We start from the raw sequence: 70,569 nt of genomic DNA on the forward strand, positions 1-70,569 counted from the left end.
GGCCCAAGGCCCGCCCCGCTCCGCCCCCGCGCCGCAGGTTCCCGACGTCAGGAGGCGGCTCCAGCCCTGCCGGGCCCGGCCCGGGGAGGCGGCGGTGCCGCGGCGGGTCCCGCACCCGGCTCGCCGGCGCTGCCGGGCCACCTGAGCGGAAGGTGCTGGCCTGGCCGTGGGTCGTGTCATCGCCGCGGGGACATGGCACGGCATGGGATGGGCTGGAAGGGGCCGTAAAGGTCATCTGCCTTAAAGGTCATCTGCCTTTACCCACAGCATCCCTGGCACCGTGGGCAGGGATGCCAGCCACCAGGGCAGGTTGCTCAAAGCTGTGTCCGTCCGGACCTTGAACATCGCCAGGGATGGGGCATCCACAGCTTCTCCAGGAAGCCTGTGCCAATGCCATGCCCTGGTTCAGCATCCCTCACTTCAGGCTCTCAGAGGGGCTCAGTGAATGGCAGCAGAGCCTCTGGCACCTCTCTGAGCAGGGCAGCCATCCTTGGCCTGGGAAGGTCCAACATGCAAGCTTGATGCCATGGGGCTGGAGATGCTGCCGCTGCAAGACACTGGGACCAGACCCAACACCAGCCCAAGGGAGGTCCAACACCAGCCTCTTCTCCCACTCAAGTCCCAACACCAGCTGCTTCTCCAGCCCAAGTCCCAGCACAGCCTCTCCAGCCTCAGCACCAGTCTCTCTCATTCTCCACCAAGCTGTGGGTCGGCATGCACATCCACATCCAGTCCTTGTCCTCTTGCAGGGCTGTACCTAAATGCAGTTGGCAGGACTGCGTTAATCTTGAGCATCTAACCATGGAATAGGAGCCCGAAATGGGTGCTGTGAAAGGACATGCCATTTTATGAGTTCTTTTCAGTTGTAGGTAGCTAGAAAATGCTGAAGAACAGTAAGTACAGAGAACAATGACAACTTTTTCTCCCATTGTGAGGAGCATTGAGTATCATGTAAAGCTTTTTCAAGAGGGCCCCAGCTCCTGCAGATGTCAGTGGAGTGCAAAGAGCAGCAGCTGAACACTGGTTCTCTGGCTCCAGCTGACACAGGCTGCTAAAGGAAGACTATAGGAAGACACCAGGTTCATAGTGATGTTTCCCCAGGCTCATATTCCAGCTGGAAAGACAGCTTTGCTTTTATACATTCTACAGTTGGGTTTGAGTATTGTTTCTCAGTCATCTGCAAGAACTTTTCTTGGTCTACTCAGTGTTGTGTACTTTGGAATTTTGGCTCAGGATGTAATCTCAATAAAGTCTGGTGGCATGGAAACCACAGGTCTGGCACACCACTTGCAGGGGGTGGCCCTTTAGCAGCATCACTTCGTGGGCTTACTCCTGATTTATACTTTTGCTGCAAGGCTGAGGAGCCAGGAAGGGCAAAGTGAACTGCAGCAGGACTGTAAGGAAGGAAGGAAAACAGCATTTCTTCCTTTTCCTCCTCTTTCTGAAGAGCAGTAGGACTTTGTTATTATTTAATTACTAGTATTATTGCCTTCTTTAAATCAACATTTGACTTCTTTCTTGGCAGATACGTGATGCCCCAGAGTGATTTCAGGGTATCATTATCTTCAAAGTCTTGGAAGCTGGCTGGGCTGCAGCATCTGTGTTTTATTGAAGTGCTCTTGGTCTCTGCTTGGAGCAGAACACCACACCCTTGCAGCGTGCCATGTCCCTCAGACACCAGGCAGGAGGATGGAGGGAGCAGCTGCCACCTCCACACACTTTGAGGGCTTTTGTACTGAGTGCTGCCATGAAGTAACAGAAATCCTTTACAAATAAAAATGGACTTCTGCCCTATTTTGCCAGCTCATCCTGTCATTGAACGACATTTTATTATGGATTTAACTGACCTATAGCTTGAGTTTTTATATATATTATTCACTTCTTTCTGAAGTACATCTGTTTACTGGCTGCTCTATGTTCAATCTGTAGAGCATGTCTGTACTCCTTGAAGGAAGTAGGATAATTTACTTCTTTATACAAGCCTGCCATCTAGGCAAATCTTTGTTATAAGTTGCTATAAAAAGGTTAGTGTTTGCTTTAGTCTCTCTTTAAGCCCAGTTTCACCATGCATTTTTCCATGTATATTTATTTGAGCAGTCAGTCAGTACTTCAGTGTTTATAGGGAAGAAAAAAAGTCCCTGTTCCCACCACATGTTTTCTGACCTGACTGGAGATGGAGTTTGGGCCAATACCCTGGGCCTGGCTGCATGCTGCATTGCAGACTCTTTATTTTACTCCAGTGATCTAAAAGGAATAAAAAAGATAATAAGTGGTGTCTTTCCTTGTCCTCACTCCTCACCCCCCCAAAAAGAGTGTGTGGGCAGCATATCCTGGTGCTACACTGTCATCTTTAAATCCCACTCAGAGCATGTGCCCATGGGGAAAACAAGCAGTTGCACTGCTGTACTTTGAGTTTTACATTTCTTTTCCTTGGCTGGCAGTGTGGCCCTTGGGCTGCTCAACCCCCCAGGCTAGCAAACACACAACTGTGTTGAAAAATACAACCCCATGAAAGTGACATAAAACCACTTCTTCCGGCTGGGAGGAGGAAAGGCCAGGGAAAGACCTCACAAAGCTGGGTGTAGCAGCAGCACAATGTGGCTCACACTAAATTTGGGGCATATGTTTATCATGCAAATCTCTCTACATTCATTTACAGTGTGGTCACCTTCAGCTACAGGGGGCATGCTCACAGCTGTGCTCACCTGCATGGCCCAGGTGGCAGGAGGTTCACTGCTCTGTACATTGTGCAGATGCAGAGTAATACCAGTCCCTGTCCCAGAGCACTCATATTCCCACTAAACAAGGAGATTGAGGGCAAGGTAAATTGTCCAGGCAGAGGAATAACACAGGGCAATCTGTATCCAGAGCTGTTGAATCAGGTTAGAATGTCCAGACAGAAGAATAACAGGTCACAGGGCAATCTGTATCCAGAGCTGTTGAATCAGGTCATCTGCTCCACTGAAACACTTTGTCTGACATCCTGAACCCACAGCTTGGAGCAGAGCCACTTTAGATCCCTGCTTCAAAACAAAGATCCCACCATCCCCAAAGGAGCTGAGCTAAATCAAGTTCTTGCTGGCAGGCTCTGATGAGAAGGAGATTTCTGACAGAGTTGCCAAACAAGAGCTGCATCTTGCTGCAGAGGAAGCTTCTGTTCCAGAGCGATCACAACCTGATCCAGATGTCCTGTTTGGCCTCCCCTCTGAAGGGCAGTTTTCCCTGTCCATGAGCTGGATATCAGCATGGTGGGTAGCTTAGAAATGAAGGTGTGCAGGACTGCTAAGTGAACATGGCCTGATTAACTCTTTGCAGGCTGGCTGAAATCCAGTGTGCACAGCTGTAGGCACACACATTCATGAGTTCGTGTGCAGCTCATGAATTCCTGACTGCTTTGCATCCAAGGGCTGTAGAAGTAGCTGTCAGTCACTGTTCCCCAAGATGATTTCATTTGTTCTTTGTTAACTCACTTTGAGAAGCATCAGGAGAGGTTCACAAATAGGTCACGCAGGGTTTCTTAACCACTTCTTCATTCGAATGGATTCCACTCCTCAGTGATTACTTTCTTTCCCAGGAAACCAAAATTGGACCCGTGCCAGCTCTTTGAGCCCTGCTGCAGGGAGATGTGTGCCTGCAGCATTCTCACTTCAGGCCAGGATTTCTGCCTGGATTTTTACTGTAACCAGGAAAGATCTGTGGTCTTTTGCAAGAGAATGCTGCAGGTCTGGACCTGTGTACTTCACACAGCTAATGGTGCTGTTGTCTGCCAGCAGAAAGGGCAGCACTGAGCCCTTTCCTATGGAGCCTGAAACCAAAGCTTTTCATCATTGTTTCTGGATATCAGCATGAGCTGGATCAGCATAACATGCAAATAATCACCCTTCTGAATATACACCTTCTTATGTTGTTTTGAAAATATTTACCTTGATTTCAGGCTTTTTTTTGTTTGTTCATTTCTTGCTGATTGATGATTTTTAAATGACTAAAAATAATTATTTTTAAATGGCTGTTTATCTTAATTTTAGTTACCTTGGTGTAGGAACCTTGCTGAACTGGGTTTGGACCAACAAAATCAATCTGCCCCTCCTCTCTAAGCACCAATCCTTCACTGTGCCCAGTACCTCGGTTGTGCTGGTTGCCAACATTCTCCTCTCCTGTATAGCCAGGAACAGGCCCCAACCCTGCCCAGCCAACTGGAAAACAATAAGACCATTCATGTGCATGGTTATTCCCTGGCATAAATGTTTGCAGAGATGCAGTCTGACTGATCAGCCTTCTGTCATTTGGATGGCTCTACAAGATGGCTTTTTACAATACTTGTGTTTTTAACCTGTTTATTAACCAGCTATAGGGACAGATTCTTAGCTGGAGTGTAGTAGCATTGCCCAAAACAGCTTTAGTTTGGGAACTTTGTTTTACACCAGCTGGAGAATTTTACTTGTATTTTTTTTTTTACCCACAGCATAGTCCTACATACCAACGTGAAATTTAATTTTACTACTATGGAATTTACTAAAATAAAACCCCATTTGTGTTAACACTTCTTTTCAGAAAGTGCAGTATGGCCTTCTCCAGTGATCCTCTTTTATTCCCCAGCTAACCCACAAAAAGTATCTTATTTTTATTATGGAGAGGAATTTGTACAACTATTTTTAATTTATGACCCTCATAACTTGTGGCAGGGGAGCAGGAAGAATTATCAGTGCAATAAAAGAATGGAGCTGGTTTAGTGTGAACATTGTCAGAATGTCTCATCTAGGATCTGTGTGGTATAAAACTTCACTGAAAGAATTAAAACATACGCTTAAGTGAGCTCGTTTTAGGGGGGTTTAATTAGTAAAAGCTCGGCAATGATGATGTCGTGCTGTCTGATGAGATTAGGTCAGATTATACATAGTTGTATGGTGTGGCATCTTAAATGGGAATCACCTTATGGCAACTCAGAGCCATTTCAATATCACATTTAAAGAAATAGCTTCTCAGGGAAAGTTGATTGGTTTCATAAGAGAAGCAGCAGGGTTTTGAGGCCTCCTGTGTGGGAGAATGGGAACAACAGGCAGCTTGAGATCTTCTCTATTTCAGGGTTTTTTTTCCCTCTTACTCGTTCAATTAATTTTCATATATGTGTGTATTTCTTAAGAGAAAGGTTGCAAGCCTACTTGAACAGAAAAATGATTTCACATGGCCTGGAGAACCCCACACAACACGCATGGCCAGAGGGCTGTACTTTGCCCTCCCAACCATGAACAAATTCTTTCTCCTCTTCCTCTGTGGTTGTTATTATAATGCTAAGGCAGGAATATTTGGTTGAATGCCAGAAATGCAGGATTTCCTTAAGCAGTTTTGCTGCAATAACCCCCTATTTTTCTTTTCCTTCCTCTTCCCTAGTATTCCACTCTTGCCCTTGCACATTTTCAGATCTGGCCCAAGGTTTATTTTGCAAGTTCTTTCATTGCAGGCTCTGTTCTATGCAGGTGATCTTCTGCTACCCTTTCCCAAGGGTCCACTTAGTCAGAAGATTCTTTATAAAATTTCTCCCATTGGTTCAATTTTCTGCATTTTGGAAAAATCCTCTTCATATTTAGTTCAGTGGGGCCATTTGATTAAAATTCATGAGGATTAATAAAAAAATCCTGGTTCAAAATGAAACATCAGTTTACACCAAAGAAAACCAACATTGTCATTCAACAGGATCTCACTGATTTATGAACTATTCAAGGTTGCTCCTTGACTAAGAGACTTGTTAAGACAAGACTTAGAGACTCAGCAATGGGAAAATGAGAACTTCTGGAAAAGAAGTCATTCCTGTATGATTTGAGCAAATTCATGCATTTTACTGGAAATCCAAGACCAATAAACTTATTTTGCTGATGTTATAAAGAAGAACATTTTAGGTAACAGTACAGTTTCATCTCTAAAGCAATCATTATTATTGCCTCTGTAAACAAGTGTTTGCTCGGCTGACTGACACTAGATCATTTGGTTTAATGAAAATGTCAGTTCTGCTTGAAACTCTCTTCTTGGTTTCTTGCATTATCATTTCTGCCTGCAAGATGAAAAGCTTTGATGAAATATTTAATAGGCACATGTAAAAAAAATATAGTTCCCTTTAAATTGAAGAATATGTCTGAAGAATAACCAGTGTAGTGTCAAAGGCCTTACAGGAAGAGAAGGTTCATAATTTGCTGCCCTGCAGGGAATAATTTATTGAATCACTTGGAGATTCACATATTTTCTGCCCTGTGAAGTTAAAACCATACTCCACTGTGTTGATCTTTAGTGATGCTCTTTCTTCACTTGAGAATGGTGGAAGAATGCTATGAATGTGGAAGAAAAGGTCAGCAGTGTCAGAAGGAGCCAGCCCACTTTGATGGGGTCAACTGTAGGGGCAGCTTTAGTAATTTATAGCATACAAGCCATCAGCTGGAGATTTATATGCTTGTCAGTCATTTTATGAGAGCTCATCAGAGTAATATTTATTTATTTGGGGAAAACAGTTGTATTACCAGCATCACTGCAGAATAAAAGCCACAAGCAGGAGACCAACAGAGCAGTATTTTTGAAATGTAGTAGTGGCTTCATTACATGCTGGTTCTTAAAAGCTTCAGGATACTTTAGAATAATCTTCTTTAGTCAGCAGGTGCATGAACTGCCATGTGTTCCACATTCATTAAACTGTCTTAAAACCCTGGAAAAAAATGCACTTTTTCTGACTGCACACACATAGCTCACGGCTGTCCTCACTGCAGAGTTTGTGAGTAGAAGCTCCCTTCATTTCAGGTAACAGAGTGACCATGACTGAAGCAAGCTCTCAGGTAAGCTGGGCACAGACCTCTGTATCATTGCAACACTCCTGGCAAGACTCAGGTTCCCGGGTATTTCCATGCTGGTGAAATTAATTCCCAAAAATTAGTTGTGGGAGGTTGAGATAGTTGATTGAGGAAGGCTAAGTGACATTTGAACAAAAAAGAGAGGTACCACAGTCTTGATTATCTGCCAAGCATGAAGCAATTGTTCACATCCTACACACACAGGCTGCTTTGTTTAAATTGTCCAGAAGAGACTCAGAATGCCTCTCACCTCTAAGTTTCACCATCTTGCACAGTTTTTTTAAGGATTAATAAAATTGTGGGTCCTTTCAATACCTCTACCTATAGGATGGATGCTTTCTGGGAGATAAGGGCACCATACAACTCCCTTTGTTAATAATCACCTTCAGTGTTTGGGGTTGAATTGCATTTTCTGCAGGAAAGGCTTTAGCAGAAACAACTCTGAACTGACTACATCTGGGCACTGCAGCAGAAGGACCATGTTGTAGCTTTCTGACCAGATCTAATATCAGGGGGTGCAGGAGCTCTCAAAGGAAGGCCCAGTCACCAGCTTTGACTGATGCCTCTCCTTTCCTTGTGGCAGAGCAGATTTGTGCAGGTTTCTCCTCTTTCAGAGACCCTGGTAGTGGTTCCAGAGAGAAAAGGAGGTAGATAACACCAGCAAGCAAGTTTTTTCTCTAGGAAAAAACAGTGACTGCCACACCAGTCAATAATGTTGGTCACACCTGCCCACAAGCTGGGTACTTAGGGATGAGAACAGATTATACTACTAAATCTCACTAAAGGATTTTAACCACTTTTTTTTTTTTTTTTTTCCTGTCCTGGGACGCAAAGAATAGGTTCTGCATCACATCAGTGGGCACAGCACAGCACATCCCCATCTCAGTCACACCTACTCTCATCCTGCCTTTGCCACTAGCTGATACAGGTCAAATTTCTGCTCTTGGGATCTTGAAGAAACATCCCAGAGCTTTTCCCCCCACACACCATGAGTTAACTTTGAATGCAGAAACATTCATTAGCACTGTGTTTTATCTTAATGTCTCATTCATTCCCATGGGTTATTTTCCCCACTCTGTGAGAGACATTTCTCAGTGCCTGGGCCTGCATATGCATCAGCTCAAACACATGATGGAGAACAGAGGAGCCAGCATGGCAGAGATGCCATGAAGAGGTTCTCCAAGTGGTGTGGTTGAGACAGAGTGGTCAGCAAAACTCCAGTGCAATAGAAAATGCAAGGAGAACAAGAGAAATCCTGAGGACAGTACACGTAGGTCTTGTATGAGACTGAGGCAGCAACAATGGGTGGAACATAAGAATTGTCCCACTTTACAGCTTTGCCTCTGGTCTTTGGTTCCCAAATAGACTGCAACCCTTTTTAATCAGGGACTGTCTTAAATATTTTTGTACTATGCATTGAGCTTCTCAGCACTCCTCTAATATAAATAATCATTCAACAGAAGCTGCCAGGTGTATACCTGGCAAGGCTGTAAATCAGATCCCTTTAAGACCCAAGGTAAACCAGAGATAATATCTTACAGGAATTTATCTAAGACAATAAGCTGAGGAGGGGAGAGAACTGGTGAAAATAGTTAAGGTTGATGACATGGTCTATAATTTCTTTCTTTGTTGGACTGGTCATAGCTGAGCAGAAAAATGATCACATTTATAGCAAGTCATCTTATTAGTGCAAGGAGAAGATGAAAAGGAAATCCTCCAGTGGGTAGTTTGACTGGTCCTGTGATCTGTTGTTGAGCCATAAGCTGATTGCTGGGGACACGTCTGGGCAAGGAGAGGAGCTGAGGTGAACACACTGCAGAGAGCTCGCCGTGCCCTCTGACAGTGAGCTCAGCAAACCCTATGCAAATGTCTTTTGCAAGTCTTTCAAGGGAGGAAAATAAGCAATACAATACTGTACCGGTGACACAAAAGGACTTTCGAAACTTCCAGTTAACACTTGAAAGCATTTTGAACTCTGCCTAGAGCATTGGCCAATAATTTGCCAGGTCACTTTGTCCCACCCTGCAGGATAATGGATCACGCAGAAGTATGGCTTAGACTTCCTTGCCCCTACAGATCTGCCTTTGCAAACAGAAATGGGCACAACACCTTTCAAAGAGATGCCATTTCCTGATTTAAGTAAAAAAAAAAGCAACCCTCCAAACCAACCAACCATCCAACCAAAAAAACCCCACCAAAATTCCCAAACCCCAACCAACCCTCCCAAATGGCTATCGTTTAAAACATTTTGTATTTCCTTACAGAAAAGGGGGATGCAGTTGGAGCACCAGAGGAACTGTATCAGTCCTAGTGCCCACTGAGCCCTTTGCACAGGGAAGAGCAGGAGAGGTTTTGTGCCGGTGGGGAGCACCCACAGCAGCAGGGAGCTTAAGCCCAGGAGTGCCCAGGAGGAGAGAAGTCTGCCTGATGTAACATAACCCACAGGAAGGTGCTTCAGTCCCTGCACAGCCCTAGTGACAGATTAGGTCACAGACTGTGGATGACAAAGTGGCAGCAGTGATGTCACTGGCCATTGGGCACTTCTTACAGTGCACTTTTGGAGCTCTCTGCCATTTCTGTGCTGTGCTATTGCAGTTAAGCAATTTTCTTCCCTCTCTGATCTACAGCTGGTTAATTTTTTTAACATTAGAAACACTTAGAAAGGATTGCACATAGAGACCAGCTTTTAAAAATATTATATGAAAGATGCTTGCTGTGGAAAATAAATTTAAGAATGCCATTGGCTTAATAAAAGGACCGTGCTGCCTTTCAGACTAATTTAAAACTTGAATTGTAGCCATTTTTAGCTTTAACAAAATCAATAAGGCCAATTGGTATGCTGTGTCAGTCATTGCCTATTTTAATCTTTTAAGTAATTTTGGCAGCCAATAGCATCTGGGGGGTTGAGTTCACCCCTGAAGATCCTCTAGGATTTTAGTGGGATTTTCATATTGCTGCAGTCTTGAACAATCAAGTCCTAAATCGGTCACGAGTGCATTAAATAGAGCAGGGCAATAAGCTGGCATTTGGCTCTGGTTTACATTTAAGATGATGCTCACTTCAAAAACACTTGAATCACGTGGTAGAAATGGTAAAATTGTTGATGATGATGTGAAAAGGACGGAGGTGTTCAATAAATATTTTTGTTCTGAATTTGGAAACAAGAAGAATCATGCACAAATGTCATGAGGACAATGCACTTTCCGTCCCATTAGTAACCAAGGAAGCTATTAAACAGCATTACTAGAGATAAACATTATTACCTTAACAGGTCCAGACAACTGTCATCTTCAGAACTTAAATTAATTAGCTCAAGATCCTTGACCCATTCCCACTTAGTCTTGGAGGACTGCAATGTTTTAGAGGACTGGTGGAATGCTGCATTTTGGGTAAATTATTAAAAAAATCACTAGGGCAATGTAAGTAATTCTAAGCTATCCAGCCAGCCATTCTGGCCAAAGTAATGAAATATTAGTATAGAAGTCAGCAATAAAGAATGTCAGTGGATATAGTAGGGGTCAACACAATTTACAGGAAAAAAGGTCTTGATTTCATCTTTTCTGTAAATTATTTGCCTGGTTGATAACAGCTTCTAAACTGATGTAAGATAGTTGCCTTTTGCAGACTGCTTTATTGTTTGCAATAATTATCACAATAAGTAATAGCATTAAGGTAGGTGAATTAAGTGACAAATTGGCAAGTCTTAAGTGAAATACAGGCCTCAATAAAGACTTGGCAAGAAACAGAATGAACCAGGTTTGGATACTGCAGCCAGCATCAATCTGCTGCTTCTTCTAAGGTGTGTGGTTTGTGTAAAACTGACTCCTGCTAAAAACATGGGGATGTCTTGGTTTGTAGGGCGCCAGCTTAAGCCAGTTTTGTACCACTGCCTTCCCTGCTACTGGCTATTAGAAAATATCATTGTAGAACTTGTCTGCAGCTGGTCCCTCGGGGTTTAGGAAATCCAGAGGGGTGCAGGACAGGAGCTCAGCCCTGGGGCCTCTCTCTGGGCTGTGGCAGAAGGGATGAGAGCTGGTCAGACAGAGAAGCAAGTTGATCTGAACTGCTCCACTCTTGCCCCCATGCAGAGCCCCTAGATCCCTCCAACCCTCTCAGCTCAGGAGATCCCTCTCTGGCTGGATTTGGGTCATGTCCTCCTGTGCATTGCTCCTGGAAACTTCCCAGCCCCCTGTCCCACCATCCATCTTCATGGACCCAATGGAGTGCAAGAGGCTCAGCAATTCTGGTTTTCAGTCACCAAAGCAGTCGTGCTGGGAGTATTTAGCACATCTGAGTGTTTCATCTGTGCCCTGAATGCTTTTCTTAGACAGCGTAAAATTAAAAAGATGAGAAGTAAACCTGAAGATGCTGACAGCCTGACACAGCACAATTTCACATCCTTGAGAACACACACTCCAAATTCCTCTTCTGAGGAGGAGGAAGGGCAGGAAAATCTTTGAACATCCTCATCTAGTAGGAACAGATCCCTCGAAATCTCTTTACGTTAGCTGAGGCTGTGACCATGTTCATTTATTCAGCTCTGTGTAATTATTGCTCTTGACTTTTGGTGATTATTTTACTATCCATGAAGAATTATAAAGCCATTAACCTGGAAGAGAAAAAGACAAAAGCCTGGGCATGTGAGAAAGACTTTGAACAACAAATTAATTCACCAGCTAGAAAGAAAAGTGTGTGTTCAGAAAGTTAATTAACAAAAAGTCTGTCTCAAGGCAACTTCTGCTTACTACTAATGGATACCATGAAAATTCATAAACTCACTGCTCCCAATGGGAGGATTTGCTGACTGGAGACTGCTGTGTGGGACCAGATCTCTCTGTTCCTTTGTAATGGGAAGGTGGGGGTGGCCAGTAAAGCCCCTCATCCATGTGAAGGGGTAAATTCCTGATGAGTTCAGCAAGGAAAGCTTTCACATGCTGCGTTCTTGTCTGTCAGGAACACGCATCACCCTGTGCTCAGGGAAAGGTTTAAACTGCAGCCTTTGTTATTTGAAGAAAAACTGAAAGTTCTTGACCCAGAATTAGCACTGCCAGCTGCATTTCAGGCACCACTTTCGCTTTGCTCCAGATGTGAAGCAGGAAGGTCCAGACTACAAAAGCCTGGGGACCTGTTCCCACTGAGGGCAGCCATGGGCAGGCAGAGCCTGTGTGTGGTGAGACCCAGGAGCTCACAGGTGCTCTGGAAAGTGATGGCTTTCCTTTTAATGGCTGCATCCTGTGCCTCCCTGGCCACAGCCAAAGTAAATTCCTGGAGGAAAATGCAAAAATACTTACTTGCCCTGGGTGCAGCCTGGCTGCCAGAGCCTTCCTGAGTGTGAATGGTTTCCCTCTTCTAAACAGCCTTTTGTGAATCTGCCCATCCTCTTCTTAAACTCACAATTGTTTTTATCATTTGCAATATCAATTGCACCAAAGGGACATAAGGCACATGGGGTCATGTCCTGCCTTCCTTCACCAGGGCACAGCAGGCTCCCTGATGCTGGCAGAGGCAGAGGGGGTTTAGGACATTGTATTGGAAGGGCTCAGTGCATTTGGAAGATGTTGTAGATCAGCTTGCACAGAGTTTTTCTCCAGGCCCCTCTGCAATTACTGTGATTTCTTGGCACTGAGCTTTAGTGATTCACCTGAGTGGAGTCATGCACAAGGCAGTGTGGCTCTGGAGGGCTTCACACCACAACTGGTGTGCTCAGCAAGTCCATCAGCTGAATACAAGGGACCTTGCAACTGCTAAGCCTTCCAGGGTAGGGGGGAGACTTAAGAGAGTTTAAGTAATTGCCTGCACTAATCAGAACCATAGACTTTGCAAATCAATCTTGGCTCAGTTGCTGGAGAAAAGCAGCTTCTGGTCTTGAAGGGAGATGGCATAGCTAGAAGGCTGGTTTTGGGAGACAGGTCTGGGTGTTGGGAGAGTAGGATAGATTTCCTAAAAATGACAGAAGCCAAAGAGCCAAAAAGCAACACAGAATTGACTCCAGAACCTCTCTTCCTGCAGCAGGCATGGGGCAAATAGTATAGGCTGGGTGGATGAGTAAAAACCTGTCTAGAAAGACAGAAGAGAAGGCAGAGAGATACCCTAAGGCACCAGGGGCAGCATCACTGGGGGTCTAGGGAGGAACCTGGCAGTCAGTGCTGCAGGTGGCATTGCCAGTCAAAACAGAGAGTGTAAGGATTCACAGCATTCCTCAGCACCCAATCCAATGCTCATTCCAATCAGGAGCTAAGCTGCTGCTCTTTTCAGCATGGCAAGTAGAACGGGGAAGGGGGGGTGCAAGGCTCTGCATAATTTCAGCAACACCTCCCCTCACCACTGCTATGCAGCAGTTCTACTATCCAGAGCATTATTAAGAGGTTTTTTATTGACCAAATGACACATCATTTGGCCCCCACCTGTGTCTATTCATGCTGTCTGTTGCAGTTCTTTTGCTGTCCGTACCATCCCTCTGAAGCCACTGCCAGCACAAACTGGATGTTGCTGGTGTGCTGGGATTGCAGCAGGTTACTCAGAGGACACAGGAGCAAGGCAGGGCAGGAAGTGAGCAATCAACCCTGCAAGTCCATGGGCAGATGTCCACACAGACATTCCAAACGCACAGAACCACCCCAGCTGCAGAAGGGAGGGCATCAGTCAACAAAACTTGTCAACCTGCAATCCAGCACCTTAAACAGGCAAAATCCTTGGTGGCATTAACATTTCTGGTTTGATTTTCAAGATCTGTGTTGCTTGAACTTGTTTGTCTTGTGTTTAGCTCTATGATCTGATTAAATCACAAGGCAGCAAAAGAAGTAAGCTCAAAATTTTGGGGTATGCCTAGCAGTTCTCTTTAAGGTGTCAGAATAGAATAGGATAGTTCCAGTTGGAAGGAATCTGCAAAGATTTCCTCCCTTTCTCCTACTTTTTCCATCTGTGCTCTACAGGGACACCCCATCTCCCCTGTACTGGCAATGATTTTCCAGTCTTCTTGTGGAATGTTTCCAGCAGCTTCCCCCAAGGCTTTCCTTGCTACTCACATTGCCCTGGCCAGTTTTTTACCTCACCACAACATTTCTACCACTTCCCATCTGAGAGCATAATTTCCCAAGTGGGACTTTATCAATTGCTCTGAGAGACCAGGCAAGTAGTTTATGGATGCAGTAGATCTTATCTGGAAGATCAGTTCTCTTATCAAAGGAAGCTAACAGGTTAGGCTGGCATGGTGGGCTTTGGGTAAGCTCTGTTGGATCTTATCTCATTTTCTGTTTGCTCCCATGTTGGATAAGTACTTATCCCTTCAAAGCTTCTTTCAAAGCCTTTCATCCCACTGAGGTGAGATTACTCCAACCTGTGTCTGTCCTGATCTCACCCTTCCTCTCTACTTCTTCCAAATTTGTGCACAGATGGAGTGTGCTACTTGCCCTAATATGTGAGCTTCTCCAGGTCAGAGCATGTGTGCTGCCTTCCTTCCTGCAGAAGGTTTCACTACAAGCTTTTAGCAAAGAGCAAAAACCAGAAACAGCCCAACCACCCCGTAACAGGATGGCTCCAGCACTTCAAGGAGAGGAAAGATGAGGGATCAGGGAGTGTAGGGACACAACAAGGGCTAGCAGTTTTAAACTGAAGGAAAGGTACATTTAGATTAGATATCAGGAAGAAATCCTTTAGTGTGAGGGTGCTGAGGCCCTGGCACAGGCTGCTCAGGAAGGTTGTGAATGCCCCATTCCTGGGAGTGTTCAGAGCCAGGCTCAGCCAGGCTGAGGTCTGGAGGAAGGTGTCCCTTGGCAAGGGGTTTGGAACTGGATGACCTTTAAGGTCCCTTCCAAGCCAAACCAGTCTGTGATTCTGTGATTCCAAGGTGTAGTGAGGAAGGCAAGCGTGGCCTCATTTCTCCTGTTCAGGCTTTGGAAGTAACACTATGTCCTTAGCCATGTGTCCACCCACCTGCAATAATTATACAGCTCCCCATCATCTTTTAGATGCACACTCAGAATAATTAGTTTATCCCCTCCTGAGGCAGTGAAATTAAACTTGTTTTTTCCATTTTACAGAACAAAAAATAAGACACCAGGGGACTAGATTGGTGTCATATAATACCATAATAGCATAAATACACTTAATAGCCATGTAATGACTATTTAAATTCTTTAGTCGCTCTCTTCATTATTTATCCAGCCCTCTATCTACTGGAGATGCATCCCCTTACACCCTAGGAGTGGACCATGGCAGCTTCTGGATCTCAGTCCTCCTGCTCTCAATGGAGGCACACTTTTTACAGTGCAGTGAAAATCAAAATGTGGTTTTGCTTGCTCTGTGCACAAAAATTGCTTGCTGTTACCAAAAAATTAAAGTAGGTTTTCACAGAAAAAGAAAGAAAAAAAAAAAAAAAAAAAAAAAAAAAAACCACAGCCTCAAATGTGGTTTCACTTACCTTTTTTTAGCAAAATACATTTATACTCAAAACACGCCCTTACAGAAACCACTGTAAACTATAAGTGAATAATACACATTTTAAATTATTTTAAGGTGTTTGCCAAGTCTTCCAGTTTTTATATACATTTAACATTACGGCTGGCACTTAGTTTCAGTCAGGATTACTAGATGGGAGCTGCCCAATCACCTCGGGGGCTCAGCCCATGGGGGATTCGGTGCTGGGGCCGAGCACCCACTGCCTGTGTTTGCGTTCCCTCCCTCGTGCTGCCTTTTGCCACGAACTCGGAGCTGCGTTTCTGCTGCTTTGCTCGGCCGGTGCGGTGTTTGGAGGCGAGGTGTGATATTCCCTCCCATCCACACTAGAGGATGCTCTTGGGTCGGCAGTGAGAGGCGATGCGCCTCTCTCCCTTCTCAATCCGCGCGGCTTCGGGGCTCACAAAGGCTTAGCCAAGGCTTAGGCGGTGTTTCAGGGCTTAAAAAGATAAGAAGAAAACGTTCACACGTACAAAAGTGTAATGCAAGTGACAAAGTAGTGACAAAAACTACGTACCCTGCTTTTGCAGCGCTGTACTATTTGCAATGCAATGCTAAACTTTTGCAATGCTATTCTGTACTATTGCTGCTCAATATACATTAAAACCAGCATGGAGGCAGGCAGGGACTTTGATAAGATAAATATTTGTTTGCTGGGTTTTTTTTTTTTTTTCCAGTCATCTATTTGTGATACATTATGTGGGACTTAAGGCTCCAGGGAGACCCCCAGTACCTAAAGGAGAATACAGGGGAGTTGGAGAGGGGCTTTTCACATGGGCAAGTAGTGATTGGACAAGGGGAATGGCTTTAGACTGAAAGAGGGCAGGTGTAGATGAGATATTAGGAAGAAAATTGTCACTGTGGGAGTGCTGAGGCCCTGGCCCAGGGTGCCCAGAGCAGCTGTGGCTGCCCCATCCCTGGGAGTGCTCAAGGCCAGGCTGGATGGGGCTTTAAGCAACCTGGGATAGCGGAAAGTGTCCCTGCCCATGGAGAGGATTTGGAACTGGATGATCTTTAAGGTCCCTTCCAACCCAAAACATTCTGTGATTCTGTGATTTTTACAGAAAATAAGGGGCAAATTAAAGGACACTTATAAATCCTTATGTCCCTTTATCATAGACAATAAGGAAGGAAATGAGGAAATCTGGGGGGTTGTTATGCATTTCTCTCGTGCAGATGCACCCACCACACCACAGCACCCATCTCCCAACAGGCAGGAGTTCCCAAGGCTCAGTGAATATTCTGAATTTCAGCCCCTCCCACTGGAACAAGGGAATTTCTGCAGATGTTTGCATTTGTACCAAACACTTGTTTATAATGGCAGTAGTCTCTTGCTTTGCCATGGTTTTATTATTCTGGTTTGATAGACTTCCTCTAAAATCCCCCTTTTCTGCAAACTGCCTCATTTTGCAGGATGAAACTCATTGTGGCACATGGGAACAAATCCAGTCTAACAAAACACCTGGATGCAAGTTGAGACTGTCCAGTGAGATCCGAACTAATAATAATAAAAATGGATTTTAAATGAAGGGCTTGATATTTCAGGGGAAGTTGGAAAACCCAGGGGGGATTTTCTTGATTTTTAAAAATGGTCCTGGCATTCTCAAAACAAAAGTGAAAGAAAACCCAACCATTAAAAAACACATTAATTTCAGCACGCTGTGACTACAGGAGGCTGTGTCCATCAAAACTGTACTAAAACTCCAGCTCAGGTGGCTCTTCAGGGGCCCAGCACCTGCAAAGCCACAGCCAGGAGAAGCTTTTCCCAGGAAGAAGGCTTCCTCCAGCCTTCAGCCTTGCCATTCCATCCAGCAGAGTTTATTTCATACACAAAACTTCCTGTGGTTTGCTCTTGTCTGAAGGGAAGGCACATCCTGACCTCTCCCACAGCACAAAGTCACCCATCAGCTGGAGTGATGAGGAAAGCCACTAATGCCTTTGCTGCCCACATATGAAATCATCCAGCCCCGTGCATCACCCCAAGGAGGAAGGTAACACACTGTACCACTGCTGAAACTGCTCTGGTGGAGAGGTTTGTGCTGCTGGGTGAACTGGTGGTGGGAGAAACAATTACGAAAGCAAGTTATTAGCGTAACTGGTAGTTGTGATGCTCACTTGGGACCGACTGCAGGTTGCAATTCAAGACATTCCTGCAGTCCAGAGAACATCTTAATCACTCAAACTGAAGCTAAAACTCCTGCTCTGAACTTCAGACCCCTCATTCAAATTTGAACCTTTTTCCTTGGAAAATCTGCTTTCCATATAAATCCCCAGACACCCTTTCCTCCCCCCAAAGACATGCGAAATGTTTGGCCTAAGCAGCTCCATGTGGTAACAAATCCCAAAGGCTAATTGTGTGGAAAAGCATTTCCTTTCATCAGATTTAAATTTTCTGCCTTTTAGCATCGACTGCACCCTTTTTCTTGCATCATGGGAAAGCAATGTTTAATGCACAGAGCTGGAAAGAGCCCAAGACCACCGAGCCGGTGCGTGAAGGCCAGTGGGCTGCCAGCAGCTTTGAACAACTGTTGATCATCACCTCCACCACCAAATTCCAAACAGATTACCCCAAAAGGCCAAGGCCAAATCCCTATTTCTAGGCTAGAAAAACAGATTCTTCCAACTGTTGTTATGGTGAGGAATTCAGCTCATTTGCAGATGACAGGCAGAGTGGAGCTGTCAGTCAAGGGCAGGGGGAGAGCACCCAGGGCTTGGGAAGTTGTACCTTTCTCCTGTTTTGCCTGAGTAGTTGCTACTATTGCAAGCAGTTTTTCAGAAGAAAATGCCAAATCAATCCTCTATTATTTTGAAACAAAGCAGTGGTTATTCTGACTTGCCTGAGCAGCATCTCTGGGGAGGGAGATGTTAGGTTCAGAGTAAGTTTTATGAAGAGCTGCTGAGAGAGCTGGGGGTGTTTAGCCTGGACAAAAAGACACTCAGGGGAGAACTTATCACTCTCTACAACTTTCTGAAAGGACTCAGGTGAGGGTCAGCCTTTTCTCCCAGGCAGCCAGTGACAGGATGAGGAGAATTGGCCTGAGGCTGTGCCAAGGGAGGTTCAGGTTGGACGTCAGGAAGAAGCTTTTCACTGAAAGTGTGATTAAGCATTGCAACGGGCTGCCCAGGGAGGTGGGGACCCACCATCCCTGAAACGCCTGGATGTGGCACTCAGTGCCTTGGTTTGGCTGACAAGGTGTTGGTGTTGGGTCAAAGGCTGGGCTCAATGACCCTGGAGGTCTTTTCCAACCTTGATGATTCTTTGGGATGTCTTTGTGACATCAAGAGGTTTCCTCTTTCATTCCCAACTTCACTTTGTCCTCTCCAGCATCTGCAGGGCTCCTGGAAAGTTCCCTGCCTTTGCATGAGGGGTTCTCTACGTGGGCTCTGCAGAGCTCAGGCAGAGGCACTGAATTTGCCCCTGCTGGGAGAGTGACACAGCTTTGGCTGGACCAGGCTGGACCAGGCTGAGGATGCCCTTGTGCCTGCCTGCAGCCCAGCCACTCCCAAAAGAAGTGGAAAATAACTAGCTGATAATCCTAATGAAATTGCAATTAAAAATTAAGCATTACCACCCAGATCCTTTGCTGTAACAATGTATAGGGCAAGCTTACAGCAGATTACTTGGCAGCTCTCAACTATCCCCTATTCATGTGCATAAACTCCACTTTTAAAAAACAGCTGTTCCTGTAACCTGCATCCTCAGATAAATCAACACTGCTTTGCTCTCTTCTCTGAGAAGAGGTGGTGTGCAGGGGGCAAATGCTCATCAGAGGCAAGAAAGCTCTGGGGTAAATCTCCTTTTATTGTCTTTAGATGTAAACAGAGGGCTGGAAAGAAGTCAGCTAGTAAAATACCTGGCTCAGAAAACACATGAAAAAGTGGTGTTTGGGGACATTATCTGAAGGGCAGCAGCCTGCCTTAATAACTGGTCTGATTTCTTTAAACAAAATTCATCTAGGATAAAAAAAAACCCCACCCTTTACTTTATCCATTCTCACAGTCATCTCTGATTTTAAAAAACTTCCACACTAAGATCAACATGAACATCTCTTCTGTGCACGTCCTACACACAGTTGGATGGGCTGGTTTGTGTGATCATAACCTCAGCAGTTAACATTTTGCTTAAAAACAATTTGTCTAAAGAACTCTGGAACAGCCACGTTTCTTGCCTGCTGTACACAGGCCTCAGAGCAAGGTCTGTTTGCATTTACATGTCATTAAAGGCAATACTGATGAATTAATGAAAGGTACAAGTGGAAAAAGTCTTCCAACACTTAACAATAATGCAGGGACAATTTTACATTGAAATAGAAGTTTCAATTTAAAATTGAAAAAGAGCTGCTCTACTGCAAAGAAGCAGAGAAGGAAGTGGAAGCAGCAGCAAAAGTGCAGACAAATGCTAAGGCAGCCTCTACATGCAGAGGGGGAGATGGGGGAAGAAACTGAGCTACAGGTTCTGTTTGTTGTCAGCTAAAACCAGCAGAAGACAATTTCCCATCCTAGTTTATTTCCCTTTCTTTATGCTTATGATGCACATACTGATAAACACAATTTTAAATAAATCCTGAACTCTTGCATAAATTCAACTTCTACAGATAGTTTGGAGGGAAAAAATAAAGATATGTGTATAAAACCGAAATATTTATACTATTTGTTTCTTTAGGAGGGTGGAGGTGATTTTGTTGTGTTTCTCTCTAACAAAAACCCAGATTTCTATTATTTTTTACCTCAAAGGGCAAAAGCTTTGCTTAACAAAGCTTGAGGCAGGGGTAGAACCCACATTCTGACACTGTTCATCTCTGAGGTACCTTCAAAATAATTTCCTTCTGCTTTTTTCATTGTCTTCCCACTGCCTTTTCCCAACTGCCTTCTACAAAGGGGTCTGTGCTCATGGCATCCCCCATATGGGGGTGGAGGGGCTCACCTGGGCTTGCTAAAAACCCTCTGTCCCTTCTGTGCTGGACTGTGACAGTGGCTTTGATTTAATTCAGTTTTTTGCACAGTTTTGCATGCTCAAATCATGGAAAATTGCACAACAGGCTGAGTTTGATTTTTTTGAAGGGATCGAGAGGTAATATGGAAAACAACACGTCAAGAATCCTCTGTGACCCAGGTTTCCTCTCCCACATCCCACGCTGCAAATGTTTCATATCCTCGATTCGGTTTCTGGGTCGCTCTGGCGCTTCTCCCAGCCCCAGCCACGAGGAGCTCAGCACAGGAACCAGACCCTGCTCCAGCACCCCGCCCTGCTGAGGCACTCCAGCCCCACATGGAGACTGGCTGGGCTGGGAAGTGCTTTCCAGCTGGGAGTGCAGGACCAGGCACCAAGGGCACCCTGCTGCTGGCAACAGCAGAGCTCTCCTCCGTCTCACAGGACCCAAATATCTTTTGCTGTTCTCCATTCTAGGGAGAGAGGGATGTCTGTGGGAGATGGCAGTACTGCAGAAGTGACTCCAGCAATACTGGCTCTACCAGAGCCAAGAGACAAACTCTTTCTGCTCTTTACTTCTCAAACTCTGGATAATATTTACAGTGCTGCCCTCAATGCATTAGTGAAGACATTCCCTCACATCCACTGCTTGCCAAAAAGCAAGTAAATTTAACTCAGTGATTCAATTCAAAGCAGTTTGTATCATCTTCATCCTTGGCTATGGGTGTCCAGACACTGCATCCAGTCACACATGCATTAATAAAGACTTAAAAATAGACCTCTAGAGTAACACGAATGGTCCCAGCTAAGAGAGCCAGCAGGGACAACCTCAGCCAGGGGGTGCAGTGCAGGTGGTTTTCCTAATGCACCTCCAAGTGGTGGTGGCTGGGCCCTGCTGCTCTCCTGGAGCCTCTGGCTGGGGAGGGGGCACTGGAGATGCTCTGGCAGTGCCAGTGCTCCTGCCTTGCCTGGGCTTAGGTGCTGACAAACAGAGGATCAATTATTCATCAACTAAAAGGCAGACTTCTATTACAACAGATGTTTCTCTGAATGTTTGACACTGCCCATTAACTCACCCTTTAATTTTAATTGCTTAACTAATGGCTGTGTTCAAGGTTAAATGAGCTTAAATCTTTATTCTTCTCTTGTGCTGCTTAATATAAAGATACTGTTGGACTAACAGGGAAAAGAGAGGGAGAAGGAACCAAACCAAGTAACACTTTGACCAGACACAAACAGGCAGCCAGTTTATCCTCCACATGCTTGCCTAGGGATAGACACAGCACTTGAACATGGTTTTCTCTGAAGCAGAGAAGCGATGGAAGGATCCCTCAGGCTGAAGGTGTCTGTGGGTTTGCAAAGCCAGGCTGAGCCAGAGTCAGGAAGGAGCTGTCTTGGGGTGAGCATCCTTCCTGAAGCCAACAGAGAGAGGGAGTGCCTGCTCAGGGAACTGAGAAGTGTTTGAACACTCTGTTTAGGTACCCTCCAAACCGAGAATTCAGCTTATAGGAGTAATTTGGGTTTGTAAGTCACGGAAGTGATGGCCTGGCACGGCCAGGCTCCTATTCTTCCTCCTTTAAATATTTATAGCCCATGGGAAGAGTGGAGTTTCCTGGCCATCAGGGCAGGAGCTCTGAGGAAAAGAAGAGGTTCACCTCACTGCCTGGACAACAAGGAGGGATCATCTCTCAGAGAATACAGCCTCAAAGAAGTGCTGGGCTGCAGGGCAGGGGCCATGGTCCTTACCTCACTGTAGCCACAGTCTTGCTGTGTGCCAAGCCAGTGCTTACCATGCATTTTAGCTCTACAGCCCGGATCCCTCTAGGAATGAGCAGTGTAGGCACTGCTAATGCCACGAACAAAGCGTGCCCTGTCCCCCACTGCTTCCCACCACAGGCACAAGGATGTCCCCACAGCAGTACCTCCCTGCCAGGATCAGTGCCTTCAAGCCACGCCAGAAGAAAACAAAAGGATGCGTCCTGGAGAGGTCACACCACCAGGCAGGAGGCTTTTCCTCAGCTCAAGAAGGCTCAAAGACACCTTTGGCATCACATCTGTTGATGTAACTCAAGAATGTGTGGCCCCATTTTTCTAGCAAGGCCCATGGATTTAGTTTGGATAGTTCAGATCTACCCCCAAAAATAAATTACCAGTATCTGTAGGAGCAATGGGAGAGGCGGGACCAGAGCCAGCACTCCTCAGCCCAGTGAGTAGCAGCACCACAGCACCTCCGTCCCAGGAGAGGGATTTGATACACATAGTTGAGAAAAACACTTTATTTAGATATTTTCTGTATCTTACCACACTAAGGACATGAGGGAAAGAAAGTAGAGGCAGACAGACAAGTAAGCTTTTTTTCCCCCAACATAGAGGAGAAAAGGAAGCACATCTCTTTCCTTTCTGGCTTGCTTTCCTTCCTTTTTCCCTCTCTCAAGAGGTGAAGGGGCAGAGATTAATGCATTTCATTTTCCAAGTTGTTCTTGTCCCTCAGGATATGTTGGTCCAGATGATTCTTGTCCATTTTGTGAACAACCTAGGGACTGAAAGGTGAGCTGACCCCACGCCAGGGGTAGGGCCTCATCTCTGCTTTACTGGTGTAAATCTGGCTCAATTCAGCCCTTACAGACAAACCAGGCTCTAACACTGTGTTTTGACTGTGATTTTCTAAAATTCCTTTGGTAACACCTCTCAGTCAGATTCAGGAAACCAAGTTCCCTCTTTTTGTCTGAGGAACATTGAAGGTCATTTGGGATGGGGCTCTGATCAATCTTACCTAGCTGAAGATCAGAGAAAAGGGCACATAGCAATAGGAAAAACAGGAAGTGTGGTTTTAAGCTGACAGAGGACAGGTTTTGATCAGATATTGGGAAGAAATTATTTACTGTGAGGGCAGTGAGGCACTGGCACAGGCTGCCCACAGAAGCTGAGGCTGCCCCATCCCTGGGAGTGTTCAAGGCCAGGTTAGATGGGTTCTGAATAACCTGGTCTGGCAGAAGGTGTCCCTGACCATGGCAGTGGGGATGCTAGATAATCTTTAAGGTCCCTTCCAACCCCAGCTATTCTTGCATTCTATGAAGAACCTCCTGCTCATTACTAGAGGGTTGGATTGAATGATCTTTAAAGTTACCTTCCAACACAAAATATTCTATGATTTCCCAAAGAGGTTATAACCAGTCACTTCACTATCATTGTGCACCACCACAGCTACAATCGTGACCTGGAGCATGCCCAGGGCTGGCTGTCCATGTGGGAAGAGGGAAAACCATTAAAGGACATCAGCCCATCCCCTGTTGCCACCATCAACGTTACACCATGCCTGTAAAGATCATGGTTGGCCATGGTTAAACACTCCTCTGTGCCCTATGGACAGTTTAACATGAGATGCTCCCTCCTTCCTGACAAAGTCTCTTCTGCTACAAATCAGTAGCAAGGAAGACAAAAACCCGTGGCCTTCCAATTCTGCATGCAGGAGGAACACTTCCCAGCTATTGCAAAGTGGAACAAGCCTCTTTAGCTCATTTTCTAAACTGAAAAAAGTTCTTAGTTTAAGTTGCTTTTTTTTTCCTCTCCCCCAAGCAGGCTCACAAGGACATCCACTCATTTGATTTTGGCTCCAGCTCAGCAGCGTTCGGTAGTGACAACCATCAATCCTGCCAGACAGCCGATGGCACAGACTGCTGGGAGTGGGCGATCTCCCTTTCTGTGCAGCTCCGCTGCAATTTGCGTGGCGCTTCGACGCGGGCTGGCGGGCAGCCAGGCGCTCAGCACCCTCCTCCCACCCACAAAGGTGTCTCTGCAGAGCAAGGTGCCGGGGCTGCGCCGCGGCTGCCAAGACCACGGCGTGAACCGTGCCAGTCCTGCAAATAGACACCGGAGCTGCTAATCCTACACGCCGCCGTGTCGCGAAGTTCACCACGCAGAGGAGTCTTCTTTTCTTCTCCTCCTCTCCTCCCCGCCACCAAGTTCAGCCCGAGTAGTGTCAAGCTTAAGTTTATGGATGGTTCGGTGCAGCCCAGTTGCTGGCAGGGAAGGGGAAGGTTACACCAAGCAGTGGCGATGTTGAGGTCTGGTTGCTGGCTGGCCCCTACCCTTCGGTGAATATTGGGTTTCTGAGCGCAGAAGTGAGAGTTTCATTCTTTGTTCTTGAACTCATTCTTACCATCCCAAGGGCCAGTGGAATGTAATCTCTCCAGATGCCAGCACCTCTTAGGAAATTGTAATATAGCAGCTATGCCTTGTAAGTGGCTTATTCATACATGGAGAAAATAATAGTAATATCCTTGGGGGATGGTTTTTAAACAGTGCACAGTGACACAATCCAAGGGACAGACAGCTGAGGTCTGTCCCCAAAACCACTCATTTTCAAGACCAGCAACAGAACTGGCATTTTGTCTTTTACTCCTAGTTTGTTTAAAAGCTTTTCTTTCTGTTTAAAACCATCAGTGCTTCCTTTCTGGGGAGGGAGTCAATGCTTTAGGGTTACTGTAAATAATCAGTCAGCTGAGCAAATTATCCTCTCCACTGACACTAACAGATTCCATGAGCTACCAGGAACTTGATCAGCTTTTTTTCCCTCTCCCTACTGTTATAATAAATAAAAGATTTGCCAAAAGACCCCTCTTTGCAGCAAAGTAAAAGTAATGCCTTGTGGGTAGAGATTCCACAGAGCCTTCTCAGAATTCTCATTGACCAGCTCTGAATTAAGAGGTTTGTCAAAAAGAAAAGGCACACAAGAGAACAAGGGAGCCCGAAGAGCCAACTGACAGATTACCACACGACAAAACTAAAAGGGAACTCCAAACCCTGCCAGTGTGGCTGCCCACAGAGTCTGCCAAGAGCCAGATGCTGCCACAGGGATAATATCCTCCAGGGCTGGGGAGCCAGGCACTTCCCAGCCTTCTGAGCTGAGAACAAGGGGATGGTGGGGCAGCTGTGCACCCCAAGCCCATCATATCTACATGAAAAAGCCTCGAGGGGAATAGGCAGGTCTCTTCAGGAAAAAAAAGAACAAAAAAAAGAAAAAAAAAAAGAAGAAAAACAAAACCCACCAGGGTATCTGCTTCTTGCTCAGAAACTCCATTGGGAAAAAGAAATAAATAAAAGCTGGGGAAAAAAAAAATTGGAGTCCTTCTGGGTAGTGCTTTTCCTCCTTATGCAAAGCAAACTGCCACTGGCAGCAGGGGGAGAGCAAACAGGTCAGGCAGGGGAAGAAATGACACATAGCAAGGGAATAAGCAACACACTTTGCAGAATTAGGAACCAAACACACATATTCAGGAACCCAGCACTCACCCTGCTCCAAGCAGACTTTTATTAGCAACCAATCCCGACGGTCTGCCGAGATTCTGCTGAGAAAAGGGCAAGTTAACACAGACACGTCGGTGTTAACATTACCCTTGAATGGAAGCAGCATAAACACAAAATATTTGTTTCGCTGCTACTGTGCAACATCTGTTGCCAGTGCCTTACTCATTCCGCGTCTCCCTCCCTCGGGGTTTCAAAGTACACAGGGAAGAGGGAGAGGCTCGCAGGTACCGGCTCCGGACCTTGTGCAACCTCCGAGCCCGCTCAGCAGCCTCTCGTGGGCAAAATTCTGCACCACTGAGCTGGAGTTTGCCCCCAGCCGGGGCTGAGCCTCGCAGGGTACAGCCAGCGATGCAGGCACTTTCTGCTCTCTGCAATTCGATACCTGCGCACGTGAGAGGCTGCGGGGATGGCAAACCTGCAGACTTTGAACGGAAAGGCTGCCAATCTAATACTTTCCTTAGCAGATTTAAAAGAGGGGGGAAAAAAAATTAGAAAAAAAAAATAAAAATCAGACTTCAACCCATTTTGATAAACCGACTGAATCAGTCAGCTTTTGCTGCAGCGCCAGAAGCCAGCGATGCAATAAGAGCTCTCACTACATCTATTTTCCTTCCACAGAACCCTTTAACACCACACAGTTGGAAAAGCTAAGGGAGTTTGTGCCAGGTCATGATGTGGAGACAGGCTCTCCCAGGGAAACTCCCAGCACTGACATTTTAGTAACAAGGCTGTTAGATATGTCAACTTGAGAGGAGAATTAAGAGATCCAGATATCATGACTGTGCATGAAATCATCCTGGGGGACAAATTCGGGTTTTGTAGTTACATTCCTGATACCTCCCCACACTCCCCTGTGCTCCATCAGCTGTGCACAGCTACATTGCATACCCTGAAGACCCAGTAAGCAGAGAAAAACACACACAAAAAGGCATGTTTTGAAAAATCATTTCCAAGATAAATCTCCTAAGCTTCCATATTCCAAAAGCAGTTGACATTTTTTGTTGAGTTTGAAAGAAACAAAACAAAAAGCCAGAATTTCTGATTTGAAGGTGAGCACAAAGCATTGCAAGAACTTGCCAGAATGCTACTGGAGGCACAGTGAACACTACAAGGAAGGCACTGTGCTCATACCTAACTTCAGAGCACTGCTCAGTAAGTTTTGTCATCTTTTGATGTTTGAAAATACTGTAGAACAAAGTGTTGTCTGATCTTTTAAATTCTGGTTTTACAAGCAGCAAGGCTAAAAAAACCTGAGCCAAATAAAACGGGTGGCTTTTTTGTTGGAAGTCATGAGTGACTTTTTAGCCTAATATTAGGGGAAAGAAGCATTTCTGTTTCTGCTGATGGTGAGAAGTTAAATGCAGCCTTTGGCAGTATTACAGCTTCTCTGTCCTGCTGGAATTTGGGGCTGCTGAGAGCCAGAGCACCTCAGTCCTGTTACACCAGCAACAAGAAGCAGCAGAACTATCACCATGATTTTAGGGTCAGAGCCCTGTTCTTTGCTCTGAAGATGATCACCTTTTGTGTTCAAGTCTGCAACCTCAGACTGTGACCTCGACCAAAAAAATTGTCCTCATCCAGTGGGTGCAGAGTCTGGCTGTCTTCTCTTTCTCTTTGGACAAGTCTTGCCCTTGCAGGGGGGATCCCTGCTGGGCAAGGGCTGCTACCCCAGGCTTATTGCACTGAATGGCCCTGGCTGTCTTCTCTTTCTCTTTGGAGAAGTCTTGCCCTTGCAGGAGGGGATCCCTGGTGGGCAAGGGCTGCTACCCCAGGCTTATTGCACTGAATGGCATCACTGACTTCATCTCCTTTCCTTCCCCAGCTTCTAAAAGGTCCAGACAAGACCATATCAAGTGCTTCAGGCTGTACCACTTCTGGATACATGAACTGAAGGGAATTCAGTGCTCCACTTTCATGGCACTGAAACTAGGGTTGGATTTCAGCTGAGTGGCTCCACAGAGCTCCCTCAGACCTGCTCCAGACTTAAAGCAAAGCCCCATCCCATGGATAAACTTGAGCTTAAGGAAAATTCTCACACTCCCTGAGAGGCATGGAGCTGAAAGTTTTCCTGCCAGGTGTAGGAGAAGCACCGTGAGCCAAAGTGCTGCCCAGAGCAGGGGATGACTGAGCAGGACTGATTAATCCTGCTGCACCCTTCCATCAGCCCGAGGCAGAGCAGAGACACGGGCACCTGCAGCACCAGGTCTCACGCACCGGGAGTTTCTCTGCACTCCCCCAGCAGCCCCAGATCCTCTTCCCTCCAGCAGTGGCTTTCTCCACCAAACTCTTGCCAGCTGAAGCGTTCAGATCTTACCAGGCCAAAGGCAGAAGGGACCCTCACCTTCACTCCCTCATCTACTTGCCAACACCACCACAGGCTACACAGTCCCACACTGGTGCAGCCCCAGCCCAAGAGGTCTCACAAGGTTAATAACCCCTGGTGTAACCTGGTCCCTGTCCCCCTTTTCCTAGCATGCTCTATCTGAATACCCTCATTTTGAATTAAAGCAAGAAAAATTACTTTCATTAGTAAGAGGCTAATGAGGTTATTTCTGAATCAGAACCATATGATCAGTTTGAAGGCTACAAGAAAGGGAAGGCAATCTCGCTTGGGGTTTCCCCTCTACACCTCTAAAAATTTAAATTGTGTTCATTAAAAAGAGATCAAAATTCTACCTTAAGCAAAAGCCTAAGACACGGCCCAGAAGAACTCAGCCTACTGCTGGCCAAGCAGGGGTCAGTCCCTAAGAGTGTCCTGAAGAACAAATGCAGCCTTAATCTTGCATGTTTTATTGAAGGCACTTGTGCAGGCACTAACCCAACAGCCTGTTTCTCCTGCTGGCCACCTACAGACAGCAGCTTATGCCCTGGGGCCTCCTAGATCTTCCTGGCTGTGAAATAAAACACCCAGGGGGCTTCAGAATAAGCTTCTTCTGCTGTTCAGCTGCTTTGCCCAAGACTGCATCCAGGTCTAGTTTATAAACTGGGTCAGTCCCCCACACAGACCATTTTTACATCTCAGGCATCACACTGACAGTAGAGCCTGCCTCTTTATCCACCTAAAAAGGTAAAACTTCAGAGCATATGACCTGCACTAGGTATTAGGGTGAGAAAAAAGGCTTTCTAAGCTAAGGGAGAGGTGAGCATCATTACAGACTGCCCAAGGAAGTTCCTACAAGCAGGTTAAACACACATTCCTCAGTTAAAACTAATGGCAAGTTGGCACTCACCAGGAGCAGGGCAGACCAGATCCCAGACAAGGTCTTTTCCCCTCTTGTGCCAAGGATTTTGTGCATATCCTTTGACAGCAGCATGCCAAACAGCTTTGGTTACAAAACATTTTCAGAAACAAAACTGTTAGATGTATAAAAACTTCTCTGAGGAAATGATTAAAAGGAAAGCAGCTTCTTCTGACAGCTGATTAGACATCAGAAGGGTTGAAACCCCAGTCAGTGTGACTACTCCTAATCTACTAAAACTAAGATATTTTTATTTAATTTACAGACTGAGAAAGAGAGCAGCTTCTGCTTCTCCAAATGTCACTGGTCCTCCATGAGCTAAAACCACTTTCCAGTACATGAGAAATTTAATGTTCCTGGTCCTCTTTCAGTGCTCATTGCCACAACCTATTGCACAGATGTGATGGATTTTTGAACACAAGATCTATTATGTTTCCTGCCAGAGGCTCAAATGCACACAGGCACTGAAAACACGTTGCCAGGTAGTTACTTTTTATACTGACTCAGTATTTGCTGGCAGTCCCTGCCAAGCATTACTTGACTCTTACCAATAGGTTGGAAAGTCAGCACTGCTAATGAAATTCTTCATGTTATCTAAAAGATCATCTTCCCCCCATCCCAGAGTAAAATCTGAGTGATTCTCACACTCAAAGAGAAGGCAAAAGGCAATGCAAATTACCCCAAAGCAAATTCTTACCCCAAGGAATTTGTGACACCCAAGGCAGAGCTGGCATCACCCTTTCTGCCCCCCTCCTCTCCCGCATTTGTTCTGCAAAAACCTGCTGGACTGGAGCTTTATGTCCCCACAGGGGAATTCATCCCCTTATTGCCCCCACCTTGGAGATCTTTACACTCTGGCGCTTTTCAGCCCAAGCACTCTCAGCACGACCTTGGGAACGAAAATGGCACCGTCTCCTTCCCACCCTGCGCCAGCCAGGAAGTCCAGCGCCTGCCAAGCGCCAGCCAGACACCACAAAGCGCAAGGGAAGTTCTTCCCTCCCAAAGCCAAATCAGCCATTTGATAATTAACCACCCGGGCCGAGGCAGACGAGGCGGGCCGGGAGGGCGAAGCCGGCGGTGCTGTCACCCCGCGGGGAGGCTGCGGCTGACCCCGGCCCCGCTCCCAGACACGGTGGCAGATGTGCCGGGCTTCCCCACGGCCTCCCCCTTGCCTGGCAGATGCCGGCCTCTCTGGGAAAGCGCTAAATGGATTCTGCTGAATCACTGCAGCAGATGGTTCGTAACACCACCTGGATAGCACAGAAGAGAGAGAGAGAGATAAAGAAGGTTGGGGAACGGAGAGTACCTAGTGTGTGGGCTGAGTTATCCCCCGGGATAAGTAACCTGTGGATAAGGTCGGCATTTGAACTTTTGTTTTCCCAAATTCCTGTGTTATTAAGACTGAGAACATCAATTTCCTAGAAATTCTACCCCGACATCTACAATGTACATTGTTTAAAATGTAAACAATGTACATTGTAGATGTACATTAAAGTCCTCAAAACCCACTGGGATGCCAGAGCCCACTCTTTGCCACTGGGAAATGCTGGCAGCACTGCCAGGCCCAGGTTGCTTTGCTGGTGGGAGCATCAGCCTTCATCCATGCCTGAACCAAGCTCCTCTAGCTGGGGTAGGGTACAAAGGAGACTGATGTGTTAGAAGCCAAAGAATATTAAGAAGGATTTAGGAGAAGTTGTTGTGTTTTTGTTGTTTGAGGGGTTTTTTAGAGCCAGGTTGGCAAATACTTCAGTTTTCTGCAACAGATCATTTTGAAAGGGCAGGGGAGCCAGCTGTGCACAGAAGCGAGCAGCTATACAAAAGAGAACAACAAACAGGAAACAGGTAACAATAACCAGTGTGTTTGCTCACTCTCCTCCTGTTAAACAGCAATTTTTTTAAAAAAAAAAATTTATTGGGATGAAAATTGCATGTCAGGAAGAGCAGAGGGCTACAGCACATACACAGAGCATGCCTGCTTGGAAAGCACTTGGCATCCCACCTCTGAAAAGTAAGAACCCGAGATCCCTTGGTCTGATTGTCAGGAGACATGGCTGCACAACCTGCAGCACTTGCAGCTGGGTCTCCCTGGCACAACACACCAAGTCATTGAGATAACGTGCTCTCCATCCAGGCAGTCGGTCGCAGCTCCGCTCATGACGATTCCTCCTCCTCCTCCTCCCAGGACAAGGCGTTTTCACACACCAACTGCACTGTAAGCTTGACTCCATTTCACTTGGGCCCAGCTTTGTCCTACATAGGCTGTTTTTGCTGGGTCACACCTGCCATTGATTCCCTCAGAAAACAGCTGGTGTTCATGTTCTGCTGTTCACCTTGCTCAGCAGAACGGCGCAGAAAGGCTCTCGTGGGCAAGCGAAGCTCAGGGTGGCACGAGCTGACCTCGAGCACAGTAGAAACTGGAAGGTGACAGTACTGCCAGCCAGCTGGGCAATAACACCAAGATCCCTCTACCCCAACTACTTTGTGTGGGGGACCTCCCTCATTAAATTAATGCAAGAATTTAATCAATTTAAGCAATAAATAAGATTTATTGCTCACAGTGCTTCCCCACAATGTAGAATCCAACAGCACCATGGACACTCTTATGGGTCAGCATGAACTCTCCTCATGCTTCAGAGGCACTTGGTCCAAACCCAGACCCCATCACCTAAGCCAGGAAAAAGCTACTTCTCGTGGTCTTCAGCTGCATGGCAGCATTTGGTGACACATGGCTAGGTAGCCACAGCCACCTCTGTGCCTACCAGACCACTTCCAGAAGGCACTCAGTCTAAAAACAAAAGCTAAAAATAAACAAAACCTTTTCCCAACACTCATCCCAAGGAGAACCAGGCTTTGCAAGAGCAGCATGAACCCAAGCTGCTGGCATGGGCACAGCTGACCCCTGCCAACCTAAGGAGCCCACCTGGTGCTGTAATCCTGGAAGATGACAGCCCTTGCAGCATGGGATTAGGACAGCAGATGCTCCTGGGGGGGTCACCCCCTTTCCTATAGGTCGTAGGATCTCTCTCCCAACGTGGCCAAGAGTTGGCAGACAGGGAATCCTGCCTAGAGCAACCCCATGGCTTTTTTGGTACATACAGAGCCTGCACACCCCCCCTTCCCAGTATCTGCTTAGTGGCCTGGTTTCTTCTCAAAGCTTTTTATATTTCACATTCCTAAGATTTAATTATGTTATCAGAACAACAGGCATCGGGATTTGGAGTGCCAGAATTCACATTAGCAATTGCTATCAACAAAGAAAATGGGCACAGCATGCCCATGCCAGAGGAGATGTGGGCTGCTCTCCTCAATCTACTCATGGTTATTTATAGCCTGTTTGCAAGCCATCCACCTCCCAGGTTTAGCTTCAAGCTTGCTTCTTTCTGAGCACCCTCTCTCTCAAAGAAAAGCCTTTTGCCTCCTCCTTGCCCAGCACCACACTCAGATTTGGGCAAATTTATTTAATTTTTTTGGGGGGGAAGGGCAATATAAAACACCTTTGAATCCACAACAGCAGAAAAGACTGGAAACAGAGTGCCACAAATAAGCAGCTGCAGGGACACCTAACTCTCAGCAGTAGAAATTTAAAAAAAAACTAAAAAAAAATATATATTTATAGTTTTTAACACTTCACCACATTGCAGCAGATCACCACGCATCTTCAGCAGCTTTCAGCCAGCAGCTGCAGGGACACCTAACTCTCAGCGGTAGAAATTTAAAAAAAAAAAAACTAAAAAAATATATATATATTTATAGTTTTTAACACTTCACCACATTGCAGCAGATCACCACGCATCTTCAGCAGCTTTCAGCCCTCCCCACAGATGGGGACGCAGGCACAGGATCTCTAAGGAAGGACACATGCTTGAAGGCAAGAAATACCCACCTATTTTGAGATGACTGCGAAGAAACCGCTCCGTGGTAGCAGGAGGGGAGCAGTAGCTGTGCCTCCACACCAGCATTAACTATAACCTGCTCATCCTTTAACCAGCACCAGGTTGAGGCAGTCCCACTCTGCCAGGACCAAATAATTAAGAAACACAAGACACAGTGCTCACGGTGCAGGTGCAAACCTCCCCTGAGCAGCAGCCAGCACAGACAGCTCGTGCCTTCCTCCTCCCAGTCCCAGCTCCTGCTAAACTCAGCCCAAGGACTGAGGCAGGGGTTAGGAGTGGGTCAGAGCTCAGCTCCCCAAGGCTGGGAGAGATTCTGCACTTCAGAGAACGCCCTCATGCCAGTCAGCCAGCACGGTGCTGGGCCAGCCCCAGGGTGCCAGGCTGTCCTCACACATGTCACCCCCGTGCTCTCAGCTTTGTCACCTGGCCAGCACCAGCATCACTCAGGGCAGGGCTGCCCCACAGCTCCCCAGGCTGCGCTGAGCCCCTTCAAACAGCCCCAAAACCCCCGGACAAAATGCGGAAATGGTGCTGGGCTAGCTCCAGCCCAGCTACCAAGGAAATGCTCAGTCAGGCTCTGACTGAGACACGGCAGCTCCTTACACGCCTAAAATTCCAGATGGCCCTGAAAAAGAAAGAAATTATTAGAGTACATTGTAATAAATTTTTTTAAAGCGGCAAATTATAAAATACTTGCAATTAAAGTAATCATTATTAATACATCATAAAAAATGGCAAACACCACACCCCATCTGTTAAAGGGTGGAGAAAGCTCAAGCTTACAATTCTAGCACGTTTTATTTCATGTAAATTTATAAAGACAACAATCCTAGTCACGATTGTCACATTGTACAGCACATACCAATACAGTTGCAAACAGAACTCCACGCAAAACTAAGCGCTAACAGTAGCCTGAATCACTCTTCCTGCGATTGTCGTATCTAGACTAACAGTATTACACTAACACTGAAGGAAAAATAGTTCACTATAAAACAGTGATAGAACATTTTTATAAAATATATTCCATTCCAATAGCTTTTCTACATACTGTATACTATAAAACTCTCCCACAAAAATTAGTGTCTTTAAATATACATATTTAATCTGAACTGCACCAAGATTAAAAACAATTAAAAATATCAATGATTTTTTTTTTTTTTACATTAACTTCACAGTAATTGTTTGTAGTAGAAGACAAATCCAGTGTTTAAAATGCAGAGCAGGACTGTTCCCTATGGAGACAGCAACTGCCCCACAGAGAAATAGTTTATGAAGAGACAAGCGTTAAGTGTGCCATGTTTTAGTACTTCTCCGTAGAGCCATGAACCATTTTGAAAACATGCTCCGAGCTATTGCAACTTAAAAATAAGAGACACACAGAGAAATAGCCAAAAAAAAAAGTCGCCTTAAGAACAAAAATAAGTGCAAACATTTCTTTACTTTAGAAATTCAAGCTAAGAGGAGTGGGAACACAAATACCAGACTATGAGAACAGTGTGTTCATGATGTAGTCAAGGATGAGAAAGTCTTTTTTTTTTTGTTATTAAAAAAAAAACAAAACAAAACAAAAACAACTTTTGCCCCATATTCACTGCAGCACAGAGCATGCTCATAGCATCAGTTTAATTAATTACTTCTATACTAAGATCAGACAAAAACTTGTTTCAACTTTTCCCTGCTCCATACGCTAATGATGTTCTTATGGCACATCCTATTTTATGATCTTCTAAAAAAAAATAAAAACAAACAGTAATTGAAGACTGAAATGCAAACAAAAGTGTCACAAGAATGCAAAATTAAAATTACCAGCTTCAGTAATGCTGACTCTACATTAAACTCTTTACATGTTGCTCAACATGCAAAACCCATTGTTATAAAATTTAAAGTGTAAATTAACTAGTTTTGAAATAGATTAACAGTAATAATTCCACTTCAAAAACAAAACAAAAAAAATCTAATAAATACTATATCAAGTATCTTCAGGAGAAAAAAATAACTTAATTTTAGTAGAAAGAAAAATAACTTAATTTTACTAGATTTTGTTCAGTGCTATTTCCAATCACAGCAAAAATAAAAAAGGGAAAAAAAAAGAAATAACTGATTAAGTAGAATAAGACCACAGTACCAAAGCCACTTATGTTCAAGATACAGTACTCTCCCACAACTTTCATATGTAACAGGTTCAGCAAAAATATTTTACAGTTGAGAAATTAAACTGAAAACAAACCCCAAAACTATAAATAAAAGCAAAATTTCACATTACATGTACATTCATAGTTTAAGAGATGAATAATAAGAGGCTGTAACAAGTATATCCTGATTTTCCTTAAGGAGGAAGTACTTATTTAAAAAAAATAAAACAAAACTCAATCCCATATTATTTATGTAGGTAGTGCTCAGTTTTTGGACCAGAGGGGGAAAGGCATTGGGAAGTTTTTTCTTCATAAGATGCAATACAGTATTTTAAGCACAACTTTTAAAAATAATCTACCTCAGTGCTTCAAATTCATTTCAGAACACACACTTAAGTTTCACCAAACAACTCCAGGAGTGTCAAGAAAGCTGGTGAAGCAATGCTAATGCAGCAGAAGGATATTCACACCCCTCAGATATTATTATTATTATTATATTTCAGTCCCATGTACATGTACCTTGAATGGGTAATTTGACTGGAAGGGAACAAAGTGATATCCACCAACATGCACAGACCAAATGATGATCTAATAGGCAAGAAAGTGAATCATCTGGAGTAAAACTGGCTATAGTTATAGGCAGCCTCAATTTACAAATAAACTAAAAAAAATAAATAAATTACCCCCAACAACTTCCCCTGAAAGGGTGGGACCTGGGGAAGAAGTCAGGCCAGGCTTTCCCTCCAGCGGTTCATCTTCGTGCTGCCTCTTGGGAACACCAGCAATTGCACACAATTTGGCTCAGAGGGAATTGCCAACTTCATAAAAATGAAATAAAATATAATTTCAGGCTGCTGATTTTAGCATGGCAGCAAACTTCTCGGGCAAGACAGCAGGGCACATCTCCTAATGCACAAGGCATGAGGTACCTTGAGCTATGAAACCCCAGAAACCTGGTAACAGGAGGGGTATTTGGCCACTTTGCAGCTGCTGTCCCCTCCAAGGGTGATGGGATCAGCCTCTGGAGGTCGATATGGGAATGAAAATATTCACATATTATACAATTTTTTTGTATGTCCTAGCGTGCATCCTTCAACATTTAGGGAGTGAAAACGCTGCAGACAGAAAGTGTTTTTCCATCCACATTTTATGCTCAAAAGCAGCTTTTCAGCAGGTCAGCCCAGTGAGGAGGATGGGTGGAAGGGGAAAATTTAAGTCAAGTCCCAAGGCAAAAACTTCTCATTTAGATTTTAGGACCAACTAACTGCAGAACAGTATTAATGGAATAAAGAGAATAAAAAATGACCAGTACCAAAGATGCAGCCAGGAATCCTCAACCCCTTTAAAATTTGGGCCAATTCAATGTCTCATCTAGCTCTATAAAACAAAAGTACATTTGCACACTCTGTAATGTGTGGACAGGTTTCTCTACACCAAAATGTATTTAAATCACAGTTCATCTCTTCAGATGTTTGTTTCTCTGCAACACACAGAGGGCATTTGGGGAGCTTAATGGAAGCCAAATTTTTCTCCAGAATGTGCTGAAAATCTTTTTTCAAAAAATAAGGTTAAAAAAAAAAAGGAAAAGAAAACCCAAATGAACATAACCCTGACCACAAAGCAAGTACTTCCAGTGTGAAAACTGATGCTAAATCATTGCAGAATTACTTAAGATCATTTCACATTAATAATGTAACATGGGTGCACAAGAGAAGACCTAAAGGACCACGCTAGGAAGGGAGGGTGGCAGGGGAAGGGGGGAGATGGAGAGGTGGAAGGATTGCATCAAAAGGCCTCTGGAGTGTATACCGCTGCATCTTTTAAAGATCATATACCTGAAGTGAATCATATCACCAAAACAAAATAAAGGAAAGGGAAGAGAAAAACAAAATTAAAAATTCAGATGCTGCCTTTTTTTTTTTTTTCCTGTTTTGTTTTAAAAGGGTTGGGGGCCGGGGGTTGTAGATATTTAAAAAAAACCCAAAACAACAAACGAAACAAAACAAAAGTCACACATCTCAAACAACCAAGGACTTTACAAGGCCACAATGAAATTTGCGGATGTGTCTGTACAGGTCCCCGGACTGCGTGAAGCGTCTCTCGCACCACTTGCACCCGTGGGGCTTCTCCCGGGTGTGCACGACCGCGTGGCGGCTGAGGTTGTGGGAATACTGGAAGCTCTTCCCGCACTGGCCGCAGGTGTAGGGCTTCTCCCCCGAGTGAGTCCTCTCGTGCCTCTTTAGCGTGTACATGCAGGAAAAAGTCTTTCCGCAGAGGGTGCAAGTGGGGACCGACCCGTCGGGGGACAGGCGCGTCCGGGAGCCGTCCTTGTCGCGGAAGTGAGAGCTCAGGTGCAGCTGGAGGATGTGCGGGCTCGGGAACACCTTGCTACAGAGGGGACAAATGCAGATATGCCCAGGAGGCACGAGGACGCCCGAGGAGATGTCCGACGAATCCATGTCGTCCTCGCTCTCGTCTCGCTCTTGATCTATGTCCTCCTCTCGGGCATGAGAGCTGCCATTCCCCGCGAACATGTGTCCTAACCCTGTCACTAGGCTTTTGGCTGAATTCCCAAAATGCTGACTCTCTGGACTCCTGGCTTCGCTGTCCTCCTGATCTGACAGCAAGTCTTGTTCATCTTTAACAAGTGGCTCGGTACCCTGCTGCTGGCTGTCGGAAGCCAGCTGTCCAAAGACATAGGAGGGGTGTAAGGAATCTCTCCCCGGCACGGGCTTGAAAGACAAATCCAGCGCGCAGTCCACATCACTCGAAGCCAGGGGATGGTTAACAGACCTTTGGGACAAAGGTCCTGTGGAACTATTGACATTAGCCTTTGTTTTTCCAGCTGCTGCGGCGCACGGTTCTGCCTCTGTCGGCACAGAGCTGACACTTATATGATCAGAGGACCAGGCGGGGTGACTGCTGACCTTTTCTTTGCCTGCTGCTCTCTCGTATTCTGCAACGCTGAATTTTTGTTTGTTTCCTGGGTCAAACTCGTGGACCAGGGGCACTCCGGCGTCTAGAAAATGCTCCGCTTTCTCCAAACTCGCCGCCTCATCATTAATCTTCTCTTCCGAACATAATTCTTTATCTTTCAACTTGCCCTTGCAGACTTTCACAATGTCATACATGTGAAGGTAGCTCGCCGCAGCCAGCACATCTTCCACTGGGAGACTGTTGAATTCCAGCTTTCCCTCGTACATGAATTCGAGCAGCAGGCTGAAGGCAGGGGCTGTGACAATGTCACTGTTCAGATGCACAATATCCCTTTTGTCTAACTGGTCCCTGTAGAAAAGATGGAAGTACATACTGCAAGAGGCAAGAACGGCTCTGTGAGCTCTGAATTGAGCTTCTCCAACTAAAACAGTACAGTCACACAGGAAGCCCTGGTGACGCTGCTGACTCAGACACTGCAGCAACTGGCGGCTATGGTCTGGAAACTCCATTCTTCCTTCATAACCTGTTCAAAACAGGAAAAACTTGAATGCTACTGTAAACTAAAGCCTCCTAGCAGCTGTAACAAACAGATCGGCTTTTTGGTAACCCAAGCCAAAGAAACAGCCTTGGAGATAACATTTACTGTTAATTGTCTGTAATAGTTTTATTAAGGGGGGGGAGGAAAAAAAAAACCACCAACACAACATGTTTCTCATCCTTTCGCACCTGCTCCGAACAGGAAAAACTTGATTGTAAGTAAACAAAAGCTAGTAAAGCAGCAGCCCCTCCAACCTTTGTTTCTCCCACTAAGCACTTTAATAAAATTATGCAGAGGACAGCGCACACACACACACACCCCCGAAAAGAAAAAAAGCATCAACTCCCAGGCTGTCTTCCCAGCAACGCTAACTTGGGGCATCTTTTAATAAAGCATATTCCCCGCGTCACGCACGCACACACACACACACACGCACATTTAAACTTTATCCTCAGTCGTTATGCACCGAATCACAACAAAACAGCGGCGGCTGGCGCTGGGGGAGCGGCGGCTCTGCGGGGAGGGGGGCGAGAGGCCCCGGCCCCCGCACGCCAAAAGAGCGGGGGGGATAAAGGGGGAAGGAAAAAAAAAAGTTTCCCTTGAAGTTATTAAAAGGCAAGGAGGAAAATAAGCGGCGGGAGGGCAGCTCCGAGGCTGCAGCCGGCTGCGTGCCACGGCCAGGCGCTTACCTTCCGCGGGGCGCGGCGGGGCCGGCCGCGGGCGCGGAGCCGGGCGGGCAGGAGGGAGCGCGGTGCGAGTGCGACCGAGGCGCGGCGGGAGGGAGGGGGAGAGAGAGAGAGAGAGAGAGGCAGGCGGGAGGGAGGAGGAGGGAGGGAAGGAGGAGTGCTCGGTTTGCTAATTACACCGCAAGCTGGAGAGTCAGCTGCTCTGACTTCACTGCGATGGAAATGCTACCTCCAGCTGTGCGCCTTTTAATGCCATATGTTACTCCAAATCTCGCTACCAGCCAACCACAGCTTGCTGCCTTTTAAAGTTCCAGCAGCCCCATTTATAGCCCGCGATTAAATCCCACAAACTTGCCCCGAGCCCGGCCCCCCCCCTCCGACACTCTCGCCACCACCAGCCCCCGGCCCGGACCCCACCTCCCGCCGCAAAGTTGCTCCCCGCAGCCCGCCGCTGTGACCTTCGCCGGCGCCCGGCTCCGCGCAGCGCTGGGGGGGCCGGCCAGGGGAAGCACCGCGGAGCCGCTCCTGGGATCTCCCCCCTTCTCAGCCGCGCTCCCCAACTTTGCGGGGAGGACTTTCCCCCGCCGGGGTGTGGCGTGGCGGCGAGTTCCCCCCGGCGTCCCCCCGCTCCGCGGCTCTCCCCGCGTTACTCACCGGCGGGCGGCGGCGGCGGCGCTCGGCGTCCGCATGTGCGCGGCGGCGGCGCGGGCGCTCCGCGGGCGGCTGCTGCCGCCCTCCCCTCCCGGCCGCTGCATTGGCAGCGCCGCCGTCCCGCTCCCAACTCCGCTGCGCCGCCGCGGACAGGGCGCGCCCGCCCGCCCGCTGCAGCCCGACGTGCCGCGGAGCGCGGGGCCGGGGCAGCGGGGCTGGGGCGAGGGGCGCGGCGCTGCCCCCCCGGCACCCACACACATTATATACACACACATACACACACATATATGCACACACCCCGGGTCTGTCCGTAGTTGCGCGCCAGCTGATAAACACCAAATGCCGACGGATTTTTTTCAAGATGACCTTTCCGAGAGTTGATTTGAATTTTAAATTTTAATTAGCTGTAATCGCATCAGAAGTGAGCGCCCCGCGAGCAGCGGGCGCGGGGTTCCCGCCGGGGCTCCCACCGCGGTCGGACCCGGCAGACGCGGCCGAAACCCGCGGGAGCTGCCCGAGCCCCGGCGCCGCTCCGGCCCCGGGGAGCTGCCCGGGGTGTCGCGGCTCCGGCTCGTCCCGGAGCCTCGGGGCTGCAGCAGCGCCCGGAGGGGAGGCAGGGGGCCGTGGCTGAGGCTCCGGGTCGAGGTGGATGTTGGCGTTTTTGAGGGATGAATGTGAGAGTGCTGGTGGGTACGGGCGGGTGGAGGGGTCGCGGAGCACCGGGGGCACTTCAGAGCTCGCCTGCGAGCGCCGTGCGTGGTGCCAGCTGGAGTCTCCAGACTGTGCTTTAGTCTCCAACAAGTACAGCAGGGAAACTCCTTTCCCTTTCCTTCCTCTAGGTTGCTTTGCCTAGATCGTAATATCTGCAAAATAGCAACTTTTTTTTTTTTTTTAATTAATCCATTTTCCCACATTTTTCTACAATGGTAGCATTAGCACCTTAAAACATCAGGTTTAGTTTGATTTTAATCTAATTTAATTTGGATCGCTGATCTATTAAGGCTCTTTGTCACAGGAGCTGGGCTCTGCATCACCAACACCACTTTTTTTCCACAAACCTCAACTGTTTAACTCCATTGGCAGTGAATGCCAGGATATTTGGGTGGGTTTGAGCATTAATGACTGCGGTGTCACAAAGCCCTTCTCAGAGCAGCAGTGTTTGGTAATACTGTCAGCTGTAAGGTTCAAACAGGAAAACTCCAGCTCAGAATGTGGAGGTGCCCAGCTTCAGTGAAAGAGTTAAAGGTCCTGGGGTTAAATCTGTCACCATTCTGTAAAGCTGAGAGCTTTATCTATTTGTCCACCATGGCAGACAGGACTGGGGAGCTCTGTCCATTTAAAGACAGTGTCAGCCCACAGTCACAGTCTGCACAGGCTCCACCAAAACTGGAGCAATTTCTTCCCCAAAATGCAAGTGCAATCTCCATGAAGTTCCTTGGTGGATTTGCTAACTTGTGGAGTTTTTGTTGTCTTTGTACATTGGAAATGTTAGGCAGATTTTCATACTTGTATGAATTAGGCTTCTTGACAGAAATACCTTGTTTTGTGAAAGTAATAATTCATGGTACCCTCTCACCTTTAATAAATAAATTGAGAAAAAACAAGGTTACAAAAAGAACCCAGGTGTTAATTCCTATTTGGGTGCTGCAAGGTAGGTGTAATTGTCTACAATCTAGCAATGTCTTATTTTTAGGAAGCCAATTACAATTTCACAGTAAGTCTGGGTCATTATCGAGTTTGAAGTGTCAGAAAATACAACAGCATTCCCATTTCCTCTAAGTATCCATTTGGCATGTTGCTGGCTTGCTTTTTCAGGACTCAGACATACTATACTCACCTTCACACCAAGGCAACGCTGGGTACAATACAGGTGTTGTACTGATTTAGCTGTATAAAATACTGGTAGTACAACTTGCTAATGTAAACAAGCACAAAGTCATTACTGGAAGCAAGGCAACAGGAAGAACTGCCCCAGAAACTTTATTGTGAGAGCTCCTGCATTTCTGACAGCCCTCGTGAGAGCACGACAGGGTGAGAAACTGCTTTCCTCTCCCTGGCCCCTGAGCCCTTCTGAGGCTGAGGGCTCCCCTCCCACCAAGCCCAGGGAAGGCTCTGTTTTCAGTCCTTCCTCAGTGGAGCAGAGCCAGGCAGAGCTGCTTGGCCAACACAGAGCTTTGTGACTGCTGCCTGTGCTCGGAGGAGATCACAACCACCGTGCCACCAGACAGCAGGATGGCTGAATGTGGATGGGGACTGATGGAAGGGCTGCTGGGAGGGACTATGTTGGGCATCCTTGTGCATTCCTGGGTCTGGCTACAACTCTCCTGGGCTCCAAGAAGCCTTTTGCTGCCTATGGAGCTTTCCAGAGTTGAGCAGAAAGCCCAGCTTTAGGGCAGAGAGAGTAAAAATCAGTGGTGCTGGCAGGGCTTCCACTTGCCAGGCAAGGCTAGCCCTGCTCCTGGTTGTTTTTGCTGCCTGGACACCAGCCAAAGCCCACAGAAATTAGTAGAAAAACCAACTGGATCAGGTCCATAAAGCCTGAGGACTTGCTTCCATTCTTGCCCCTTTGATCCAACAAGAGTAGGTATTTACTGAGTGGGGCCTCTCTAGCCCTCTTTGTTGGCCAGATGCAGAAGTGGTAGCAACAGGTTTTTCATGTGATTTAATCGTTTTCTCTCTCACCACATTGGGCAGAAGCCTCTTTGTGTTTGTTTCTACATGATTTCAGTGCTTTTATGTTATTTTTTTTTAATAGAACATCTTTGTTATAGTCCAGTTGTATTTCAGAGGGAGACTCAGGGCCTGAGACTGTCTAATACTTGCAGGATTGAAGCTATTTTAAAGTGCATTGGTCATAGTGAGGTTTATTTGCAGAAGTTCTTCCAAACTTTTTCAAAGGCTGTTTTATCCCTTGCAGACAGCAGTGAGCATTAGAAGGACAGAATGCTTCATTCCCTCCTGTGAAACAGGGAGGAATTTAACCCCAAAAGATGCAGAGGTGCTGGTGGTAAGACAAGGAGCTGCCCTTGGCATCCACGGGACTTCCCCAATTAGCAATCTCCTCCAGCACTTACCCTGCAGTCAAATCCAAGGTCAGCATTTGGGGGCTTGCTCAGTTTGCAGTCAAGTCATAAAAGTGGGCACGACTTTCCCAAAGATCTTTTCAAGCATGTCATCCAAGACTCCAGAAAGCATTAACTTGCACTGCTGCCATTCCAGACATTAATCAGAGCATATATTGCAGACAGTCTCCTCAGCAGTGTGCTTATGTGAGTCGTATTTGTTTTATGGCTGTCCTGCTGATTTCTCCCCGATAACGAGACCCTGCAGCGTGTGCTGCAGTATTTGTGAGTATATATTGGAGCAGCCAGGGCCATTGTCAAATCATCCTGCGAGATGGAGAGGCTGGTGGCACTAAGCTGCATGTATAAATTACATATTGCTCTATTTGCCATAACGTGGCTGTCAATAAGGCTGCATCAATCTAGGAACACGCATTAAAATCAAAAAGGACTCTGCAGAGGTACCACTGGCACAGGTCACATTCAACTCTGCAGTGAGAGCTTGCAACATCCCTGTCTGAGCCAGCCAGGCATTTAATATCACACCTGTACCTTGGCTCCCCTCTCAGCATCTGGGAGGCAGCTTTCACTCAGTTATTCATCTTCCATAGTTTCACTTCGCTTCTGCTTGTTTGGGGTTTTTTTACAGTCTGTTGTGGTGCACCAGTTCTTCAAGAGTCTGCTGTGTTCTGTTTTTCTAGAAATGGTAAATGAAGGTACCTTTTCAGCCTTTATAAAGCCATTGCTTTTTTAGTAAAGAGAGCATGCTTCTTGCCTTGCAATGGTGAAGGGAATTTGCATGGCATTGACAAGGCACACTCTTCTTTCAGAGTTTTTTTCCTCTTTCACTCTTGTTCATCACCCTGGCAACTGTATTTTAACATTGCTTGGGTTTTCTTTGCCAAATTAATTTTAAAATTCAAATAAAATTAAGCAGGTTCCTTCCTTTTTAATATTTGTTTTATTTATTTATCAGTGCCCAAGAAGGAATCTGAGAACCCACCTTATGAAATAACAGGTGTATAGAAGTTTGTAGCAGAATATATAGAGAAAGACAGTGAAAGACCATAAATATCAGTGGACAGTAAGAGACAAAATTGGTGTCTGCTTTGGGACCAGATGTAAAATTTATCAGACCCAGACAAAGGTCTTTAAATCAGAAGCTGCTGTACCCTCAATAAGGGTAGTGTAGAGTCCAGTGTAGAGTTACTAATTTCATATTAAAGGAGAGAATTTAATTGGTGTTGCTCTATTTGTAAGCAAATAATGCACCCTGTTAACAATGCACTTTATTTTGGTAACTCCCAGAAGAGACCTTAATACTGCAGAAGTGTTTTGCTAGATTAGGACTGGGAAATCTCAGGATGAAAATACTTGCTAAGCAAAAAATATAACCTAGAATAAAGGGCTTTAATTCTAAAGATGTTCTCATACAACTTTTGCAGAAGTTCCTCAGAAAACACTTCATCCCAGGACAAATAAATATTACCCACAACTACTGTCCTGAGCTTTGTAAGGCAGAGATCTGCCATATTTATCCCATTATCTGCAAAAGGTCTCTCAAGCAGGATCCATTCCTCTCCTGGGACTTGTGGGGTTGGCAGAACGTGTTCTTGGAACAAGAGCTGAGTTCCTCATTAGATAAATCAGCAATCTCAGGGCATAAAACACTCTGTCTTTTCTCACATGTGGGGTATATAATATCAGTCTTCTCTTTTGATTTTCCATGGGGTTTCCAAATCACCTAGCCTGAGTACAAACAAGCAAGTATCCCAGATGCCTGCTGAAATAAGAAAATCCCAAACATCTCGCTTTTCTCCATTGCCCACACTAAAACCTCCCTGTTACACAGTTCACACTGTCCTTGCTGCAATGTGATACCCACTCCTGCCCTCCCAAACACATCCCCGTAGCTGCAGCAATCACCTCTACTACTCCTTTATCCTTTTATCAGGTACTCAATCAAAACCAAGCTGCCTGTTCCCACCTCCAAGACCCTCTGTAACTTGGAGTGCTCACGCTGGTAGAATCTTCTAGCCCTATTCCTTACCCTCCTAGGATGTTTTCCTCTTCTCTCACCCTTGTAACCTTTTTGTGCAGGCTCCTTCAGCAAAGGCAGATCCTGCTCTGCGGTGCCTCAACCTTGCCTTGATGCTGCTCACAATGGAGTCAGAGGAGCTGGGATGAAGATTTTGGTGACACTGGTAGGAAGGATTTTGGGGTGACCCAGGGAGCTCTATGCAGAGGGAAGCTGGGCCCAAAGGACTGTCTCTGCTTGACTCCTTAGGGAGCCTGAATTCCAAACCTGTGCCTCTGAGAGCAGCCCAGCTCCAGGTATGGAGAGAGAAATGGGAGGCTGGGCATGAGGAGAGCAAGACAGACCATTTTTCTAGTCAAAATGAGCTGCTTTTGTCTCAGGGCTGTACAGTAGCCATCACACTGGTTGCTCCACTTCCCTCTGATGTATTCCAGGTGGAGGGGAAGTCCAGAGAATGTCATGTAAGAAATGCAAATAAAAATGTCTTTCTAGACTTCCTTCTCTTACGTACTGTCTGCCAGAGCCCTCGCTCCCCTCTTTTACTGTTTTGCCTATGGATGCATTTTATGCTTTTATGTTGCTCTTCTGGTAAAAGAAGAATTACTTGCTGTGAGTTTACATAACTTGCCTTTTACTTCTCTGGAAATTAATGTGGGACTTCAGTCTTAATTAGACTTTCAGCGTAAGTCCTGCTTTAATGAATCACTGAAAGATGTGAATAACATTAAGCTTCAGAATGTGGCTGCAGAGTTGGTTACCTGAAGCTGATCCCCCCGCTGGGTCTGTGGGAGGATGAGCACTTAGTACCAAGGTGAAGGTGCAGTGAGGGGGAACAGACTCCCTGAAACCTGAGTAAGCTTGAATTTAGATGCAGGTATATCCCTGCCTGTGGAAGAGTTTTAATTTCAGAGCCTGCACTTGTGTATTTAACACTTTGCTCCTGCATCATGGCTTCCCAACAAAGCAACAGACTCCCCTGCATCAGGAAGTTCAGGCTGCAGTCTGAGACCCAGGCTATCACCTACCGAGTTCCTCTTGCAACATCCAGCTCCACCTGCACCCAGGGAGGAGAAGGATTTCAGTAGTTTGCTCTGGGAAATAAAGTGGGATGGTAGAGATGTCAGAAAATGTACAAAGCCTTAGGAAAAAAATACCGGAAAAAAAGACACTCAGCACCACACTTAACCTGGAGGCCAGCCCATAACAGTTAAAAAAAAATAAGTGAAAGGAACAACCTGGAATGGTGATCACCTGCGGGGACCTGCAGGTGTCACTGGTAGGATGGCACCTGGTCACAGCACGGTGGGGTGAAGGGAGCACTGCCCTGGAAATGGTGCTGGTGACCATTTGTAGACAAAAAGGGGTTTTGTGAAGTTGCACAACAATGAAAGGCTCCTTTGCAGCAGACAAAGAAGGGGCCAAACTAAAAGTAAAACTAAATGGACTGGGAGTGTTGCCGAAGTAGCAGAGGGCCAGAACCCTGTGGTTTTTACCTTTTTTGTCTGACCTTCATGACCCAGAATTGATGATGTGCCTAGGGGGTCCATTGGGCTGGGGTCACTGTAGGACCCAAGGGTTTTGTAGCCAGCAGTGTACATGGTGTGATGTGCTGCTGCTCATGGCTGCCTTTAATTCCATAGTCCAAAAGGCTAAGTACTTACTTTCAGCTGAGTGAAGTAGAGATAGCCTCCAGCTCTAGTCCAGAGCAACGTTCAAACTACACCTTTGTAATCAGGATACTCTCAGGCTCTCTGCTGCATCTTAGTGATGAATATGGGAGAGAATTTGTGACTACACGCATTTAAACCAGACTCCTAAGAAGGCAGGGACAGAAAAGGAAAGCAGAGGTCCTTTTAATATCAGTTCTAACAAAAATATAGTTAAACAGGATTTTTTTTTAATTTAGTTATTGAGAGTTACCTGAATTCCCCCAGCTCTTCCAGCACTGCTTTTGATGTGGAGTCAGTACTGAGAAGATCAACTCTGATGGAGAAGCTGGAATCCAAACAATTTCTCTCTCCTAATTTGGAGATCAGATTGCCCATTTGATTCATGTGTACAGGTAAGGTGGGTAAAAGTAGCAAAATTTATATAGAGCAGAGATGAGAAAGAAAGGAATTGCAAGGTAAATGATGTTTGGAATTGTAGGGAACTCTGGGGAAATAAGCAAACACCAAGAAACAGTGAAAGGATAAAAATGGCAAAAAAAAGTACATTTTATTTACTGGAAAAATAAGATGGGTAAAGGCTAAATCCTACAATACTTTACTCATGCAAGGATTCCTGTTGACTTAAATACTTGTGTAAAAGTATTTCTCTGGGTGAAGGACTTGTTGGACTGTGTTCAAAACCAGGTTAAGGTTGATGTTTTCACAGAGGCATCAGTCTTTCGTATGCCACCCTGGGCAGTAAACGACAGCCATGGGACACGTCTTGCAGGACACACCACACAAATGGACAAGCAACAACAAAAAAGCAAGCTCTGCCGAAGTGCCTGGGATGTGCAGGGCAGCAGGGGCTGGCAGGAAGGTGACTCAGTGGCCGGGAGGAAGGGTCGGTGGTGGGGGCTCGGTGCGGCGGCCGCGCGCGGACCCTCGGCCGGAGCTCGCGGCTGCCAGCACAAACTCACACAAGTTGTTCTGGCGCCTGGCCTAGAACAACACGGGGCTGTTTTTTCCCTTTTGTGCTCAACTCTGTTGCACTGGGACAATGTGAGATTTTTAATTTTATACGCAGAAAGAAGAAAGAATTTGACCTTTTCCTTTTTTTTTTTTTATATTTTATTTTATTTTATTTTTCTGTTTCTCCACTGTACTTATCTTTATGTGTGGTGGTGTTACAAGGCCAGGTCAGCAAATACTTTATTCCAGTGACAAGTTTTTGTGCAAAGGTCACAAGGGGTGGCTGTGGGTGATCAGGGCACTTCTAATAGTCACAGACAGATGTGCTGCTCTCACCTTTAATTTTCTGCTTCTTCTGTGGGCTGTCAGGTCCAGCTGTTGCAGAAAAGGGGAGAGAACAACAAGTAGAGCAGCAGAAGGGAGGAGTTGGGGGCTTAAAGCCTGACTGACAAATGAGATAAAAAGTCCTGTCTCCCCTGTGCCCTGCTCTTGGCACCAGTGACTCAGAGAGCCACAATGCAAACCTTGCACTTGTCCAGGTGTGCCTCGATGGAGATGCAGAACTCTGGCCAGCCACAGCTCTTCCCACACCTTCAGCAGAGCCATCAGAGTGAGCCTGCATGGACTGCCCAGCAGCACCAGGAAGGGCTCCACTCTGCCAACGTGAGCCCAGCCTGAGGAAGAGCTGCTCATCACCCTCATCCTCCTCCAGGACTTGGCATTAGGTGCCATGGACATGCACAGCCCCTGTGTCACTGAGGCTTAACTCTAGGCAGGTGCTCCCTGGATCAGGACCTAAATGGTTAATGTTCAAGTGGCTTCTTAGAGCAGATGTTCCCATGTGTATCCCCTCCTTCCTTCTTCTGACACATTTCCTACACAAACAGCAGATTGCATTGCTGCTGTCCTTTTGATCTGCGGGAGGGGGAGGAAAATCCCACACAAATGATATTAGTTCTCTTTTCAGGCAGGCTGGTGATGGTGGGTATGGGCATGTGCCTCCCTCCCACCTCTCCCTGCCCAGATGCTTTTTCTGGGACTTTCCTCTTTTGTCCCTGCCCACTTCTGGAGCTGCTTTTAAGGTTGCTTACCTTAAAGTCTGGAAAGAAAGAGGAGGAAAGGGTGGGCAAATTGTGAAATAAATGTTGTTGCAAAATGCTGCTGTCTGTCTAAACACATCCAGAGGCTGGGGTACTGTCTGCTCCATCTGCTGGCTCTTGTGCATGGCACTTGGGTACCTGCACTCTTTGTGGGCACTGATGAGTTAAGCCACACTGCCTGGGTGAGGCTTAAGTTCTCACCAGTCAGGAGACTCTCTCTGAGCTTGTGTCTAGATCATTCCCAATCCCAAACTTACTGTCCAGCCTAGTGGACGTGGCCATGTAGTCTCAGGCTGGTTGCTGAGGTTCAGCTCTTGCAGCCTCTGTGAGAGGTGATTCAGGGTGGAGTGGCAGGACACTGCAGGGTCAGGTCATTATGGGGAGATCAGGCCTTCCCTCCTTCTTCCAGGATAAGAACGAGGAACAGCAGAAAACCTGGCAAGATTGTGGGTTCAAGATGAAATAAAGGGGGTCACTCTCCATGGGATTGTAGTTTTGGTGTACATCTCCTTGATACAGCACCTCTAGGGTGTCAAGACTGCATGGATTTGGAGGTCCATAAGAAAATTTCATGGTTAATAAATTCATCAAAAGGTGTTAAATGCAATGCACAGGTTTGGGTTTATAAAGCCACACAGTGCTGACAGCCTGAATATTCTTGTGTGGCATCACTGATTGCTTACCCTGTCCTTACATTCATCTGACCACATCACTGCTGTTCTGTTTTGGAGAGAAGACACTAGACTTGATGTACCTCTGCTCTGTCCCAGGATGACTCTTTTACATTATTATCCTGAGACAGAGAAGAAAGCTTCCTGTCACTCTGTTATGGGTGGCAGTTGCAGAAGCCCTCTATATTGCTGTTCTGTTTTGGAGAGAAGACAGTAGACTAGATGTACCTCTGCTCTGTCCCAGGATGACCCTTTTACATTATTATCCTGAGACAGAAGAAAGCTTCCTGTCACTCTGTTATGGGTGGCAGTTGCAGAAGCCCTCTAGATGTGTGATGGAAATTATGGAGGTAAAGTGTCATGGAGCTGATGGAGTCAAGGTGTGGTTGCCACTAATTTTTCTAGCAACACCCACCTCTGACTTGACTGGGGTGAAAAAGACAAACAGTTCTGCCTGAGCTCCTTCCTAGAAAGACCAGGCACCGCTGTTCAGGAAGTTTTTGGGATGTCTGGGAGGCTCAACACTGCCAGTGTCCCTGGCCTTGCCACAGCAGCAGTGTGGGTGCACTGACACGGGGCAGGATGCACATGTGAAGTAGCCTAGCACTGAGCTGCCTGCTGCTGAGGCATCTAAACGTAGCCAGTGGAGTTTCAGAAATCAAATCTTTTTCTTTATTTAATTTTGTCTTTTTTCCCTGCTTTAGCATCATCCTCATTTCTAACCCTTAGCAGTGGGCTTATAGCATCAGTGCTCTCTCCCGTTGCCTTTGGAGGCTTCCCTTACAAACACCTGATTATCTTGAGGTCGATGATTCTTGAGGCAGGGGATGGGAAGGCTCAAACGTGACACTGTGACCAGCCAAAGCAGCGAGGCAGGGAGTGACTGATTGAAATGCTCTAAATAACAAATTCTTTTAAACCAAAACCAATTCCAAAGAGACTCAGCATATTTGCAGATGTTATTCATATAGAAGGAGAATCAAATATCATCAAATAACCCACTAAGCCTGACTTGCTCACTGGCTTAGATGGGATAAGCTAAGCTTTGCATGTTATTTTGCTTGACTTCTTGAGCTTGTAACCAGAACCAGGCAGTTTGCAGCAGTCAGCCCGCACGTTCAATTCAGCTCCTTCTTCTGTTGCTAAATTTATTAAAATTGCCCAAGAGTGTGCACTGGAGCCATCTCCACGTGGCTGTTCACCAGCATTTCTGCAGAGACATCGAGTGCACAGGGATCCTGGGCAGGCTGTGTGTGGGGGAGGGTGTGTGCAGCCACGGGGCTGCCCGGGCACTGCCAGCACCTCTGCTTTCCCAGAACATCTGGGCAGAAGCCAGAACATCTGCCCCTGGCACAGGCCACCGGCCTCAAGCAGTGCTGCTCCTGCAATTGCTCTCACAGCAACAGGCAGCAGCAGGGAAAGGGAAGAACAGGCTTGTTACACTCCTGCCAGGAAAAGTACAGGCTGATTTTCTTTCTTTTTTTCTTTCTTCTTTTTGCTTTCTTCTTTTTGCTTTTCTTTCATGGCGTTTCACACACAGTGGTTTTTACAGTTGTGTTCGGGATGTTTACTAGATGGTGGTTTATGGTTATCTTTGGATTTCACCAAGGTCTGATGTTTAGTGTTTCACCCCGTCTGCAGGGGAAAAAAATAACCTGCCCAGTTCTTTGTTTTCCTCATTTATGTTTTTTCATTATTCTTCCCTTGCAACCCATCAAGTGAGCTCTCCTTTCAAAAAGTATGGGGGTACAAAAAGCTACAGTTTGCTCTATTTTCATTTCCCTGAAACTTTTTTGAAGTTTGTGAAATGATGAGAAGTTAGAGACTGCAAAGAAAAAGCAGGCAGAAAAATGGGGACAAGTGAATCCCTCCCACTTGTCACCCTGGCATCACCCCAACATCTTTCATTTAATTTTGTTCAGCAATAACAATAATAGGAAACAGACTTTTTTATCAAGTTATCAAGTGTCCTTTGTGAATACTCAAAAAGGTAATTGTTTTTTTAGTTTATTACCATAAGCACTGGGCTTCATCACTCAACAACTGGAAATGGAAAAGTTAAAAAGAAAAGCAGGTAATGGTAGGCACAGTCCCAGTCAGCAGGAGCTCAGACTGAATATGGGAGACAAGGATTCCTCCAGAAGCATCAGAACCCTGAGCTCTCCACGGACCATAAGGGTGCACTTGCTCTTAGACATTCAGTCCATCAGACCATATTGGCTCTGCAGTATCAGTAAAAGCTGAAAGCAATTTCTTTGTGCCTTTCCCAAAGTTGCCAGCATCCCTCAGTCCCACCCAGCATCTGTTCTGAGGTACAAGCTCTCCTTCCCTGACTTTCACCAGTCATCCCAGGGGCTTAGGTGGTTGCCCTTCACATCAGGAGGCTGTATGATGCATCTCAGCACTTAAAAAGATAAACTTATCACTTTCATTGCCTTGTGTGTAATATATGTTTATGAAGAGTGTGTCCATACAATTTATATCACTAAATTTTCAACCCTGTGGCAGCCCTCAGTAGCCTTAGATGCAGCAGGAATCAAATTCTTTCCCTTTAACATCAAATTGTTCGTTATTGTGTGATTTATTCAAAGGTTGCAGCGTGGAAAGTAAGAAATGCCTGTTGTTGCCAATAATATAATCACATGTGGGGCTTAATCCTGTAAACATGCACAAGGAAAGTTACTTACATATCTAAGTCTTTGGTGCAAGCAGCCATTTGAATAAACTCCTCAGCCTGAACATGCATCTGTACAGTATTTAACATGTAGGGTTTGAGCCAGCCTGGGGTCTTTGTGCTAAATATATAATAATTATTATAATGAGGGTATTAATGATTTGTTTGTGTGCTGTTCTTACATCTAGTGCCAAATATTATACAGAATGTGAATCTGGGAAGAATTTAGCCCTTCACATTTTATATCTGTAATAATCCATGACTGAATTGCTGGATTCCATCTCATTTGTATATGCCATATTTTTTTCCAGAACATCTGTTTAAACCCACACTGGATAGCTGCCAGATTAGTGGAAAGGATATGGTATAAAGAAGACTTTTGTTTCCTCCGAGCAAGGAGAAAAAATAAGTTACAAGTTGGTGCAGATTGCCGAGAAGAAGCAACTTTTTCTCTCCAGAAGCAGATGTCCTGTAGTGTTTGAAAATGAAATGTTTTTGTGTCTTGCAGGCAAAGGTTCTGTGCTTCAACAATATTGATTGTCAGTTAGTGCAGGCTGTCAGCCTGCCGTGGTTAACCTACCAGTTGTTGGAGAGACAATCACGAGCAATTAAGAATCACATTTCGCAGTTTCAAATGCATCCATATTGCCACTTCATTCAAAATCCTTTTTTTTTTCCATGTTGGAAAGTACATTGGTGAGAGAGAGAGAGAAGGAGTTTTCTTTTTTCCTCCTGCCAACCATATTTTCATTGCTGGCCAAATTAAGAGAGATATATAATGCTCATAAAGTTGCTGCAGTTTCTTGATTAAAATCTTACATCCAGCACTCCTTTCAACATCAATCTATATTAATAAGGAGGGAGCACATTGCATTGCATGTCTCTGTGTTGTGCCTTAGACACAAAGCACCAGGGAAGCATCAAGGAAAGATTCAGCTGCAGAACAAGCAGTAACACAAAGAGGAAAGGACTGTTCTTCATGAGGACGGACCTTTGTGATTTGAAACAGGAAAATGGATAGGAAGATTAAAACCAAGAAGAGCCAAGGGCTTAGCAGCTGAAATTACACCAGTGCTGGCTATGCAGCAGTTGTGGGAATGGCTGATAGAGTCAAGGTAGCAAAGTGCTGAAATCAACCTGATACACTGAGAAAAACAGCCCACGTGAGATGAAAATGGAGTACTACACATTCCCAAAATCAGCGTGCTTGGAAAGCCTGTGGCTCTTGCCACCCTTCTGCCAACCATCCTTCAAGGCTTCAGTAGCTGGTGGCCCTTTAAAGAGAAATATCAGAGACACTGGGTCTGGGCACTCTCTTACCATAACTCAGTTTGTCATAAAGCCTGTGCCAGGCACTATGCACGTCATGTTGTGACAAACTGTGCATACTGTCACCTTGTTGGTGGTTTCAGTCCAAACACCTGGGAACCATCTCAACATCATAAACCAGCATGACTTAGAAGGACTTTAGGCAAAGACAAATCCTGCCTCCTTTTCCAGAACTCTTCCATACAAAATCATTTCCTAAAAGCAAAAAAAAAATCCATCAGTTCTTCCAAGACAGCACACCACTCACAGCCTCAAAAGAGGTTTTCAACCATCAGATGACTCCCACCATGGGGTTTCTACACACTCCAAACCTCAGAAGCCCTTCCTGTGCCTCTGTAACCCACCTCTCATGAAATCCTTGTGTTATCTGGGTCTATAATGCTCGGGAGAATGGGACTGGGAGCAGCACTTGCAGGTTTTGTTGGTGAGAATATGGCCCTTGCAGACTCATGGGGTTCTGCCTTTTACACAGGGAGAGCAAGAAAATGCCAAGTCCTAAGCAAACCCATATACATCGTTCAGAGATTGTCAGGAGCAGCCAGTAGAAAATGTCAGCACATGCTTCACAGCTCAGAGGATCAGAAAAACAAGTTGGCTGTGACCCTGTCCTTGGGAAGGGTTTTTTTCCCCCACCCTGCACTCCCTTCCAACAGCATTACAAGCTCCCCCAAACACAGAGCAGCATCCAAACACACTAAGCCAGCAGTGGACTTGAGCTGAGTCCCGCAGAGCTTCTGTGGCATTGCAGCACTGATGGATTAATACAGTGAAATCTTCATGATTTAGGATCTCAGCAGAGGTATTTCAGAAAGGATGGGCAATTTGGGTCAGCAGTACTGCAAATGAAAAGATGCTCAAACTGGGGAATCCAAAGAAAAAAGAGAAATTATGCAGCTGAATAATATTGAGAAATCATTTCCTACATGTAAATGTACACAGGTTCTGATACCAAGGCTGATATGAGTATAGAAGAGAAGAGTTTCATCTTTAGTAAGACTTTGTCAATTCAAAACTTAGATTAAAGGGATTTCTGTGCAGTAGCTCTCTGACCATCTTCACCTCTTCTCTGTACAAAACACAAGTTTGTGGTTTTACAATCACATTTTCCTATTTTTAAAACATGTTTTCTCTGCTGTCTTGCTCTGTGAGAAAGACATTGAAAGTGCAAGAGAAACTGTCTCAACAGAGGAAACTGAAATGGTTTCGTGCATGACATGTGAACAAGGGAACAAAGTAAACACTGACAAAAATAGAAAAGCAGTGCTTTATTTTCTCTCTGATCTTTCATTTTTAGGGGATATTTGTGATTACAGAGAACTTCCAACATTTCAGGCAAATGGGAAATTTTAAAACAACTGATGTAATAGAGAGTTTAGGTGTTAGCATGCGATGAAACAATATCTTATTCTTACCGACAGCAGGATACAAAGATTGTTTGTATTTAGGACTCTTCCTGAACTGAGCAACAGCAATGGATAAATGGCTTTAAATGGACTGCAGATCTTCACAGCACTCTCCATAACTTATATCTCTGTATCTTTGATTATCCAGGGTTAAGTGTTCAAGAAAGCTAAACATGATGTTTTCCCCCTTCTCCTATGTCTGTTTTGAGATGAGGAGGAGTTTTCTATCGAGCGATTCAAGCTGTGGAAAAGTGCCCTGAGCACCTCACTGTTATTTATGATCCCCAAAATCTTGCTCCTGGTACCAGAGATGAGAAACTTGAGAAAATCTCTTGGTCTTATGCTAATCTCGCTCAAACTGTTGACACTGACATTAAGCAAACATACTGGGGTGTAATTACATTTCACACTGATCTATGAAATATTCATGTAATAATAACGAATACATACATGCAATCCTACAATATCATCATCATAAACTGTGGTCAAATAGGTGTGATATTTGCAATTCTTATACCTTGTTCATATAAATAAATATTCATTAGAACTCAAACTAATTACTGCATGGTTGATGACAGCTGAGAATATTAAGCACCACTACTGAATTATGCCTTCAAAGGCAATGAAATGACATTCATTTTTAAGTTGGGTCAGTTTATTTGTCCAGCTATGATAATATTTTTTTTCCGATGGAAAGAGGATTGTTTATACTAATTGTCATGAGAATGTCTAAGCATTTTCTGTGACTAGTAATCAAATTAGGGAGCTGCAAGTGTCTGTAACTACACCAATGTTAGTCTATTTTCATATTTAAAATTGGCCTTTCCCACAGCTCATTCAAGTTTATGTTCTAGCCACATGTCCCACAGATAAATAAACAGATGCTCTATATAAAGAGTTAGATCATATTCTGAATGAGTGAGGAACATATGTCATCATTAAGGGAAGCTTCAGTGCCAACACTGGCATTAAGGTAGAGGAAAGAAAACAAGGAGGAACTTGAAATAGAGCAACATAATCCCAAGGAAGTTGTCAAAACCAGAAGAGAGGTTATTTGTGCTAGAGTTGGCAAGAAAATGTTGTTCGGCAGTTTTTACTGAAAAACAAAAGAATAGCTAGAGGAAATTTTGATTTTTAATTAAAAAACATCCTCTGTTGTTGGTAGTTCTGGCCTGAAACCAAAGAGTATGTTTTTTTACCTTAACATGCCAGATCCCTATGTTTTGTTTGCACTGAACTTTTTGTGCAGTGTTTGAGGTGCCCAATTTTCCAGTGAAAACAAGAAAACAAATAAAGCTGAATTTTCCCAAGAATATTTCTCTTTGTTGGAAATCTAATTTTTTTTTCAAGTGAGAAATTTTCATGTAAGTTTTTTTTCACATGCTGCTGATGAAAGAAGGATATCCAGATATAGCTGATGATAGATCTTTGCTGTCTGAATGCAACCAGATGACATTGCTTTTATTGTTACTGTAGTATTGTGTGCTTCATAAATAGAGACTGGAAAGACAGTTCATGCCCAAGAGATCATTGTAATCTAAATATAAGTCTAGAGGCTTTATTTATAAAATGTACAGAATCAGGGGTTTTTAATTGCATGCAGAAATATTGTTCAGAGAAAAGTACTATGCACACATCATAAGAATTTTTGTTCTGAAATTTTGAGAAAATCGTAAGTGAAAAGTCATGCTACCAGTGACAATATTAAAAAAAAAAAAAAGGGAAAAGGTATTTGCAAATACCTTAAGGATTTAACTGCAATTCAATCATAGCAAATGAGCAGAGGACTGACACAGAAAACCTGGAAAAGACCAAAGATCTCCCTAAAGAACCAAAAGAGGGAGGTGAAGTCTGTGATGGGCAGAGATCACTGATGCAATCAGAGGGTTTATGCAGGATATTGATCCAGGTGATGGTTGATTTCCCTAAATAACAATCTTTCTAAGATACATCCAAAGGTGTGGTGAATAATAATGCACAAAATATTGGAAGGACAGGGCTGCTGCTACTCCAATTTTTATCACTAAATTCCCTAAAAAAGGCTTAATTTTTGATTTTGGGGTATCCAAGGGTGGGAAGGGAGAGACTAGAGGAAAAGGAAAGACCCAGTTCACTGCTGTAAGCATGGGAGGATGAGGATGAGGAAACTGGGGGCCAGGCTGGGGAGCCTCTGGCTGATGGTACATGGAGAGGAGGGACACTCTGCATCTGCACATCGTGCACCTCCTCCCGAGGAGGCTGCTGGATTTAGCAGCCACTTTTGGCTGCCAGTTGCATCGGTCAGTGGCAGCGTGTAAAGGTTTGGCAGTACACAGCCGGATCTCTGTGAGACTTGGCTGCCTGCACCATCTTTTTATGTACTTGATTTGAGAAATGAGTACACGACAGAAATTTCTCATGGCCTGACGCGACAGAAAACATCCAGTGCTTTGTAAGCTGAAAACCTCCCTTAAAGCCCCAGATCCAGGAAACACCCGCCTGGCACTCTGGATTTGGAAAAGAAACTTCACAGGAAAGTTGTTGAAAGGCTATTTGGAGCAGGATTGTTTATACCAAGAAACTTTATGCTATTTCATGTCAATGGTTGTGCAACTGCCCCTCTGTCCAGGTGTCCAGCATTGCCACAAAATGAGTGTACACCAAGCAGCCCCTGCCAGCTGGTCCTGACCTCCTGAGAAGGGAGTGAGGGAAAGGGCAGCCTAGACCAGGGTGGCCACTGCAATTTTCTGCTCACAGCTGTTGTGGCCATGACCGTCTGCTCTGGGTCCTGTGGATGGGCCAGTCTTCTGAGGCTGACTGGAAGAAGAGCAGAGCCATAGGTTGCCAAACCCAGTCAGCAGGCACTGGCAGGCAGCTGGCAATCAGGTATGTTCCTACCTTGTTCCAGCTATTTCATTTATGTGACTGTTCAGGGGAAACATCTGGCACAACATCTGACTGACACATATCCAGCTACAGAAAGCTGATAAAAACCAAAGCAGCCATCAGGGATAACAAAATGCATTTTTGTGCATCTTAAGCCTCATTCTCTTCTCTAAGCCACCAGGAGTGAGCCAGGAGTAACTCAGCTGAGGTCAGTGAAGGACTGAAGGCTAAAGATGGTATGAATTTTGGTTAAAATGCTTTTGCCTGATGAGACATTCTCTTAACCAAGCCATCCAGATTTCCCCCTTGCACCATCACTGATTTTGTGCAGGACCTGGGATAGTAAATTTTCTTTCCCTCATCTCAGTTTCTCTCTCTAAATGAGGGAAACAAAAGGCTGCTTTGGTCACACAAGTTGATATCTGCCAGTGCATTCTAGAAGAGTCAAATATGATTACAGCCATTCTGGCTCCATTGATGATTGCATGTAACTTTGGTGAACATTTAACAACAAGATCAGGAGCTGGAAAGTGAAACACTTGCAGTTTAACCTGACTGTAAAAAGCATGTTTTCAGGACAAATGATGAACCCCTGCAACAGCTTCCCAGCAACCACGGTGGATTCTCCATGCAGAGCATTCACAGGCTGCCTGGTTTTTTTTCTGACATTAAAGACAGAGCATCCAGAGGTCTAGAAATGTATTTTAACATTTATCTTTCCTGTATCCAACAGCTGTAGTCCTCACTCCTTTAAATTAAAGATAACAATGTGATGTGAGGGAAGCCCAGGTCCCCGTGGGGCTCAGACGCACGATCCAGCTCCCGCGAGCGAACAAGCCACCTCACGTCAGCTGAGATGTGGTAACTCTCTGGCTGCTTGCTCCTACAAGCAATAACAATAGCTCCCTACAGCAACTGTAGTGTGCTATCTCAGCCCTGCTTTCGCCACAAGCAAGTGCCATTCTGCTGCCTGTGCGGGAGGCAAAGCAGGGCCATGGTTACAGCAGTCCCCCTGCTCGGCTGGGCTGGCAGGCAGCAGCTTGTCAGACGGCAGGAACTCGACTGAGACCTCTCCAGAGATGTGGTCATCCTTCAGACATCTCAGAAGTGGATTGTGGCTGTGCAGTGGCAGAGTTCAAACAGGAAGCCCACAATCTTCTCCCCAGGTCTACGTGAAGTTCTACGGCTTCACAAGCAGTCACTGCTGCTGCTATCCAAAGTAAATGCTTAAAATACTTTCTGCTGCTGGAATACGCCAGAACAGCCCTCCTCCCACATCCAGCCCCCATATGGAACGATCTAAATGCAAAAGAAATGACTAAAAGGGTGTTTTTGGAAATAATTAGGTCAATTAGAATGTAACAAGGAGAGTGGTCTAGACATAGAGAGCATTTAAATTAGAAACAAACTACTCCATTTGGGTTCTTCAGTTCAATCAGCTATTTAATCATCAATTCATCTATGTGAATTCATAGCAAATTAGGGAATTTGCTAATTTAATGTACCCTCAAGGTGGTGACTAAATTATGTATCAATGTCACTGGTGCCTGCTCTGTCTAGAGCATGAGAAACAGAGTCAAGCTCTTCAGAGTGGGGCTTTGGTGTCACACACTCTCCAGGGATCACACAAACTGATGTGTTTTAGAAAGGTCTGTAAGGGCAAAAAAGAGACTTTGGTTCTGCATTAGCCAATCTAAATTTTGTTAAACGTTTCCTTACCCAAACCTGAAGCCCAAGCTCAAAGCTGCTAATAAATGAGAGGGAACTGAAATTAATTTTTTTCTCAGCGTGTTCTGTACTCTAAAGTGGCAGGTGGCCATTTTTGAAGCCAAAGGTAATAAGCAATAATCACTTTTATAACTGATACAGTATAAGCAGATCTAAAAGTGGAAGGTGATACAGGAAACCATAGCATCCTCTTACATGATATGTTAAGAAACTAGTCCTGCGACATGTACAGCATGTCTCCCAGGCAACAGAAAATGCCATCAGTCTCTCCTAGTGGAGCTAACCCTTACCTGCGTGAACCTGGCCCCTGTGCAAAGCCACACAAGAGTTATCCATCACTCAGGTCACTCCTCTAGTTGTAACTGACACATTAAAAAAATCTGTTCTGACTCTATAATTGATGCCCTGCCAGAAGCCAAAGTGTCCCACCTCTGGGGCCCAGATGTGGTCATCTCACATCCTTCAGGACTGACACAGACTTTGGTGAGACTGAAGTCAGGCTCTGAAGAAAACAAATGTGTGGTGTGTCTCTGAAATGGACCTTTGCAGAAAACATGGGTGGGGAGGAAATGGAAGATGAGAAAGCTGGGTAGAAAGGAAAACAAAACTGGAGTTTTTGAGAAATTTTACTTTGTGCTGCACAACCTGCATGTTTTACCCTCCTTGCCATTCCCTTTCACTTAGACTCAGCAATTTGAGGAAGCCCCCACTGTGTAGTCAATAACAGGATTCAATCTTGGGTCCTGCCTAGAGCAAAATGGAATGCTATTATTTGTCACACAGCAGCTCTGCTTAAACACCCCGTGGAAAAGGGTGTGCTCCTGTGTGGTGAGAGCAGGCTGACAGCCCCAGAGATCCTTTCTGGATGGAGTGGTACCTCTGCAGGTAAGAGGCAGGATCATTCCAGCACGAGGTGCTCTTTGTCAGACACTGTCATCTGCAGGGGTTCCTGAGAGGTTACACGGTGACGGGGAACATGAACGTCACAGAGTTCAGATGTTTCTTGAGTGGTATTCAAATGCCTGGAGATAGAGGGATGGGTGCAGCCTTGGCAAGATCTTAAAAGCAAGATAAGGAGCAAAGAATAATTAGGCATCTGACTGGAGCTGAAAATTCACATCTCTCCTCAGGATTGGTGAACAGCTTTGGCTAAAATAAGATGCAATTTGAATCTCTGCCAGTTGCCTGTATTAAACTGAACCCTGCTTTTCTTTTCTTTTTTATTTTTTTCTCCTTAAGATCAGAGATTGCTTTGTTCAATGTTGGAGCACGTCAGAAATTCTTCTGTGATCCTTGGAAGTCTAAGTGGGGGGGAGTGGAGAAGAAGGAGTTGCCATATTGCTGCATTTCACACCTGGTGCAACCAAGTGAATGCTGCCTCCAGGTCTGGGTCTGGGATTCAGCAGGGATTTTGAGAAATTACAGAAGCTTCATAGATACAGTTACCCACTCTCTATGCCTGTTTTTAGGACATTTGTCTTGGTTAAATATAAACTCCTGGATACAGTTACCCACTTTGCTACCTCTCTGTGCCTGTTTTTAGGACATTTGTCTTGGTTAAATATAAACTCCTGAGAGGGACCCTCTGCTCATACTGGGGCTGGCTGTTTTCAGAGATGTTTGCCCTTCAGCCCAGGACCTTGCACAGTGATCAGCTTCCTTCCATAGCTATTTGCTGGCTTTAAAATGGCTTGCACCCTTCCCACATGGGCCTGAAATGGCATAGAGCTGGCCTCCCCAGGTCCTTGGGATTCTGAAAGCTTGCAGGCACCATCACTGAAACCCAGAGCAGACCCAGGAGAGGGGTTTCAAGAAAAATAACCTTTGACTTCAGCAGAAAGTGAGATTATTTGGGCAATAAATGAATACACCAAGTATAGACTAATGTGGTCAGATCTGAAATGAAAATAAAGACAATTTTAGCATTCTTTTACAGTGCCTGAATGAAGAATTTGGTCACATGGCAGGAAAGAAGGTCACTGACAAGAGCTCCTTTAACAGAAGCTTATTCGTATTTTAAACTGGTCACATGCCTTTTCATTTGTGTCTTCTCTGATGTGAGTCCCCTCTTCCTTCATCAGTATTTACACTAATCTGTTTTCATAATTTGCTTTGAATTGCAAGCAGACTTTTGTCTGTCAGCCAGTTTGAAGGGGCAGCAGAGGCATCCCCCTCAACTCCTGCTTGCCCTGTGCCCAAGAGGAATCATTTCTCCTAAGGAAAGAGCATCATGGCAACTGCTTTGACATTATGCATTTCATGCTGACTGGTCAAGATCAATTTTAGAAACAAACTGTAGCACGCAAATGTTGCTACTCTTCCATTTGTCTCTGCAGTCAGGCTCACATCAAACACACTCCACGTCACGTCACAGAGCAGAAGAAAAGGTCTGCAGCTAAAGCAGTGGGACTCACAGCCAACACTATCAGAAGTGTTCCATAGTGATGGCACTGTGGCACAACACAGATTTCTATCACAGAAACATAGATCATGCCCAGGAGGATCAGGAGGACAGCGGTGTTTGTAAAAGCGTGCAGTACATAATGAGGAGACTTTCACCACGCACAGCAAGGAGACGTGTCGGCGGCTACAAAGCAATAGATTTAATTCATACCTGCGAATAATTTGATCTTCAATTTTCCTCCACGTTACTTTCTACACCAAAACAGCTTGTACAAGCTATCAATGGGCAGAAATTGTCAAGGAGTTATGGCTTTTTAAGATCTGACTTTCTCAGCAGTTGCAAAAGCAAGAGCAGAATGCTGATTAGCCCTAAGATGACATATGCATAAAAAAAAGGACCCCAGGAATATAATAATTCAAGGCTACTTCAAATGGATTGTGTTTTTGTAAACACTACACAAATAGTGATTTGGGGAATCTGAGCCCCAAGCTGAAAGCCAGGCTGAATGCATTGCCAGGGAATATGCAGTTAGCACCTCGACTGTGGTAAGATTACAATGAGCATTTCTGACTATTGCTAAACTATACATTTGAGCTGTGTGGGTCAGCGTGGTGACTCAGCAATCAAAGTTACTTCATCCTGCTGCAGAGGACTGCAGTTTGGTTTCCAGCACCACATTTAGGATTTCCAGGGGGAGCAGGAGATGAGTCAGGGAATTAGAGCAACCTTGCATTACTTAACTAGTGCTTGTGGCTTGATCAATGGCACTGGGAAGGCTCTGCTGTAGGGAACCCCTGCAACAGTGTCGCAGTGTGCTCGCTGCTACAGAGCGCTGTGGAGGCTGCCAGTGCACTCAGAAACAGGGGGGAAGTAGAGAAGACAAAAAAAGATACACACTGTGAGCAAATAATGTGAAAAATTACTGTAGCATCACAGGGCAGGTATTATTTTCCTTATGGTGAGTGAACTGATGCATACTGTATCCCATCTGCGATGCAGGCAGACACAAAACTTCATATGGCAAGGCTAAAATAATACTGCTATTTTATAGCAGTACTCCTGGTAAACTGGAATGCACACAAACCCCACAACATTCCTTAAAGCAGGAGTGTGTCCTCTCTGGTCAGCTGCGACATCGGGCAGGTAATTAACAAATGCCTGGATAAAACGAGCAAGGTCTTGTTTATCAATCAACATCCTATTAATTAGCTCACATGCCAATTTTAATTGAAGTGATTTGTATTAATAATGGTTGTCTGTGCAAGTTGTGTGGCTTACCTGCAGGAATCTGTCTTTGCTCCTGGGCTTAAATTTTGGCAAATATTCCAGCCTAGGAAATACCTTCACAATTTCAGGACACTGATTTTTGAGAGCTAAATAGCTGTGTAACTGATAGCTATTTATTAATAGAACCTTTACATGGGAAACCATCACCTGAGAACTACATCTGAAGTGAAAACAGAATAACAGTGTTATGTAAGAAACTCTCTAGATGAAACCATGTCATAAAAAAGCTCCAATGACACACATAAGGGGGTAACATTATTTGCAAATTATAATAATGGCTTTCCACATCTGTTCTCATGAAGAGGGAAAGCTGTGTGGCTGCTGGTATTTTATTTAAGGTTTGAATCCATCCCATATTGCTTTACATTTTGCAAAAAAACCCCACAAAACTATTACTCTTCTTCATTTTACCTTTTCTTATTTTGTTAAAGGCAGTGCTGTAGCTCAGGTTACTAGGAGGTTGTCATCATCCCAAGATCAGGTCAAGCATCTTCTGAAACTGAATTATCCCAGGTGTGCTTTCAATTTAAAAATGACTCTGTGAGGACAAATATTAGGACAATAACAGCTGCTTCTGTGCTACTGCACGTGATTGTTATTTTATCATTTATAGACTTGCCAGAGCTCTCTGGTGCTCTGTGCTGTCCTCACACTTCACAAGAGGCAATGCCTGCCCCAAGGAACTTATAATCAAAAGCTGCAGAATGGGCTGGGAGAAGGGAATTAATCAATGATTGACTTTCTCTGCATTAAATACAGGAGTATCTGAGGCATGGAGATTCAATGACTTGGCTAGGCTATGCAGAGAGTCTATAAAAGAATTGGGAATTGAAAGTAGCCCTCTTCCATCTAAATCCAGACATGTTGAGTCATCAGTCAATAACAAGACTGATTTCCATGGCAGTGGTGTTTGGAGGCTTTAATCAGGTTTCATGTCCTATTATGCTGGGTACTGTGTAAATATAGAATAACAGATACTCTCTGCCAGCATGTCCTTAAACAGATCCCTGCTGATTTCAGTGGAACTCTACACGTCCAGAAGGATACCCTGGGGTAGATCTGATTTTCTAAATAGGGATGAGGCACAGTAGGTGGGAGTAAAACCTGCAGGATTTATGGGGAACATACCATTATAGGTAATGGGTAGCAACTTCTTTTATCCCTTGTTTTATTTTGGAAGAGGGTAAATGAATGAGGGAGAATCATAAACTTTTTCAGTGATAGTCTGGTACCTACAAGCTTTGAAGTATCTCAGTAGTTGTGTTTTACTGAAATGTAAAGTTTTTCTGCCCAAGAATAAATCAAAAACACTTAAAAAAAACTTTGGCAAAGCTCTTCTCCAGTTTTGGACACAGTCTTTAGCAAAGAGTAACCTCTTTTCTAGCTGAAAAGATGGGACTGTGAAAGGTAGACGGAAAATAAAGATGCTATAATGGGAGAACTGTGAGCACGTTTGGAGGACATCTGCTAAGATGTTATCGGTGGCAAAGAAGCCCTGCCCATTGGGTGACATCATTCCCGACAACTGCCAGCCTGTCCTGGCAGGCTCCGGGGCTGCAGCGGGAACGCTGTGTGAGAGCCAGGCTGGATGCGGCAGAGGAACACACTGGGCTTGATTCCCTCCGGGCTGCCAGGGAATAAATGCCTGAGGAGCAGTCGCTCCTCCAGCTGAATGCAGATGACAAGGCTGAGGGCAGTGAAGACCGCAGGGCCAGTCAACAGATTGATTTCTTTTGCGGTTGCCTTTGTTATTTTAAAAGTTAGTATGTTAGATGAGCACCAAGAAGCTCCTGCAGAGATGGTGCTCAGCACTGGACATGGGCATGTGTTCTGTCCCACACAGCCCTGGGGGGACAGTCCTGTCCTGGCTTACACAGGCTCCTCTTGGATCCAGCTAATGCACGAGCCCTTCTGCTCAAGGTGGGATGGGAAGCTCAGCAGACAGGCAATGTCCAAGAAAACTGATGCTACATGCCAAGTATGCTGAGGGGTGGGGTGGGCAACCAAACAGGTACTTGTTACATCAGCATGTGTGCAGGGGTTCTGACCCTGAATTTTGCACTGTCTGATTCTTGCTCCTAATATCTTCTTAAACTTCTCCTTAATGTCTACTTAACTTCTGGTTTTCAATGCCTTACTCTCTACTAGCGTGCTTGAATCAGGGCTCTGTTGTTGAGGCAGACCTCCAGATCACATTGATTTATTGCTGTTAGGTTTGTATCACAGACCAGTCTGGGAGTGCATGAACTGAGTGTCCTTCCAGTGAACCTAAAGCAGTGTGATCCTCCAGAGCAGTGCAGATGAACTCTGGCCATCACTGGGTATAAAGTCCATGGGACCCCATTAAAGCTAGCCTGAAGCACCCCCTCTTCCCTGAAACACCTTTGGTTTGGAGATGGGGTCCTCAACATCCACAGAATCACTCCAGAAAACCACTCCTCCAGGGCCACTACTGCTCACACACACCAAGTGCATTGCAGCTTGTTGCTCTCAGGGAACTTCAGGCTGAGGGCAGAGGAAGAGGGTTTGGGCTTGGAGAGGAGCCCAGCCCCCTCAGAGCAGGATGGATATAACTCACTCTGGCCACAGAGTGCAGCAGCCACAAGCCTATCTGTAGGCACAGCTAACAAAACCAGTCTAGAAGTAGCCAAAGGCTAGAAAAAGCACTCAAAAGTTTTGTGACAATAAGACATCTTGCAGAAAAGGAGAACTCAATGATTTTGCTGAGGGCAAGTGGAAGCACAAGCTTAGGCATCAAAGAAACACAGGAGAGAGATGCTCAAACAAACAAACAAAAAAATTATAATATAAAAAATTATTACTGCACCTTTCCTTTCACAGGACTGCTTCTTGTATTACAAATAAAGTGGAATCTGAATATAGATGAATATAGATCGGAATATAGATCAGTAAGCACAATTTTGTGGCTGTAGTAGCCAGAGTGTCAGACCAGATTGATGCTGAAACAGTCACTTCTCCCCTTAATTTTCCAAACTATATAATTTTGAGCAGGTGATTCAAAGCATAGCAGATTGTTGTGTGCATGCAGATGCCATTAAAAACACACTGAAGAAGTTACAAGCAATCTCCTCTCTTCTAGCATTATTATGAAAATGATAAAAACACTTGCTAGTCCCCCAGGTAAAAGTCATAGGTATATACACTTTAAAGGATATGGGAAGCTCCTGTCACCATAATGCTTAAAACCTTAAAAACTTGATTGCAACCCTTGCTCTTTAGGAAACTGCATGAGGAAGACTGAGCTGTCACCTGCAGATCCATGTGGCCAGAACCAGTGCTCCAAGAACCCACTGCTGTGCCTGTGCCCTCATCCAGCAGAGTGGCTGCTGCTCCTTTCACAGAGATCTGTATGTGGGGATCTGCAGGGGGAATCAACCACTGAAAGGGCCCCCAGGTTAATATGCTCACACTGTGCTTAGCTCTGTAATTTTAAGTGAAGAACATAATCAGCACTGGGTGTGTGAGAGTTGGGAATGCAACAGGAACCTGAAAATTTTTGCCTTTCTTTTAGTATGTGTCTGTAATGTCAGTATTTCATTCTCAGAGGATTTTCCTATCTGACTATAGTTAAGATCGTGATGTTCTCTCACACAGATCATTGGAGTTTAGCTTTTTCAGGTATCTTTCCTGATCTAAGAATCCGTGACAAGTCACTTTACAAGGAAGGGGGAAAAGCAGAGGTTTGAAGCAGACTTCAGTCCCTTCACATCAAAACCCAAGTCTTCTGATGTGCCTACAGCACCTAACAGTGCCTAGTCCAGACTGAGACTTGTGGTTATTTTTGTAACAACAAAAGTGACTGCAGTGGGGTACAGCACAGAACTGAATACTTGCTATTTTTGTGTGGTTTATTTAGTGCATTTTCTATGCAAACCAATTGGGTTCCTGTTTATGTACCAAACTCCCCACATCATGTTAGCCCCTTGTCGTGGCTATCATGTTCCTGGTGAAGAGGACTGCACAGCTCTCACATTAGAGCTAACAGCATCGAGATCCTAGGGCTGTCTAGCTTCAGCATCCCAGGAACAGAAGCAGGAAACCAAAGCTAGGTCTCCTGTCCAGTCTATTCCAGGACTTCCAGCAAACCATGAGGAAGAGCAACAAGGCCTCATTCAGTGCTGCTCTCCAGCAACCTTACCAGTTCAGCTGACAGCAGATCTGTAGGAAATTCATCAGAGAAGTACTCATACACTCATACGTCTATTAAGTCTCAAGATGAATTTCTAAAATGCAAATGCACAATGTTTCAGCATGACTATATTTATTATTTTCTTCCAGAGAGCCTGCTATGTTTTGCTATTGAGAAATATACCTTCAAACATTGGATTAGTTCAGTTTAGAAGCACAACTATGTTTATTATATTTGGCACTGTGAAAAGCACTTCTAATTTCTATTTTTATTGAGCTAGATTTTTCTCTGAAACCAAAAATCAGTTGTTTGTTTAAAAGCTATTAATGCCTAGACTGAGATACCAGCTCTGTAATTCTAATAAGATGTCATATAGTTTTTTCCTCTGAGTATGTTCTGAGTACAGCCCACCTTTTAAAAAGGGAGGAACAAATTCACTATTGGCCCACAGAGGTGCTGTCATTACTTGAATCATGAAACAGAGCTTGTTCTTCTGGGGGTTAACTCAGTAATTCCACTTCATCTTAGCATGGTAATCTTTCTTCTTATGCCTGACTGGATAATTTTATCCAAAGCTTCATAATTTAAAAATTTAGAAATAACTTTTAAAAGTGATGCTGAATGAATTGTTACCTATATATGTGTTAAAAATAAATGGGAAGTGCCTGCTCTTCTGGCATGATATCAATACACTGTCTGGAAATTATCCATTCTTTGCCACTAACACCTACATTCAGTATTTTCTGGTAATGTAATACCAAGGCTCAGTTGATGCACCTTATCCTGAAGCACTTAATAAACTAGAGTTAACAGATGTGAAATCTGAGGAAGCGCTCAGGGAAATCTAGGGACTTCCCTGAAAATTAGGGTTTATAGACTATAATCCCACTGATGATAGCTGAGTGATAAAACCCACATTGTTTGTATTTATAACAATTCTTGAGTGATTTCATTGTTCTCAAAGAAAAAAAAAAGCTGCTTTTGTTCATTGTTGATACAAAGTCACTCTTGTTGTTGCAGACCAGGCACTTCCTACTTTACCTGGGTATTTTTATCCACAGTACTTTGCTGTGTTTGAGAGATAAGCCCTTACTCCAGACTCTGAATCACACTTCCCCCTCAGATTTGGGGAATGTCAGATCCAGATCGGGATCCAAACTTTCTAGTTTGGGCCTGTCTTTCATCATGGTAAATCAACAGTCGGCAAATCTAAACAATATGTTCATGTTGAAATCTGGAGGGATTTTTTTTAATTGTACTTCCTTTCTAGCAAACAACGGACGTTTATTTTCTTCTCTTCAGGACAGAAAACTGTTTACTCTATGATCTTATTTTTTAAACTGCTGCTTCATTTGCAGGGGGAAGTCCTACTGACCTTGCTCACCATGCAGCCTGGGAGCTTATCAATCAGGAGAGGGTTTGTCAGGAAGGTGAGAAAGCTCTCCTGGAATCAGATCTATTACCAGAGATCCCCCTACCCCCACTGTCTCACGGCCAGTGAACTCCTATATTTACATGTACTCTTTACTTCTAGATGTAACTACAGTCCAAATGCTCAAAATTAGTTGATAAATCAATTTTGTCCTTGTTTTTGTTAAGTAAAATACATGTCAACTGAGCTGCTTGAAAGTTTTGCACACTGATAATGAATTTAATTTTAAATACATCTTTAAGGACTACCTGCATTTTAATGCACACTAAGTATTTTGTAAGTAATGCATGGTAGGTCAAAATGTGATCACAAACCCAGATTTTTCCTTTCCATTACCTTTACATCTTAGAGTTCCCACAGCCATTCCATTCTGCCCTGGGTAACTGGGCCAGTACCATGGGGCCTGCTTACTCTGCTAAAGTGCCTGAATGGTACATTTTTAAAACTGTGCTGAAATATGCCCCAGTAAACCTAAAGGTGACGCACAGAAAATCCCACACTGGTGTAGCTGCTCTGCCAGCAGGAACTGCTCTGTATGTTGGTGGGAAAGGAGGCATTACTCTTTCTTCACCCTCCATGAAGAAAAGTGAAACATTTCTCCTCTGTCTCGTTGTTGGCTCCTCTAGCACAGCAGTGCACCCAAAATCCAGGAATCCATTTGATGCTTGGGAACCCTGATGACAGATATGATCAGCCAGACCTAGCTGATCAAAACGGAAGAAGAACATGAATTTCAGTAAACATTTACAGTCATCAAAACGATGTGGTAAAAAAGCCTCCTATTATATCCAATAGGTTTGTAAAGGCAGAGCTGTATTCCCCAGCTTTACTGCTGTAAATGCGTTTTATGCACTTTTATGTTGCCAACAGTGCAAAGCTGTGGGAAGATGTGCTGTTTCCTAAATTCCAGCCAGCTTCCGATTGCAGAAATGTGATCATCAGCGATCGTATGTTTCTGAAGAAATCCAATCAGTTCTTACAACCCAGTTAACGTTTATGGCACTGTCAATTTGAGAATAAGCAAGATCTCTTAATGACCGAAGAAGACAAATTTTCATAGTGGAAGGGTGGAGAAATGTTAATCTGTCATTGCTATTTCCACAACATTATTTTTTAGAGCAGAATGGCTCCCAAAAACCTTACAAAAAATATTGTCACGCTGTAAGCAATAGTTGAAGCAATTTGTCATGTTCTGAGCCATTCCTACTGTGAAAACAGGACGGCCTTGAGTGCAACATCCAGAATCACTACCCTGGCCCCTCCACGGGCAGTTCCTTAATTTAGCCTGTCCAGTGTGGAATGGGATACTGGAGCATCCTCCAATGTACTGTGGTACCTCGTTAGTTAATCATCTGGTATTTTAGGGGAGTGCAAGGGAAAATTCTGAGAGCAGAGAAGCAGAAGTGGCACTCCATGCTTTTGGGGGAGCTTGCTGGAAGCCCCTCCAGGAGGTTTAAAGGAGCCTGGCCCTTCCTAGAGTCTGGGGCTGTCTAAGCCTCTCACCTATGTGGGGCAGGAACCCTCTTTTTTGGGGTTGCCCTTTGTCCAGAGAAGGGCACTAATCTGGTGAAGGGGCTGGAGAACAAGTCTTACAAGGAACAGCTGAAGGAGCTGAGGGTGTTTAGTCTGGAAAAAAAGAGGCTCAAGGAAATCTTATAATTCTCTAGAACTCCCTGACAGGAGGGTGTAGCCAGGTGGAGCTCGGTCTCTCTTCCCAGGCAATCAGTGACAGGACCAGAGAACACAGTCTTACGCTGCACTGAAAAAGGTTTAGGTTGGACATTTTTCACAACAAGGGTATTTTGAAATTGGAATGGGCTGACCATTTCAGTGGGAGGTGGCGGAGTCACTGTCCCTGGACGCGTTTAAGGAACGGCTGGATGTGGCACTTGGTGCCATGGTCTAGTTGACACTGTGGCGTTCGGTCATAGGTTGGACTCGATGACCTGTCCCTTCCAACCTAATTGATTTTGGGATTCTGTGAAATTGTCCATGCTCCAGGCAGCCGGTTCACAGGCCGAGTCAGGACAGGCCACATCCCTCCCCTGCCGGGGCACAGCGCGCCCAGCGCTCTGCTCCAGGGCCGGGCCGGTGCCAGGGGAAGGGGGAACACCGGGCCGCCCGGGGCCAGGAAACGCCGCCCCCGGGGCCTGGGGCCGGGCCGGCGGGTGGGCGGAGGGGGCCGGGCCGGCGGGCGCTGCTCCGCCG

The 70,569-nt window shown here is 45.2% G+C and overlaps 1 protein-coding gene across 3 annotated transcripts; it reads right to left on the reverse strand.

The window, feature by feature from the left end:
* Positions 1-33,432: 33,432 nt before the first annotated feature.
* On the reverse strand, positions 33,433-39,655 carry ZBTB42 (zinc finger and BTB domain containing 42). Of its 3 annotated transcripts, none has more exons than XM_039712835.1 (2): positions 39,601-39,655; positions 33,433-38,245 (listed from the first exon to the last, which is right to left on the reverse strand). In XM_039712835.1, exon 2 carries the CDS (start codon positions 38,229-38,231, stop codon positions 36,804-36,806), a length of 1,428 nt encoding a protein of 475 aa, XP_039568769.1. In that variant the 5' UTR covers positions 38,232-38,245; positions 39,601-39,655; the 3' UTR covers positions 33,433-36,803. The 3 variants fall into 3 exon arrangements, with proteins under 3 accessions (XP_039568769.1, XP_039568771.1, XP_039568770.1); XM_039712837.1 differs by lacking the exon at positions 39,601-39,655 and adding an exon at positions 39,364-39,544; XM_039712836.1 differs by lacking the exon at positions 39,601-39,655 and adding an exon at positions 38,950-38,969.
* Between the last annotated feature and the right edge of the window lie 30,914 nt (positions 39,656-70,569).

Source organism: Passer montanus, unplaced genomic scaffold (assembly GCF_014805655.1).
Source record: "Passer montanus isolate IOZ18808 unplaced genomic scaffold, ASM1480565v1 scaffold27, whole genome shotgun sequence".
NCBI lineage: Eukaryota > Metazoa > Chordata > Aves > Passeriformes > Passeridae > Passer > Passer montanus.

What these genes read in the sequence shown, in the direction of transcription:
- ZBTB42 (XM_039712835.1), bottom strand. Translation starts at nt 38,231, where the DNA reads ATGGAGTTTCCAGACCATAGCCGCCAGTTGCTGCAGTGTCTGAGTCAG.